Genomic DNA, 72,089 nt, shown 5'->3' on the forward strand with positions numbered 1-72,089 from the left:
AAGGAGAAACAGGTAGCTCATTGTACTTATGTCATCAACCAATAGTAACACTCAATACTGTTAAATATAGCAACCTGCGGCAAGTTCTTTGGGTACAAAATGCATTATGATTGCAAAATAGAACATTTACAGTCATAGTACATTATTTAAGAGCAAACGGTAACATTCTGCAATGCCATCTTACAACATCGGGCATTATACATACTGTGTACTGTACTATAACACAGTGCTGGCGGCATGGCCATCCCATTTATGTCTCTCTGGAACTTACCAAGGCCGTTTTCACGTGGCAAGATGCCGGGACTGTCCATGGCTGCGAACATTCAGTGCACACATTGCACAATACCTTGCACAACAGAAATATCATTCCGAATCACCAGGTGGCCATCATAGTCTCAGTCCAGGATCTTGCTGGGAGGACTGCTATGTTTGGCTTGTTACATTAATAACAGCAGTAAGCGCTAATGCCCACAGACGGTTTACCGCTGCGGAATTCACGGCTAGACAACCACCGCGAATTCCACAGCAATGTTCATCCATAAACATGCTGTGATAAACGATTCTCCCATGCCCACGAGCAGAAATCAACTGTGCGGGGGAGAATCGCAGCATGTTTTATTCTGTGCGGAAAAGCATGAGGACGGCTTCCATTGCAGTCAATGGAATCTGTTCGTCCTGTGATACTTCCGCTGTTAGCACAGCGGAAGTACCGCCAGAATCCGTGTCACCGCCCAGCACCGGCGCGTCATGCTCTGCACTGCGCATTCGCGCCAGGCAAGACACTTGCGGTAGATCCGGAAAGTTGAGTATAGGGTCTCTGGGGGGCGCTGGGTCTGATTCCACTGCGATATTTACGACCTGGCTATGAGCTCTAAAGGGCCTATTCAGTGATTTGTTTTATTCATTCCTGATGTAGCTATGATGTTTCTCAGTCTGTGTGATGCTATTATTTGCACCCTACCAGAGAAATTGCCTGCAGGGGGACACAGACTTTCTTGTCACAGTTACCGATGATGATCACACAACTCCTGTCACACGGTTATAATAGAGGTGATCCCAGCTCATCCTCCTGACTGTATACTTATAGTCTGTAGCTTATTTAGATGACTATAAATGCATAATGATAATTAAACGGTCCATTAGCAGGCAGAATAGCATAACCTTAGCTAATGCTGTGCTGATGCAACATGGGATTGATGTGAAACTGAAAGTAAAAAATATCAGCCTCAAGATGGTGGCTGATAAGTATCAGACAGGGGCTACACTTCATGGAAGTGACTGGAATACACAGAGGGGACCTCCAGCATGTGACAGGCAATCAGGTGAGCGGGCAAGCATGAAAAAAATGTGTTTTTGCTGGCGTGAGCCTTTAACTTGCAGTGTACTTCAACCTTGCGTTTTACACAGGTGGGATTACTCTGTTGTTTGGTTTATCTTCCAAGAACCCATTGGGCTTGATATTGTCATGGGGTAGTTTAGTTAGTCCGTCCAAACAGGCCTCAGTGATTGAACTTGATGCCGGTCGCTCTATCTAGGGTCTTTGAGAATTCATGGTCTTCAGGCTTTGCAGCCTCCTGCTTTTGAGAGGGATTGCGACCGAGTGAGCAGATATAAACTTTGGAAAGCCAGGGGTGAATCCTGGGGCCGCAAAGTAAACATATTAGCTAAAACAGAAGAAGAAAATCTAGGTCAGGGATCAGCCAAGGTCAGAATACAGGAAAGGAACTAGAGGCCACAAAGTGCAGGCGGTAGTAAGGTCAGGCAGTCCGGGGTAGAGTACCAGGTAAACTCGGATAAAGTAAAACCAGGGAATAGTCAGAGATGTTGTTAGACAGGAGTCCAAGAGGGCGATCCACTGTAGCACCAGTGTAATACACTGAAGGGTCAGTAAGTGGCACATAAGCCCTAGGAAAGCTGGGTTAAATTGCTAATCAACAATTGCTTAGGGATACACAATGAAGAAACGGGGTAAAATCATCATGCAGATAAAGAGAGGCACTGAAGCCTTAGCATTAGTCATCTATAATACTAGAAAGAGCAAGACGTGAGGAATGTGCTACTGAAGGAATGGGGAGGTGGAATGCAGAGGATATATCATTAAAATACCAGTAAAGGCCACATTCACATCTGTATCTCTGACTCCATATGGAGGTCTAGTGCAAAATCTAAACACAAATACTGCAGCATGCTGTGCTGTCTTGTCCGAGAATACTCCTGCCTGCCTGCCGGAAGCCGGATGGCCCTCATAATCTTGGCGCTATCTGGGTTTAGCATATGCTGCGTTCAGCACTTCCGGTTTTTCTATTGTTCGGTTCCAAGGATGGAGCTGAGCGACAGAAGAAAATGATAGTAGTGTGAGTTAAGCCCCATTTACAAGCAACGATTATCGCTCAAAATTTGTCCAAACAACGGCTTTTGAGCGATAGCCGTTGTATGTAAATGCACTTACCGTGCACTGTTCGTTCATCGCTGACTTCAGGTTAGCAAGAAATCTGTCATCCTTGATAAGAGGGACCGCATGCTGAGTGGGCAGCACTGATAACCTTGCATGCAGCCAGCAGCCCACTGGCAGAACAATAGACGTGTATTTAGAGAACAGACCACCCACTGTTCTCTAAATACATGCAAAGGAAGCTTGTAAGCTACTAATGAGCTAATTAGGATATTAGCAACTAATGCAAAATGATCACTCAGAACTGTCAAAAACTGACACATTTTGAGCAATCATCTTTGCGTGTAAAGGGGGCTTTAGCCTTAGAGAACATAATATATTTTGTGGAATGAACTATGCTTTTTTGCATGCAAATTAGCCTATTTTACTGTACTTTCTGGAGATAGAGATTGTTTACCTGCACTGCATAACTCTCTCCCCTTCTCTCTGACATTGTTTAGTTAGCTTCCCTGCTATTCTGCAAGTTAATGAATATGCTGTGGATTTTAAAATAAGTAAGATAGAACAATAGCTCTGCAGCGCCACCTATTGGAAGGCAGCATCCCTGCAAATCAATGTTAGACTCAGTATACAATCCTTAGGTCGGGCTCACATGACAGGGTCAGATTCCGCATTCAGGTGGCCCGCAGCAGATTTCGGCTGTTAGTATGGCCAGTGACCTTGCGTACGGCGCGTAATTATATTGCATATGACCGCGTACGCATGCACAGTACAGCTGTTTGGGATTTTTTTGGTTTTCCCATCTTGTTGCTTAGCAATGAGGTTGGTATCTGCAGCCCATACGTTATGTAATTGCGTATGGGCTACGGGTTTATCCGCTACCATAGAGCACAATAGGTTCTATGGTCATGGATTTCATAGTGAAACAGAACATGCTACGTTTTATTTTCCGTGAGCGGATTATGCAATTTTGACCCAATAATGTGAACGGTATTATGTAATCCCATGTATTTGATTAACCTGCGTATTATCACACATTATCCGATCAAGGAATCTGTAATTGTGTGATCGTATGAGACCAGCCTTATAACACTGACTGGGAATTGAAATCCAAAAGCCAGAATACCATACACAGACAGCTGCTTCAGGGGGTTTGCCCCTCATCAGTTTGCAGAAGGTTTCTGGCCTGGCTAATGAGAGGCCTATAGACGTGGTTCGGGAAGGGTATCATTTCTCCTCAATTCCCAATCATTGTTATTAAGACTTGTATAAACAGTTTAACAATGACTTGCAGGAATGCTGCTTTCTAATAGGTGGCGCTGCAGAGGTATTGTTCCAACTTCCTTATTTGCTTATTTCCCAGAGGAGCATGCATGGCCTTATAAGTCTCCTCATTCACCTTCTAGGTCAGTGGTGATGAACCTATGGCATGTTTGACAGAGGTGGCACGCAAAGCCCTCCCTGCTGGCACTTGCGCCTGTCGACCACTTACCTTATTAGTGAATACCGGCAGGGGCCACTACTCCCCTGACAGCATTCACTCAGCAGCGCTGCTAGTGGCATACACTGTGACGTCAGTGTGCAGCTGGGATCCTCCTCTTCCCTCCCCTGACGTCTCCTACTTGGTTCCATGAGAGCAGTGGGAGGAGACATTCGGCAGCACACACTGATCTGGGATCAGCGCCAAGCAGAGGAGGAGAGGGTAAGTAAATGGGTCTCAGGGGGACACTATTACTACTGGGGGCCGCTGTGGGGTGCCACTATTACTACTTGGAGCCACTGTGAGGTGTCACTATTACTACTGGGGCCACTGTGGGATGTCACTATTACTACTGGGGGCTGCTTTGAGGTGTCACTATTACTACTTGGGGCTGCTGTGGAGTGTCACTATTACTACTGGGGGCTGCTGTGGGGTGTCACTATAAGTACTGGGGGCTGCTGTGGGGTGTCACTATTACTACTGGGGCCACTGTGGGGTGTCACTATAACTACTGGGGGCTGCTGTGGGGTGCCACTATTACTACTGGGGCCACTGTGTGGTGTCACTATTGCCGTCGAACTGCTGTGGGGGGGGTCACTATAACCACTGAAGCGCTCTGGGGGTTGCACGATAATCACTGAAGCCACTCTGGGGGGTCACTAATACCACTGAAGCCACTCTGGGGGTCACTGTTACCCCTGAAGCCACTCTGGGGGATCACTATTTCCGCTGCGGCCGCTCTGGAGGGTCACTATTACCGCTGAAGCCGCTCTCAGAGGAGGGGGGGGGTCACTATTACCACTGAAGGCACTGGGGGGGGGGGTCACTATTACTGCTGAAGCCATTGTGTGGGGTCACTATTACCGCTGAAGCTGCTGTAGGGGGTCACTATTACTGCTGGGGCCGCTCTGGGGGGTCACTATTACCGCTGGGACCGCTCTGCGGGGGTCACTATTACCGCTGGGGCCATTCTGGGGGGGTCACTATTACTACTGGGGCCGCTCTGGTGGGGTCACTATTATCACTGGGGCCGCTCTGGGGGGTTCACTATTACTGCTGGGGCCACTCTGGGGGGTTCACTATTACTGCTGGGGCCGCTCTGGGGGGGTCACTATTACCGCTGGGGCCGCTCTGGGGGGGTCACTATTACCGCTGGGGCCGCTCTGGTGAGTCACTATTACCGATGGGGCCATTCTGGGGGGTCACTATTACCACTGGGGCTGCTCTGAGGGGGTCATTATTACTGGTGGGGCTGCTCTGGGGGGTCTCTATTACCGCTGGGGCCACTCTGGTGAGTCACTATTACCACTGGGGCCACTCTAGGGAGGTCACTATTACCACTGGGGCCACTCTGGGGGTCACTATTAATGCTGGGGCCGTTCTGGGGGGGTCACTATTAACGCTGGGGCCGCTCTGGGGGGTCACTATTACTGCTAGGGCTGCTCTGGGGAGGTCACTATCACTTTTGGAATATGTTTACACTAGGCGGAAATGCTGCAGAATGTCGTCAGTGGAAATTTCCGTGGCAAATTCCACAGCATTTCAGCATCCAAAAGAACGACGGAGGTAAAAATCATACGTCGTGATAAGCCCCTCCCCCTGACGTGTTGGCACTTTGTAATAAATAAGTGGGCTTTGAGTTGCAATTTGGGCACTCCATCTCTAAAAGGTTCCATCACTATTCTAAGTGCTCTCCTTAAGCAGAGATAATAATAATCTTCACTTTTAAAATCTGATTTTTCCACACAGATCTTTTCCCAATACATGTGGATGGAGATTAAAAATAAAACATCCACATGTATCAGAGTGTAAATTAGAATCCACACTGCAAAGGCATCACAATTCTACAGCGTCTGAACCTTAACCTTCCTTTACCTGTGCCAGGTAAATGTACCTATCCTATTCAGCATTGCAGCCCCAGTAAACTGCAGTGGAAAACATGAAACAACCGAATCGGCTGCAGAATACAGGATCTTCCCCAGAGCACATCATGACCCGAGGTCTGACTATTTGACAGGTGCATTAATAGTAAGAGTTGAAAAAAGTTGACTCTGTTTCAAAATCTCATTAACGTTAACATTAATACAGCAGCCAAAAAATTGTCAGTCTAATCTCCGGTTGTATAATTAGTGTATGGAATTAGGAGAGTTTCATATCTCCACCTACCTGCTTTCCAACATATTACCACAGTCATTAACCCCGTAGATGCAGGAAAGCACACACAAATGCGCATCTACAGTATAGAAGTGCTTAGTACAAAACCGAAACATTGTTTAAAGGATTAGATATTATTAAAGAGGCTGGAGTAAGTCAGGCAAAGAAAAGTTCACCGTCCCGTGTACGGCGCAGCTTTCCGTGCTCAGCATTTTCAGTCTCTTCTTAGAAAGCAGCAGCTGTCCAAACTGGAATTAAGAATTCGTACTGGCTGCAGCTCCGGGGAATCTCGCTGGCTGAAGCCTGGCAAGCAGCAGCATTTCCCCATCACCTGTACAAAGCAAGTGAAGCCGCACTGTGTGTGCCAGCCAGCCCAGGGAAGCTCACATAGTACAAGCTATTGGCGGCTTCTGGAAGGCCTCTCTGTGAACTCTTCATGTTAGATGATCTCTGAATCGCACTCACCTAAGTGCAAAGGCACACATATAACTAGCCAGGATTTCATACAACAAGAACACTTGAAATCTGCATTGATCAGGTCTTGCAAAAACATAAGTGAGCTCTTCAAAGCAAAGCATGCGGTTATGTGGCGTGGATGTAAGGAGTGTGTCTGGAGACCAGGGAGCAGAATGCAAAAAAAAAAAAAACACTATGAGAAGTTTGTATCTGCAAGTGAGTGGTAACGTGAGAGCCGGTGAATTCCTGCTAACATGAAATCATTGGAGTAGAGATTAGAGCTGGCCACTCCTTCCCTCCTGTACTGGCTGCTCTCTTATAAATAGCCTGCTAGTGGTGTGTGAGTGTGAACAGTGCTTCTCAGTCCTCGGTGGACTTAGTGCAGAAGTTCTGTCCCTCAACTCAAGACCTGCTAGACCTTATATACTTTCTTCTCTTCTGTCAGCTATGGATCTGTCCACATCTTCTTCCTTGTGGGCCTATGGCTCTGTCTGGCTCTTCTTCTCCCTTCTGGTTTATTTTAAATTTTCTCATTCTGACATGGTCCTCACCCCGGCTCTGTTGGTCTATTTCTTCCTTTTGGTGATTTTTGAATGGTTCTGCCACCTGTATCTCCCAATCATTCTGGGAATCGTCCTTCTTAGTTCTGCATGTTGGTACGTCCTGAGTATCGCCTCTCCAAGGAGAATGCTACCTGTTGCAGGCAAGGCTGTGTTCATTACAGGTGAGTGACAATATGCCTGATTTCACTTCTTAACCTAAAGTCTCTACATTTCTTTTGTGCAGCTGAATACATTTTGTTCTCTGTAAGCAGCCATACCAGGCTGGAATGCAGCTTTCAATGGGATTGCTATGAATGGATAGAAGCTGATTTAGATATCTACTGTGTGTGGGGAAGGATTCTTTACAGTTAGAGTAGTCAAACTAAGGAATGTCCTACCCCGAGAGGTAGTAATGGTAGAGACAATGACAGCACTTAGAAAAGGGCAAGATGCTTATCTAATAACAAATGCTATTGAGGGTTACAATGAATCTAGTAAATAATGATGTATAATGGATTAAGAAAAGGTTGAACTTGAGGGTATTTTTTAACCTGTGTCCAAAACTATGAAGATGACTTTTACAAGATACAATACTGAAGGATTGGGGTCTTTTCACACCATGCTCTACATCCTTCATGCAGAAAACTGAGTGGGAATGAAACCCAGGACAGAACTAGATGGTGCCAATAGGAGAGTATATGTGAGATGGAGACCTCATTGGTCTACGTCACACGCAGCTTCCATTTCTGGACAGACAAATGCAGAGCATAGTCTTTACTCTCTAGTGTACGTTATACTCTCCGATAGCGCCGTCTAGGTTCTCTCTCCATTCTGCATTAAGGAAAGAACCAGTTTGGATTTAACGAACATTGGGGGAGATTTATAAAACTGTCTAAAAGAAAAGCTGTCTTAGTTCCCCCTAGCAACCAATTACAGTGCAGCTTTCATTTTGTATTCTGCGCTGGTAAAATGAAAGCTGAGCTCTGATTGGTTGCTAAGGGGGGGCTAAAAAAGTTTTTTCTTTTAGATAGTTTCATAAATCTGCCCCAATAGTGTGTAAAGACCCCAACTATATACAGTAGGGATGTACAATACGGAAATCTTGCATAGAGACAGCTCCTTTGGATTAGACCCTTACTGATAACAATGACACAGTTAATGCATTCCTTATATATAAAAATGTGCGCCTTTTGGCTTCCACCGTAGGTAGGATGTGACACCCGGTAGCAGGTATTACTCCCTTGGTGGATACTATTGACATAGTTGGAGTGGTTTCATGAGAACTCACACTGCACATGGCTTTGTATATACAGAACAGCCAATTAGGCTTTTGCTGTACGAGGGTGTGACGAGGGCTCCGAAACTATCTGTTTCCATTCCAGGTCTGTTACTTTGTACTCTACTTGATTTGTTACACTGCTAATTATTTCAGTAAGTCTTTACACTAGAGGTTATGGGTAGTTACAGAAATACTGCAGCTTTGGGGGGTCAAAGGCTGTGATTGCTATCTTTATAGGTTTATAGCAACGCAGACTTTGATAGGTATATTGTAGGTGGCATTTGCAAGAGTCGTGGTAGGAGAGCATGGGAGGACATAAAAGTCACGCAATGTGTAAATTAAAGAGAGACGTAATGGAGTGTTATGATTGCTTATAGGAGAGAATAGGTAAGTCGCTGTGTTACTGCAGGAGTAGCAGTAATAACCTCTTATCATGTAATGCTACTACTACTCCACTTACAAAGGAAGCAAAACTTAACTATTAGGCCGGCTTCACACGAGCGTGACGGGCTCCGCTGCGAAATATTCCGCAGTGAAGCCCCTCACGGCGCCCCCCAGAGACCCCATACTTACCAGCGGAAGATAGCGTGAAGACGCTTCCCCGCCCACCGCCGTCGCGTCATGTGACACGCCCACCGCGTCACATGACGCGGCCGGTCGCGTCACGTGACGCGCCGGCCGCGTCATATGACGCTCGGCGGTAGGCGGGGAAGCGTTTTTTCACGCTATCTTCCGCTGGTTGCAGCGGGAGATAGCGTGAACGGACGGCTTCCATTGACTGCAATGGAAGCCGTCAGCGCGTACACCCGCGACAAATAGAACATGCTGCGGGTGAGGACGGGAGATTTCACGGTGCGAAATTCCGCGGTGGAATTCCGCACCGTGAGCATTGTGCTATTAGGTTCAATAGAAAGGGGGGCAACGCAGCGGATTTTTGCCGCGGATTTACGCGGCGTAAATCCGTTCGTGGGAAGGAGGCCTAAGGGGGTCTTCACATTAGCGAGAAAATTGTGTGAGATTTGTGCGTTGCGAGATGCACAAATCTCGCACAAGTAGTGTACATTCTTTTTAATGGTTCCCTCACATTAGTGATGGTCGCACGCATGGCACCGCGATGGATGCTTTGCAGGAAACAAATCGCAGCATGTTCTATCTTTTTGCAATATTATACATTGTCTTCAAGGGAGCCGTCGGTAGAGGCAGCGCTGGCCCCATTGAAAGCAATGCTAGAACTCTGCGATCCTCTGGCGCGGCTATCATGAAAATATCAGGCCATTATTCACAGCTTGATATCGCTCTCGCCAGTGTGGAGGGGCCCTTAAGGCTCTATTGACATCAGCGCTGGAAGCTCCGCTCAGAGCCTCCAACACAGATCCGGTATGAGATGCTGGATAAAAAAGTTGTGCATGCAGGACTTTTGTGTCTGGTAAAAATACCGGATAGCTGCAGGAACTGAACCGACCCCATTATAGTCAGTGGGGTCCATTTGGTACAGTTTGATTCGGTTATGAGATGGATCCTTTCATTCAGGGTTTTCCGTTTTCTTGCTCCCATAATGGAGTACAAGAACAGGACCCCAAGCACAGAAGTGAATTTAGTCTAACGTGTCAAGATAACTTTCTGTGCCAGTGCATTTGCCCTTTCAATATCTCTACAGAGGCTTATGTTGGGTAATGATAAATAGCTTTTCAATGGCTGAAGATAACATATAACAGAAAGTTAGCACCGTCAAGGTAAACTTTTCTGCATCTATAGATAACTTCTCTTATCGCAGATTTTTTATTTTTTTTTGCATCAAAAACCTGCAGCATTTTCAGAATCGCCGCAGGACGGACAGCTTCCATTGACTGCAATGGAAGCCGTCCGTGCAAAGTCTGCACTAGAATAGGGCATGCTGCGATTTTCCAGCTGCGAGCATATTATTCCAGCTGATTTCCACACGTGGGCATGGAAAAGCGTTTTGCATAGCATGTCTATAGGCAGTATTTGCTGCGGGATCCGGAGGCGAACGCCCGCTCCAGATTCCACAGTGCAAATACGGCCGTGGGCAGGCAGCCTTAACAAATCCGCCATTAGTGTTGCAGATTATCTGCAGGTTTTTTTCTGCGCAGAAATCCTGCTGTGCAGAATCCCTGTTGCGGATTTGGAGTGCTGCAGATTTCGGCCTTTCTATTGAAGCCTGTGCCAGAAATATACACTGATGGTTCAATCAGACACGTTTGTGTTTTTGCATGTGCCTAAGTGCAACGAGGTATTAGTCCATTTTTCTGTACTTCTTGCTCTTGCAGGGCATGTTCACATTGGCGCAGGATGCACCCCTGCCATGATTTAAAAGGTCATTTAGCCTAATAAGTTCCAGATCTGTTCTATTGCCTGCGGTTTTGTACTGTATTTCCCCCGTTGCATATTATGTACATATTTGCGCACCCCTCTTAGATTTCTATAGGGTCCTTTGGTGCGCAAATGCAGACAAAATAGAGCATGCATGAGAAATGCGTGCACAGAAACTGGAAAATGAGAACTTACCCATTGATATCAATGGTTTTATTCTCTGTGTATGGACATCCAATTTTTCCGTGTGCAAATACGCCCTTGCAAAGAAGCCCTATATCCGCCCCAAATCTGGTGCTACAATTCACATGCTCCAGATCCAGAATCCGTTCCGCAGCCACATATTCTGAACTCCTTTTCTCCTTTTTCTATCATTCACTTTGCTGCTACTGTAAATGCTGTGGATTTTCCGTGCAGACACTCTGCATTGAAAATCCACAGCAAATCCGCTTTGCGTGAACCTACCCTAATAGATGCTTGGAACAAACTTCCAGCAGATGTGGTTGGAAAACCACCAGTAAGTGAATGTAAGCCTGTTATAAGCCTACATCTATCCAAAGAGGACCTAATATAAGGCAGGCTAGATGAATCATGGGATGAAGAGATATAGAAGTCTATGTCTGTATGTTATCAGGAAGTTCACAGGAAATTGATCACAATTTCCAACATATATAACACAGGCGTGTTTTCTATAGAAGTATGAAAAAAGGGGTTTTGGTACCGTGTTAACCAGTATAGCAAAGTGTGATTGTTCCCAGCAAGAGAAACCAAGTAACCTTGTAGATATGATACCTTTTAATAGCTAACAAAAATACATGATGTTACAGCGAGCTTTCGGGTTCTTCTTATGGACTCTTCATCAGGCCGATGAAACTGGTTTCCATGGGACACAAATATATCCTACAAATGCAGAGGGGAGGGTGACTTCTATAGAAGTCTGTTGCTTGTACACACTGATACTACTGGCGCTAGACAAGGTGATTAATCCTGGCGATTAGCCAGTTCCAGTGACACATTTAGGCCAGGCTCATATGAACCTTTGTACCAGTGAACCGCCCGCATATCTCTTGCATTTCAGCACACACCAAGTACTCAATGACATACATACTTTCTGCTTTCCGCTAATCCCCATACACTATCTTGGCACGTATGCACGCGTAATACTTCCCAAGATAGAACATGCTGCAATTTTTGTTCATGCAAGTAAAACATGCTTGAAAACATTGCAGGTGTGAGTGGCCCAACTAAAATCAATGGGCTATTGACATCGCATGTTGCGTGTGGGAAAATTGCACAAATGACGATATGCCCGTGTGAAACTGGCCTTACCCTGAAATGGTCACAGAGGAAATTAAAGGGGTTGTCCCGCGACAGCAAGTGGGTCTATACACTTCTGCATGGCCATATTAATGCACTTTGTAATGTACATTGTGCATTAATTATGAGCCATACAGAAGTTATAAAAAGTTTTATACTTACCTGCTCCGTTGCTGGCGTCCTCGTTTCCATGGAGCCGACTAATTTTCGCCCTCCGATGGCCAAATTAGCCGCGCTTGCGCAGTCCGGGTCTTCTGCAGTCTTCTATGGGGCCGCTCGTGTAGAATGCCGGCTCCGTGTAGCTCCGCCCCGTCACGTGCCGATTCCAGCCAATCAGGAGGCTGGAATCGGCAATGGACCGCACAGAAGCCCTGCGGTCCACGGAGACAGAGGATCCCGGCGGCCATCTTCAGCAGGTAAGTATGAAGACGCCGGACCGCCGGGATTCAGGTAAGCGCTGTGCGGGTTGTTTTTTTAACCCCTGCATCGGGGTTGTCTCGCGCCAAACAGGGGGGGGGGGGGTTAAAAAAAAAAAAAAAACGTTTCGGCGCGGGACAACCCCTTTAAGGTATATTAATGCACTGGGTCCTCCAGATTTCTTACATTGTGGCCCCATATTGGGACTAATAAAAGGAGGGCCCCGAAGTTGGAGGCCCCCATCTATGATGTCCATTTGCCCTTTCAAGTCAACTACTTTAATGGGAATCTATCCTTAGAAAATGACCTATTCTTTAAATCAATTTTTTTTTTTTGTTAAATGGGTTGTCCACCTCTGAACTATAGAGACCTATCCTCAGGATCGGTTACCAGTAGTTAATCAGCAGGGGTCCGCAGTTTAGGACCCCTAGCAATAAGCTGACAGCTAAGTTGTAGCATAGACTTTGAATGTTCACTAAGGGACATACTGGAGTCCCATTCTTGGGATTGGTGGGGGTCTCATCAGTCAGATCTCACTGTTCTTTAAAGGGGTTGTCTCGCGAAAGCAAGTGGGGTTCAGCACTTCTGTATGGCCATATTAATGCACTTTGTAATATACATCGTGCGTTAAATATGAGCCATACAGAAGTTATTCACTTACCTGCTCCGTTGCTAGCGTCCTCGTCTCCATGGTTCCGTCTAATTTCGCTGGCGGCTTGCTTTTTTAGACGCGCTTGCACAGTCCGGTCTTCTGCTCTGAGCACGAGCCACTTCAGTGTGCTCGCCACTACAGCTCTTCTGTGCACGCGCAGACGAGCTGTATCTTCTCGGGAGCGCACTGGAGCGGCCATTCTGCTATCATCCTCTGTTAGAGGAAGGTGCAGAAACTGGAGCCGCCCAGCCGAGAAGCCCAGCCCAGCAGCCCAGCCGAGAAGCCGCCCAGCAGTGCCTAGAAGCCGCCCAGGTAAGTGACGGGTGACAGACTAACGGGGGTGACAAGTGATGGACTGCCGCTGTGGCCCCGGAGCCTACCGCTGTGGCCCCGGAGCCTAGCGCTGTGGCCCCGGAGCCTAGCGCTGGGGAGCCGGGGCCTAGCGCTGGGGAGCCGGGGCCTAGCGCGGGGGAGCCGGGGCTTAGCGCCGGTTACCTGCTGCCTGGCGGTGGGTGACTGTGGCCGAAGAGCGTGTGCTGTGGTCGGCGGCTGCGGTGGGTCCGGTCGGCGGCTGCAGTGGGTCCGGTCGGCGGCTGCTGGGTGTCTGCTTGTCAGGGAGACACAGCTGGTAGCGTCTCGGGAGCGCGCACGTCGGGCTACAGCAAGCGACGGGAAAAGAGTCGGCGGCCATCTTGGGGAAACTTTTTATAAGTTGCTGAAACGCTGGAACTGTAAGTAGAAACCGGCTAGAAAAGTCATTTACTTGGGTGATTAGTAATGTATGCTTAATAAGGGGGACTGGGCAAAAAAAAAATTTCACTGCTTCCTCGAGACAACCCTTTTAAGTTAGGGGATAACTTGCAATTATGCCACAATCCCTTTAACACCAGCTTCGCTATCCCACATCTACTTTACAAGAATTCCTTAGCTTGATTTGGTCCAACTTATGTGAGTCGTCCAAATATTACAAAGCAAGGCTTTTCAGGTTGGGCGCCACAACCATATGTCTGAACTGAAACGTGATATATTTATATCATTTACCCGGATAAATGGCGTAGAAATAATGCTCCAGATCTAGAAAGGTGCCATAGTGAAGACATAGCTGAGATCTTATTAATCCGGAGTGCAGAGAAGTGGCTGGTCTGTATCTGCATGACGTGTATATGAAATGTGTCAAATGTGAAAACGCTCAGTTATTGAACTCATATGACGGATTGCATATACATCCTGTAGATGGACATACTAAGTGATTGTTCTGTATCCAGAAAACATTGCTTTTATTAAGGTAACACGTTCATTATGAGGTACAACTATGCTCACATATGCTTCAGTTTATAGATTTCCATTTCACCAAAAACATTCAATGAGAGAGAAATTCTAGAGTATAGATCCGGCCATTAACATGTAATACTATCCTAGCAGCGGATCTGAAATACCTGGAATTATTTCTTACTAAGGCAAACAAAACATCATGGCAGGAAATGCGACCATACAAAAACTCAGAATGAACTTCTAACAGCTCTGTGCGCTGGAGGCTACAATATGACCAGTGATGCCAGCCGGCCAGAAATTTCTGAAAAGTCTGTAAAAGTAGGGCACTTTTATCCAGTGTCTGCAAAAAATGTTAATTGCATCCATTAATTGTTTGACGCTGGTGGTCCTTCAGGAGGTTATTCTGACTGTAATTCTATAGCTGACAGTAACTGCTGACTTTATATCAGTATCTGATCTATAGACATGTATTACTTATCTTTATTACGCAGTATGATTTTTCGATGTGTCCATAAAAAATGGCAGCCATCCGATTTTTGGATACATTGTCTGAGAAAACAAAAAATTCAGGTTGGGAATCCTGGACCCTACATGACAGAACCACAAGGTCTCTGTACCACTTTAAAGTGCTCTATCAGGTGCCTTAGGTGGGGGTTGTTTTTTGTAGAAGCAATGCTTATTGGGTGGATTACCTCCATAATGCAGCATGCAATCAGGTCAGAAGCAGTGTCGTGTCTCCTTAAGGAGAGCACCCAAAAAGTGTGTGGGGACACCTCGGGGGTGAGTGGATCAGGGGATAGCACAGTCTCTCCCCAAGGAGAGCACCCAGAAGGGCAGTAGGGACACTTAAAAGTTAAGTAAGGAGACTTATAAGGCAATGGTCCTCTGGGAAATTTATGCAAATCAGAAAGATGGAAAAATACCTCTACAGCACCATCTATTGGCTGGCAGCATTACTTCGATTCAAAGTGACCTTATAACAAGTCCTCAATGATTGGGAATATTAAACCAAGCCAGAAACCATGCATTGACAGACTGCTTCGGGTTGCTTGCCCCTCAAAGGTCACATTGAATGGAAGGAATGCTGCCATCCAATAGATGGCACTGTAGGGGTATTTTTCCATCCTTCTGATTTGCACAGCATGAAATGAAACATGCGTTCTTGTGAATTAGAGACCTATGACAGTACAGTACTATGTGGGTCCTCCATACAAAGTAGAGCCATAATACATCCATGTGCTTGAGACCTAGCTGTTCATAGGCACAAAAAAACTTTTTAATCCGAACTTCATCTTCCAGCAAAATTCTTCTAAAGAGATGCTTAAAGAGGTTGTCTGGGTTTGTTTCATAGTAAATTTCTGTCACCCCGCCCCAAACTATACTTTATTAATATACTTACTGTGTTTAATAACGGTTATCCCCTCCACTGCCACCGATTTGGTATTATAATCCAAGTACCTGCAGGAAATATCACAAAAAGAGCAACCAGCACTCATTTGTTACATCTAGCACCACTGCTGTGCCAGTGGGCCCACCGGTCAGTTACTGCAGTGATGACCTGGTATACGTGCCAGCATCACAACTGAGGCCAGTGATTGGCTGCAGCAACTTCTTCATCCACTAACAAGACAACTCTTTTTCTTTATACCTGGATGTAATGTTTCAGAATCTGTGCACTCCCTGAAAAGCACAAGGACTACAAGGCTTCAGAGTTGTAACTCTTCACACTTAGGGATCACATAAAGCAAAAGACTGAAATGCAAGAAGAGGGGTTGTCTGCAGACACTCATGATGAGATCTTCTTTTTTCCCCTTCAATAAAAACTGGCATAGAATTGGGCTGAGGAAGGAATCGGTGCTTCTGAGTGTGGAAGAACATTCTAGCAGCTCAGCTGTTTCTCTAACTCCCATAGACCAATGTAGAGAGTTACACACGGCCATGGCCACCTCTCCATTCACTCTTCATCGAATGCATCTGGCCGCCTTGTCTTGCAGAAGGAGGTGCCTCACCTCGCCCTTCTCTTCGTCTGGGACTACTCTTGGGTAGCGGCCTAAAGGTCCCTGCAGCTAAGACCTGATTCCTCAAAAAGAGATTAAAATGTGAAAACCAGAGGTCCTCTAGCTGCTGCCCTCCAAAACAACCCAAAGCAAAATCGGTCAGTGGCACAGTGGTCCACCCCCACTGCGTAACAGAGGTTGTTCTCTGGCAGAAGTGGGGCCTCTTCTATCAGACTTTTATGCTATGTCCTAGTGGCAAAAAGTCTAAAAAGATTATCTAGAATAGATGACCCTTTTACACAACCAATGCTTAGGGCAAGACCTGTTCCATGAGACTGCCCAAACATCAATAGGAAAAGGTGACATGAATATTGGCAGTGACATGTTCATCTGTCCTTACTTTATGTGCCCCTTATGTATCCGTACACCAGATGAAATCTCAGTCGTCTGTTTTTTAATAGTGAAAGGCATTATTCCAAAACGATCCCAGTAACTCTTACATAACTGTTATCTGTCTCTGGAGCATAGACTTTTATTTTCGTAACTGGCACTAAAACAAAAATTCACTATATTATAAAATAAAGAACAGTTCAATAGATGCAAGGCTGGACTATTAAGTTTAGTGAGCCAAGACTTTTTATGCTCCCCACTGGAGTTGTATGGAGAGTGAGAGCTCTGGCTGTGAAGTCAAAACCCTGAAAATCTATACAGACTGGGCCAAAGTTATCATTTGCCTTCCCTGAACCCTGCTCCGTGCAAGGTTTTGTTTGCAGAGACCTGACAACTAACATGCTGTTTCCTGGGACAGCGCCTCTCCCTGCACAGAAAACTGCAGGAAACCTTTTAGTGGTATTGTCCATTAATATGATTTTACGATTATATACTAATAAATTGGTTTGGGGCCTTTTTGCAAATCTCTGAAAAATGTTCTGTCTTCTGTTTAGCTCATCAGGCTTCCTAATGGTCTAGTTGCAACATTTCTAATCCAGGATAGGGTAGTGCTCAAAGGCATACAGAGGGAAGCCATCCCACGGGCAGCAAGAAAAATTAAAGGGTTATTACCATGTGAGACATTTATGGCATATCAGAAGTATATGCCATAAAGGTCTGATACGTTAGAGTTCTGGAAGTGTAGCTAGCACCTATTGGGAGAATGTTGGGGTATCTTTCTATTCTAATCAGAAAGGAAGACACCATGCATGAGTTGATGAAAAAGGCGAATGTTTCATATTCTCATAAAACAATGAAGATAGTTTTACACATGCATAGTCACCTATCCACCACATGGGGCACTACAAAGGAATCTGGAGACCCCCAATGAGGCAATATGTCATGGAGGGAGGTGTAGCAATGTAGGATTAAGGATATGATGCAGCAGACAGAGTAACCAAAGTGTACAGTTTAATTTAATAAGACAGTTTATCTTACGCACACTGTAATGAGCAGTCCACCTGTTTTAATTTAATTTTTAATTTTTTTGTTTTTTATATTGCCCTAGCCGTGGCCTCGCAATGATCTGTATACATGTTGCCCATACGCAATGTGACTGCATATGTGCACATGATTATACACGCCCATAGAGAATAATGGGCTCTCACATGTGTGTACAAAAAGCAAAATAGAACATGCTGCATTCTTTTTTGCGCTTGGGTATTAGGCTGCAGAGGTATTGTTCCATCTTCCTTATTTACGCAATTTCGACACACTTATGTGAGCAGAACTGCGTAAGGCAATGTAATTGATTGCCTGCAGCCTGTTTATACTGGCAGATCATTGTTGAGAGTCATTCACTTCTCGTTCCGTGTTACACATTCCTACGAGCGGGGAGTGTTTAAATGCAACGATAAGTGAACCTGCCAACGATTATTTTTATTTTAGCTGAAACTTAACGACAAACGAAAACTGTATGATTCTCGTTCATCATTGGCTGTGTTTCAAACAAAACGATTATCGCTCATTTCTATTCGTTTGAACGATTTTTTTGAACGAAAATCCTAACTTCTACACGCAGCATTACTAAGACCCAATGTCAACATGTGTATTTTTGAAATAAAATCCGCGCGTGGCCCCCGCAAGGGAGATCCGTGCATCTTGCTGCACATAGAGAGGCATTAGCATCCATAGGGCAGCTAAAAGCATGCGGATGGGATTTCTTCCCGGCGTGCGGGTCACATGCATGGAAAGAAATCGCAGCTTACTCCATTTTTCTGCTGCATGGACAGCTCCCGCGGCTTCCATTGAAGCCGTCCATTTCCCTGGCATAGCTGCAGCTGTCTTGTGCTGTGCTGCGGATACGCGGGAGAGCAGGAGGTTTAAAAAAAAAAAGCTGTGCACGGTGCATGCACGGCACGCTGCCGGCGTGCCGAGCACATCCGCCGGCCAGAAAAAAAAAGATCGGGCTGCACAGAGGAGGGCCCCGCAGCGTCCAGAGAGGTAAGAAAAATGTATTTTCTCTCTCCATAGCCGCGGGCACACACGGATTCCACTGCGGGATTCACCAGTGGTATCCCTGCGTACAAGTGGACATGAGGCCTTAATGCTACTCTAAGGGTCGTTTACAGCAAACATTATAGTGTTTGAACAAGTGCGCGATATCCGAGTTCGCTCGGGCAGCCTGTTTATACAGGCAGATACATCACTGCTCGCTCAAACAAGAAGTCGTTCGGCTGCATTGGGATAGGAGATGATTTACTTCCATAATGTCTGTCCACCCTGCTGCATCTGTAATCGGCCTACATCCATTGCCCAGCTAACTGTATGGAGGAGAAGCTTTAGCTTGTTTAGTTGATTTCTTGTTGATGACTATTGATTGAAATCGTATACAGTATATTAAATGACTGCCAGCAGCCAGATTAATGGTATACTGATATAGAGATACACAAGGGCAGGTATAGCACCACTTCCCAACAGAACGCAGACAGGCACGTTGCTATATGGAGGAGCATTGCACGGGTGCTTATGGAAAGGGTGCCAGTCCCATTGATACATGTAGTGCACCACGGAGGCTTATAGTCTATTAACCCCTTCCCACTATAGGACGTACAGTTACTTCCTGCGGGGTCAGGGTATGTATGAAGGAAGATCACAGGGTGACCTCCCTTCATACAGCACGGGTGCCAGCTGTTTATTACAGCCAACACCCACTGCAATAGCCCCGCTCACGCACGCTGCTGAGCAGAGCTAAGAACCATTTAAATGCTCTTGTCAATTCTGACAGCGGCATTTCAATCCCACGAACGATGTTCGTGGGTTCTATACGGCCCCCTGCAAGGAGATCGCAGAGAGCCGTCTGGGTGTCATGGCAGCTGGGGGCCTTCTGAAAGACCTCAGGGCTGTTTTGGCAGAATGCCTATCAAGCCATCCCCGTGGGTCTGTAAAAGTCCGATCTATCAAAGTAATGCATTATTTACCCCGCACGATGAACATCGGCAGAAAAACAAAATAAAGAACGTCAGAAATTAGCTTTTTTTGGTCACCACGTCTTCAAGAAGAAATGCAATAAAAAGCAACCAAAAAGTCATATTTATTCCAAAATGCTACCAATGCAAACTACAGGACGTCCCGCAAAAAATGAGCCCTGGAACAACTATATTGACGGAAAAATTTAAAAGTTATTGCACACAGAAGCTTGCGGCAGACGCTCGGCACCCCAGTTCATCTGCTAATCGGGTTCCTACTGTCAGGACCACAATACACAGAAGTCAAAGTGGAAGCAGACGGCACTGAACCCTGTGTAGTGGACGGCTCTTGTAATTGGAGATACAGCTGGTATTGAATTTAAGAAGCCCCCAGCCTGCATTTACCAGCGCCGGCCTATACACAGGGGGTGGAGCATCTGCTTCTGCTCCGACCCTATGATTCTGATGCAGACTGCAGGCATCCAATCAGTTGATCGTCCAGGGTGCCAAGCGTTGTACCGCAGCCGACTGACCATTGATGACCTATCCTGAGTATTAGTATTTGCGTGAAAACCCATTTAAAGAACTATAGAAGATTGTGAAGGAAAATCGTTCCAACCCAAGGAATGATGGGGTGCATATGTTGCCTCTACAGGTGGCAAAAATAGTTTGGGAGTAGTGAACACTCATGAAATGTTTGTTCTAGCATCTCCTAAGCATTAAAAGTATGTAGAACGTCTGCAATGCACATGGCTCTCAGTGCAAGAGGAAATTCTGAGTCATTGTTGACCAAAGGCTTATTGAACTATGTTCTAACGGCAGTCATTCTTCCATGTACAATGCTGGAGGCTATGACGGCCTATCTGCCAGTGAATGAACCTTTATTCAAAGAATTGCTGCAGAAAAGTGGAGTAAATTGCATTATAAAAATGGCTGCCAATTTTTTTTTATGACTTGCACTACCTTTACTCTTGCTCTGCAACTTGCATAACAGATTTAAAGGTGTTGTACCAGAATCATACATTATCCCTTATCGGCAGGATAGGAAATAACTTGCTGAACAGTGGCGTTCCCACTGCTGAGAAATCCACCAATCCCAAGACTGGAAGTCCCATGTCGATGGTCATCCTCACTGTGGGCTTACTGTACCCCCCGCATTGAGGAGGAGACTGAATGAAGTGCTGGTTGCACAAGTGTGCTGCCACCACATTCGCTTTAAATGGAACTTTCAAGAGCTTGGGTATTTCCATCAGCCCCATTGAAATGAATGGAGCAGTTCCTGAGCATGTTTGACTCCATTAATTGTAACATCACTGCAGAGGGGTGAAGCGACCCTCCAATGACAGGCAGAAGAAGACATGGGACGCTTGTTCTTGAGATTGCTAGGGTTCTACATAGTGAGATCCCCACTGATCAGCAAGTTATCCCCTATCCTATGCATTTGGATTAATCATGGGATCCTGGTACAACCCTTTAAGAAAATGATGCGTCATGGGAGTTTGGTTAAACACAATGTTTGTGCAGATTTATAACTAGCGCCATTTTTGTTACAAAATATTTGTGTATATCTGTAAGCTATGACACGATGTGAAGTAGAGACTTGCCCAGTATTCCAAAAACGGTGTCAAAGCTATTTTGATAGGAGGAAATTGTATCCAAATCCACTACTCACTCTTTCTTTGTGCTCCATTAAGTATTGTAATGACAGAATTGTATCCAGTCGTTATCTCATTTGCACAAAGAAATCATTGAGAGCTCATTGTTTAACCCCCCCCCCCCTTAAGGTAATCGCTCTGTGTAATTAACACTTTAATTGTTGTGTTGGTTGCCTGTGTAAATGAAACCATGGCCCAGTCTTATCTAAATCTGGACTATACAATGACTGACTCAGTACGAGCCGCCCTACTGGTACAGTGTACTGTCCTCCTAGAGAGATCTCTTGCCGTCAGTATACTGTGACAGCATGGGATAATGTTAGCTAACATGCCGTAACAAGGTCTTACAAATGTCTGAAAGCGCAGAGTGTAAATTCTGATTCAGCCAGGAATGGTAGGATGGCTCGCCGCCAACCTGCTGTGTTTGTTGATCATTTTTGGCTCCTCACCAAGAAGTATTCTGTCTAGGAACTGGCGATATAATTGCTGCTGCGTACGGAATCCAATAACTTGCTTCTACGTTGCAGCTGTCTATCACCCTCCTTCAGAGGCGTAACTTGAAACTCCTGGGCCCCAATGCAAACCTGTAACAGGGCCCTCAACTATAATGCTTTATTCATAGTACTGGGCTCCCTAAATGGAGAAGAGAGGCCTTCTGGGTCCCTAAGGCTCCTGAGCCCGGGGCACAACTGCATCCCCTGTATCCTCTATAGTTACGCCCCTGCCCTCCTTACCAAAGGCCCTCTCTATTCCTTTCCTTACTAACGGCTGCAGCTCGTGTATAACATTGCTCAGTGAGTAATGTTGATGCTACAGATAACAGAATTTATATGAAGGTGTAATTTGCAATCCAATTACGCATAATTAGATTATTTATGCCTATTGTCCCTGCAGGAGATTTATTGCTCTATTTTGTCAGATACAAAGCTCCATCCATTATAAGGGTGGTCATAGGTGTAAAATACTCATTCCAGTACATGTGTTCTGAATGTACTGCCAGACAGGAAGATCAGACGTGTGCTATACCATCAGCAATTGACGGCAGAATAGAGACCCAGAATGGGATTCAGCCAACAACCACTTCGGCGATCCAGTTGTGATTTTAATAAAGTGGCCAAATTCGCCCCTTGTTGTAAGAGACAAAAGTGGTTGTACGAGGATCACAAGTTATCCCCTATCTGCCGGATAAGGAATAACTTGATGATTAGTTTGGGGTCTCGCTGTTAAGACCCACGCCAATCTCGAGAACGGGGCTTGTGTCCTCCTTTCTCCTCACTGTGGGGTTACTGCACTCCCTTCCCGCGGTGAGGAGGAGATTGAATGGATCACACAGATATGCTGACGCTCAATTCACTTTCAACGGGACTGCGGAAATATCAGAGTAGCAAGTGCTCAAGTATATCTGAAAGCCCTACTGAAATAAATAGAGCACCGACCACACATGCTCAGCCTGTGCTCCATTCATTCTGACGTCACAGTAGGAGGAGAAGGGACCCCCGCAGTGACAGGATATGAGACAACGGTTCTTGAGATCGTCAAGGGGTCTCATCACTGAGACAACCACTGATGAGCAAATAATCCCCTATACTGTGGATAGGAGAATTTATAATCCTGGTTTAACCCCTTTAATTGATTATGCTATATATGCTGCCTGTCACATGATGTTTGTGCTTGACAAGGCTTCATTTGAGCCAAGACGTTGTACATGTTCACATGTGATGAACAAACCAAAAGACTTTCTCCTTTTCCATGAAGTCTGTGTTCTGTTGGCTAACTACATATTTATTTTTTGTTATACAGCTGAAAACCATCTACAACAGCGGGGATCAGAGATCTGATTCTGGCCGTCTAACACCTCAGATGCCATGGTCAAAAGCAACTGTGGAATCTCAGCAGTTAGAATGAGGGAGGGGCTCCCTCTGTCACCAGCTCAGTTCCCATGTAGCACAATGGCAAAGAGGCGACGGGTTGTAAAGGCAGCCGGGGGGCTAATAGGAGCCACCAGACCTGCCGTTGTACTATTCCAGAAGCATGCAAAAGGCATGGACAGGTGTACTGTTGTTTCCGGAAGTAAGAAGCCATGTTTTTCTAATCCTGTAACAACCCTGTACTAATCACAATATTATTACCTTATTACATACAGTACATTGTGTTGCTGCACTAATTATATTTGTGCATATAAACACTAGATGGAGAACATTGAGTTGTGATGACAGTTCTACGCTGTATATCCTGGGAGTGTGAATGAATTATGATAAATGATAGGCTAATCTATCTGGGAAAGTCACTGCAGTTCATAATAAAATCTCCTACAAAACATCTGATCTCGTATTCAGTGTCGAGAGAACGGAGAAGACGTCCCAAAATCTCTCAAAATTACTTAATAGCAGGCTGGAATGTAGCAATTAAATGGCATTAACTTTTTTAACATAACGTACGATGTACATAATAATTATAACACATTAAAGTAAAACCGACTTCTACCATATCATTAATCTACTGCCACTGAGACAGTACAGAATGTGTTCCTATATTGTTATGAATTAGGAGTATTTTTCACACGGAGTAGAGATTCACTGAGCTCTATTAGGTTGGTGAAGACAGAAGGAAATCCAGCTTTGTAGTCGTTCCAATAAAAACGGAGCTTTATTGAAACAGATGCATAAAAATGCATGCAAGTTTTCTGACGCGTTTTGAGCAGCCGGTGCTCTAAATCATAGGGTGAAATTCACTAAGCCTGGCAATTCCCTCAGCACGCCATGAGCCTCTCCAGGTGTTAGGTGCGGCCCTGTGGGACTTGATAGAAATATACAGCTAGTTCCCACCAGGAGTTTTACCTAAATTCATACAAAATTTGTCAGTCCTGTCTGCCATGCCCCCTGCCACCACTTTCCCCAAAAGTGGTGAGGCCGGCACAGAAGAGGGTCATACACATGCATGGTGTTTTCCAAATCGCAGCATGTCCTTCCTTTTGGTGTGCTCTCACATTTCAACTCCTATTGTCTTCAATTTGACTGGAGACAGCATCGCACCGTGTGCTAGGTGCACGCCGCGTGATGAGATGTGAGGTTTCCGCAGCCGGGGTGGATGATCGCTACTTCCCCAAGATGATGTGAGGCGGTTATGAAACGTCTCACATACGTGTGTATATTGCATGTTGGTTAGCGCAATATCTGGTGGTGAATCCCGGCCTGATATCACACTCGCCCGTGTGAAGTTAGCCTTCGGGTCTACTCATCGGTATTAGTGTATCTTGACGCCTACGGAAGCTAGGAACGCCCCTATCACACCCCTAGCTCCCGATTGGCTCACGTTAGGAAGGTCCTAGCAGCCTGTGGAGACATTTCTGCCAGCCGTGGATGGATTTGGCTGAGGGTTACAGTTCTTGTTAGGCTTACATTATTACCTGTAAATGCTGCCATGTTACCGCTGTAACATGCCAGCATTTACATTTCATAATCTAAACCTAAGAAGAACTGTAACCCTCAGCCTAACCATCCGCGGCCGTCAGAAAAATGTATGCAGACAGTGCAGCATCTCATCTCAGTGTCGGCCAATATTTGAGGCGTCAGTCCAACGCGTCTGCCGCCTCAGCCCTTCGTATCCCATCCGTTGCCTCAGCCCTCCGTATCCCGTCCGCCGCCTCAGCCCTTCGTATCTCGTCCGGCGCCTTAGCCCTGCGTCCCGGCCGCCGGCTGTCCGCTCTGTGTCCGGTGGCTGCATTTATGTGCTCCGTGAGGGAGCCGCTCACCCACTCCCAACTGGCAATCGGACGCTGCGCACCCCTTCTACACTGATGCCGGGTTTGGCGTCCAGGTCCGCCGCTCAGAAACTTTCTTGCAGATGTGGGTGTGCGGCTGCAGCAGCAGCCGCTGCTGTATCCCCCTTTTCAAGAAATCTTTAGTGGCCTTCCAGCACCTGTTGCCTAACAAGCTGTGCAGCCAATCAGCATCAGGGGGTGTCACCTCCCTGTCAATCTTGACTCCACCAGGAATTCCTGGTGGCGTCAAGATACACTAATACCCTACCCATCTTCCTGGCTCCCTTTAGCCAGTGATTAGCTGCAGTGGTCATATGTGTTGGACATCTTTGCTCGGCACCCGGAAGTGAAGATGAGCAGGGACGAGGGGCTTGTTCAACGAAACTGGCAGTGAAGTGAGGGAGGGAGGTGAGCAGATTTTTTTATATTTTATTATTGCAGACGGAAAAATAGTTTCCCTGGATAAAGTAGCAAACAAGTTGAAAATCTACTTGTGTGACAAAACTAAATCAATGTTTTCAACTGTATAAATAGATACAAACTTCATGAAAGAAGAGAAAAGCAAGGGGGTGCTACGGGGGTCTTGATAACCGATGCCTTCAACCAATTTGTTTTGTCTCCTGATCATACGATGCAAGAATACATATCATGTCACACAAACTGAACTCCAGATATAACTTCCTTTAACCATGTAGGGCCTCCTGTGTCTGAATTGAGTATGGCACATCTGTTGTGCATATAGTGTATGTATCTCCATTCTTATCTTCTTCCTTTCACATACCTGATTCTAGGTGTTTGGCTCCTAATCAACTTGGTGGTGCGTATTTAAATTCTAGCAGTCTACTGCAAACAGTCTTCCAGAAACAATATATTGCGAATATGTTCACTTTTAACACTCAAAAACAAGGAAGAAAACTTTGTCCTCAGTATTCATCACTAACAAATAAAAAACTAATTAGACACCACTTTATTTTTTAACTTTTAACTACATACAATATAGCAGAATTTGCCTTCCATATTTACTGTACATATGGTTACTGGGAAGCCAAAGCAAAAGAAAGGAGACATAAAATAAATGAAATAGCTAAAGTCTAGCGCAGGCAGTAACAGTATATAGGCCTTTATTTAATATGGCTTCATCTTACCTGCTTGGGGTGGAGTCCATACAATTTCTTCAGGAAGGGAGGGATGCCCACATTTATAATTATCATGCCAAGAGAACTCTCTGTACTTCAATTGTTTAGGCATTTTCACATCACCTGTACAGAGTACAGAGCGTTCTGCCAACCTTCACCTGTGGATGGTTCAATTAATGAGCTGGCAGTTCCTGATATGAGACTTTAGATTGTCAGATGGAATCCAAATTATGCGCTCATCCCATAAAACGGGGTGATTCGGCAGAGAACCAGCTCACCCAGTATTTAAATGCCCGACTAAGTAAGCAGTAACAGAGTTTCATTCAGACTTATTTTTATAGTAATCACGAGGGGAGGATTGGGTACCCAAAAATTAGAAAGTGGCCTCATATTATAGATGGGCCCTAAACCAGCAGCAAGTTGCAGGAGTCAGGAAGCCACCTATTCTAGGACTAGTTTTGTAAAAAGTAAACTAACACGCTTAACGTCTCCAAGTTCTTTCTTTGCTATCTTTCTTATAACTAAGGACAAAAGGGTGTGTGACATATAAATGAAGATATCACATTCTGTGACCCTAGTTAAACGGACCCTTCAAAGAAAAAACTACCGTAGGTAAAGTTCTTTCTCTATACAATAATGCATACTGCTAACACTTTGTTATTGCAACATATGTAGTACAAGGAAACAAATATTCATAGACTTCAACAGAGATTAATGGCAATAATATAGTTTGAATCCTTCATTAGCATTGATAACCTGAATCATTGATAACTTGTTAGGTGATGTACTTGAGAATAAGTGAAAGTTAGGACTAGAGATGAGCGAGCACGCTCGGATAAGGCAGTTACTCAAGCGAGCATCACTCGCTTGAATAACTGCCTTATCCAAGCGTGCTCGCTCATCTCTAGTTGGGACATTATGGATGGGTTTGGCAGATATGTAACTTATGTAGGGGCGAGGCCCGGGTTAACACTTCATAAATAGCACCATCATATTCTGCAGTGCTTTACAGTGGTCTTATGGTATGCAGCTGGCCCAATGCCTGTTTCCCCCTCAGGCTTATGTTGGGAATGGCTTGCCGACCATGGGATTTGCTAGTGAAATAATCAGGTTTATGATGAAGCTTTGCAAATGATTGAGGAATAATCCTCCACAGTGCCGAATTCTGAAATGGTAGCCACCCTATGAGTCAATACCCAACCATTTACAAGGCCCTGCAACATGACTAGGGATGTGAGCCAAACCAGAAATTCCATGAAAATACAGCTGTTTTGGGGGGTTATTGCCCTTATCCGTGTACTGTAGTATTTGTTTGGCTAGGTGAGAGGCCATTAATGTGCATCCAGGGTTTATTGTTCCTCCATGTGAAGAGACCACAGGAGAAAATACCATTAGGGTATAGGGAGACTTATTCCATCACTCATTTGCATGTTTTTTTTTCCAGGGAGCATTGCATTCCTATATAAGGCTCCTTTATACCCTCATGGTGCTCTCTCTGGTGATCTCTCCACAAGGAGAAACGTTACCCACCCCCAGATTTTCAATACGAGAATTGTGGGTCGTCTTGGAGATCAGGACACACTGTACTCTCCAATCCATACCAGAAGGCTACCTTTCTTAACAATCATCTCTGTGCCCTCTTCATCGATGTATTCCTGAACCTACAGCCATAAGGATATAAAACCACTCCCAGAATTATATTATGAACTGAATGTTTTAAGATTTTATTATATCCATGGTTTTATATCCTTTAGATCCCAAAGGTTTCCTCTGCTAGGAATGTATGTAATCTGCTGATATCAAAAGGGTTTTCCATTTGTAAACTTCTGATTGCCTATCTTTTGGATAGATTACTACTGGTAAATCAGCAAGCGTCTGGGACCCTGGCAAATCAGTTGTTCACCGGGCCGATGTGCTCATGCACTGAACGGATTTCTGCAGGAAGCAGACAGCTCTTTTCTCACTGCAATGGCCTGGCTTGGTATTACAAGTCAAGTTCCCATTCACCTATTAGACCTCATCTAATATGATTTAATATCTTTTATAACAAAGGTAATGCCATCGCCATGCATTCAGATGGATGAGGCAGTTGTGCCAGACTGCTCATAACAGGATTGAGTCTTTGGTTGGGTCTCAAATTAGCCCACCATTACTCATTAACCTAAGGGTTTATGCGAAACTAAATCAATAATCGTTCTATCCATTGTGTACAAATAGCAGTTTGAAAGTAATGCAGGGGTAGGTTTCAATTTACCAACATATGGCCTCCAACTATGTGGCTGCCACAGTGGGAAGTTGAAGTATTCACTGCTGTTTTTACCCCTCCTGAGTGTGTGACCCAGCAATATTGACAAAACATACGGTACTTTCCAAATAGTAGAAGGGGAACATAGCTAACCTCCATCCATATGAACCATGCCCCAACATGCTCACTTTTCTGACCACGCCTTTGATATGTCATTCCAGATCCCAGGATAGTAGGAAGTATGTCAGATGTGCCAAGGTTATGTCTAGATAACATTTACAAGACTTGCTAATGCCCTCTGACACAACAGATCTCCAGAAATGTCTCAGAAACTTCCAGTAAAAACTACAGTATTCATAGGAAATGCTTTAGTTTTATAAAGATAGAAACTCTATTATAAAGTTCTTCACTAGGTTATTTTATAACAATGCTGGTACCAGATGGTAATAATATGTGCGCAGTATAATGTCCATATAATGGCTACAAGACCTAGGAACACCCGCGTATCTACTGAACCAAACATGTATCAACATTGGGTTCAATATTATGGAACCAACGACTTCCATATTCCTGTCATATGAAACCAGCCAAATGTCAGGAACAAGGAACTGAGAAAGAAACCAAGGCTAAGTTCTGATCGCCATGTCCCTGTCATCCTTCTCAACCCTCAGTGTGGTGCCAATTCATTCTTGAGGTGAAGACAAGATCTGCGATAAAGCATATTACTAAACTCTAATACTAAAGTCTACAACTTTAATACCCAAATAACAGAATTCTTTTCCATTTCTTATGCTGATTATTTTTTATTTCCAGGATGTGATTCGGGTTTTGGAAAAGCTGCTGCCCATAAAATGGATAAAATGGGCTTTAGAGTGATTGCAAGTGTGTTGGATCTTCAAAGTCCAGGTGCCAAGGATCTCAAAAAGAGATGCTCAGATAGGTTAACTATTATTCAGATGGACTTGACCAAAGCTGAAGACATAAAGAGAGCCTATCAAATCATAAGGGAGAAAACGGCTGATACTGGTATGTATGAATTACATGACAATACATGAAATACGTTAGGCCACACACATAGACAAGTTTGAAGTTAGTTTTTTTGCTAAATAAGCTGAGAGCTGAATTGTGGTTCTCAATTCCCAAATGGCATTTTTTGAAAAAGTTATTAGATCTAAACTGCCCATACTTATAAGGTAAGCTTCATTTGGACAACAACACGCTGGTGAGACCGCTTTGTGTGCACGTTTGAATTGGTCTATTACTAGTTTTAAAGCATCTAAATTGGACTGATCAATATGTGGTCCTGGCCCATAACGTCGCAAATTGTATATGCCCTACATTAGAAATTTCTGTGACTGGGCTTTCGCCCAGGTGTACCCGCTCCGCTACCTCATGGGACTGGCTTAGCTCTCTAACACAAGTTATCCAATATGTTACAAAAATTGCAGGAACAAGAGGCATCTCCCGTTTAAGCGCCCGTTCAGACGGCCTGGATGCGGAGAGTATATGCCGCAGTCCGGAATACCGTCAAGTGGGGAGAGAGACTTCAGCTCTGCTAAACGTCATCATTCTTCCCTCCTCCTCTCCGCCCCTTGCCATTGTACGGCAATGGGAGGGAGCAGGAGCTAGTGTGATAATCTCTTGCCCCATCCCTTTGCAAGCAGTCGGCAAAGGGCAGTGATGGGGAGGGAGTTTAGCAGAGCTGCTACTGAACATCCTTCCACCTCCCTTTTCCAGCAGCTCTCATAGGCTCCCATAGGAGTCTATAGGACCGGCCGGCGTATTCTGGACAGAAAATAGGTCTAGAACTATCTTTTTCAGCCGGTGTAAAATCGGGCAGCCGGAATGCGCTATCTTTTCTGGCTGGCTGTTCTTACGCACAGGAAAATCGCCTATCTGAATAGATGCATTGGAATCTAATGCATTAGATGGTCAGGATTTTTGGCCAGCATTTAATCGTGACAGAATTGCCACAATAAAACACTTGTGTGAATAAAGCCTGATTCTGAGAACAAACTATTGCTGTGAATATGTGTGACCAGTTTGTTTTGAATCTACAAAGCGAAGCAATGGATGGATAGCTTAGTGCATGAGGGACTTTTAAAGGGAATGCCCACCTCTGAAACCTTTTTTTCATTGAGACTTCTAATTTAATATATCAAAAATGAAAAGTTAGTGATGAAAATGGTCCTAACTAAATCCTATGTAGTCTTGTCCTGTGTCTGATCATACAGCAATATTACCATCCATCTGTTCCCTACGTCCTGCTAACCTACCAGTATATGTAAATGTAATATAGGGGACAGATCAATGGAGGTGCCACTGTAGATCAGACTACAGAGAGATTCTTTGTAGTCTGTTACCATGGAGATACATAAATCACAAGAAATAGACACAAAAAATAGATTTTTTTAAAATTAAAATGATTGCAGAATTGCTTTACTTCTCACTTTACATACAGTGGAGTAATAAATAAAATGGCTGAATTGGTGGACATGCCTTATTTGTAAAAAATAAAGTAGAATATGAATTTAGCCCTTTTCCTGCCAAGGATATATCTCATACATCTTTGATCTGCACTTTAGTAGTCATGGTAATATCTGATATGTCCTTGCTACAAAATGGTCTAGCTCAGGCTAGATGACAGCTAGAGGTGAGATCCAGCTTCAGCTAGAGTAGGTTAAAGTGGAAGATACATATACAGTACTTGCAGCTCTCACTTTAGCCTGTGCTCTAGCTCTGGGTCTTAAAACAACACTAGGATCGTGGCTTTAGTCATGACCCAGACTAGCCAGAGTACACTACTTTTAAGGGGCTTATCCTCAAAATGTAAAAACTATCTTGGCTACCAGAGATGCCAAATATCCAAAAACCCCGACAGCAAAAAGGTTAGAAACAGTTCTCACATATACTCCAACAAGTTGATTTTAACATGAAAGCAGGGGCAGTCTAAAGCAGACCTGGGCAAAGCACGGCCCGCGGGCCACATCCGGCCCGCTGAATAGCTCGGACCGGCCCGCAAAGAGTGTCCTGGTGACTCACCAATGAGTCCGGTGTCAGCAACGGGAAGCAGCGAAACTATGCACTCCGAAGCCTTGTCCATTTTGTTCACTTCTGTGCTGTGCTAATAGTTATTCAGGCCTTACTTATTCAAGCACCTCTACCAATGACGTAGGCTTGAATAACTTTATTAAACAGCACATAAGTTAACAAAATGGACAAGGCTTCGGAGTTTGTAGTTTCACTGCTTCCCGATGCTGAGTAAGTGATGCCACTGTAACTTCTGAGTGCCAGGATGCTCGTTGCGGACCTTGGGGAGTGCCAGGACAATCGTTCCACGCTCGTCATTGGTAAGTGTCAGGACTTTTCCCTTTGCATTGTAATTAGAATAATAATACTAATAATATTCACTTTTTAATCTCTCTTCTTGGGGCAGCTCTCTGTGCCCTCTCCTAGGAGCATACTACTGTGTATTAAAAAAATCTATTTTCCGAGGTTAGCTGTTAACCCTTAAATATGGCGGCTAACATTAAAAAAAGAAAAATTGATGCAGAATGCCGAGTTTTTAACAAAGAATGGACTTCTAAATATCTATTTACTGAAACCAAAGGTAAAGCTGTGTGTTTAGTTTGTGGAGAGCAGATAGCTGTATTTAAAGATTACAATTTGCATCGCCATTATGAGACTAAACACGGAGAGAAATACAAGAACTTGACGGAGGCAGAGCGGGCACGGGTATCTGAAGATTTGCTAGCAAAACTGCAAAGTCAGCAAGGATTTTATTAAAAAGCTTCACTCATCCAGGGATGCAGCCGTAAAGACCTGCTTTGTAGTATCCTACAAAATTGCAAGAAACAGTAAGCCATTCTCTGATGGGGAGTTTGTCAAAGAATGTTTGGTGGACTCTGCAGCGCTAATTTGTCCTGAGAAAAAAGAAGCATTCGCAAATGTGCCCCTCTCCAGGCGAACTATAACGAGACGGGTCGAAGACATAGCGGGGAATTTGTTGGTCTGGCCCTCTAAAACCATTCCAATTTCTCATGTGGCCCCATGGGAAAATTAATTGCCCACCCCTGGTCTAAAGCAATAAGCAGGTCAGGTCTGGAGACAGTAACACTGTCCTAAATCGAAAATAGTATGCAAATCTTTGCAACTTTGTTATGACATTGCACTCTGTAGAGCAGCTCATGTAGGAGAGTAAAATTTGGCTGAGTTCCAATAAGGCCTCTAAAGATGTATGCAGTAGGAGGAGGGGAAATAAAATCAGGAAGACCAACAACCAAACGTGATAATCTCAAAATGAAATGCTTTACAGTGCCTGAAGGAGAATCTGTATTTTTAGTCTGCACCATATGGGGCATCTTAAGCTGCCAGAAGGAGCCAAAAATGGCCAACGGAGCATGAGTGCTGCAGACTGAAAATGCAGGTACTTTTTAAGAGATTTTGGATTATTAGGCGAATTTAAAAAATGTTGGACTATTGGCAACTACAGTAATAAGATACCATGGTGTATACTGCATGTGTATGTTTAATATATTACAAATGTATACTGAATGGCTACTTTAATAGAGACACTTATTTAATAGCACATTGGACTTTCTTTGGCTTTCAGAGCCGCAGCAATTCATCGTGACATAGATTTCATTAGGTGTTGAAATCACTCTGCAGGAATATTGGCCCATGTAGACAGGTTCAATTCTTGCAGTTGCTGCAAATTACATGCAGGCATCGATATACTCTGAATAGCTGTCTAGGAAGGACTCATCAATTCATGCTGCTCAAGCCAAATTCTGATCCTCCCATCAGCATGGTGAAGCAGGTGGGTGATATTCTGGGGCATCAGTGATCCGATGGAGTGTGTGCTTGCTGTTATCAGTAAGAAGGAAGCAGGACACTGCCCACCCCTCTACTTTTAAAGTAGTCAGTCCCAGCAGAACCCATGGGGGAATGTATTACGCCCTCCACCTGACACTGGTTGTGTCATGCTGCTTACTACATACTAAGACAAAGCATGACGGCCGCTTTCATTAGTTACAGGGAAGAAGGTCATATGTTCTGATATGTTAGTTGGCCATCAGTATTGTATTCACTTGCGGTTTACTTGACTGTGCACCACCATGCCAATTTGGATTCACATGGAATACTATCTCACTGCAATCATGAAAGGGTCAGAGTCTCAAACAAAGTGGACATTCAGTGTATAATAAGAAGGGAGATCCAGTAGATCCTGGAAGAGTCTGGGTCATACTCTTGGGCCTATCTTCCCTGATATTGCTAATCTTTAAGGAACTATGTAATGTTGCATAGTCTGCAATGCTGCCAGTCCTGGGACAAAGGCACGAGGTGTAAGAAACCATAAGCCCAATCCCTTCAGCACCTGACTGATACACTTGATAATACAGTGATTAGTACTTTGTGCTAATTCTATTGACGCTTATAATAGTTTTCTTGTGTCCTTTATTCGTCCATTACCTGCTGTTAATGCAGAATGCAAAAGAAAGTTTGTTCTACATTTCTAAAAAAAAAACTAAAAACTATTACAATAGAAACATTTCTATCAGTGCCCTGTTCCAGGTTATTAGTAAACGTTTCTTAAGGAGGTAGGCTAAGGACAGGACTGCTAACTTGTTTTTCAGCATTTCTTCCCTGAGAGAATGATTCATTAATCACTCCTTGTACTATAACTCAATATAGTTTTCCTATTCAATTACTTAGTATGGCACAGTGTCAGACGGCTTTTACATTCTAGTTCTATCCAGCAGGTGTAAAGGAAAAACACTGCGGCCTGCTAGTTCCTAATCCTTCTAACCTTTGTGGTTTTTGCCATTTTAAGGTTTGTTTTCTTTCTTCTTCTTGCTGTTTAGGGCTGTGGGCGCTTGTGAATAATGCCGGGTACTGTGCTCACTTTGGAGATGCCGAGCTGTCACTCATGTCCACTTACAGAGGCTGCATGGAAGTTAACTTTTTTGGAACACTTGAAATGACTAAAACTCTACTACCCATGCTACGTTCCTCTAAAGGACGGATCGTGACTATCAGCAGCCCTGCCGGTAATTATGTCCTCATCATTCTTCATGACCTACAGGATTAGCCGGTTCACACTGACTGTACGTGAATTACTTGCCATGGAGTCCACTGAGGACAGACGTGCCCTTGTATAAATGCAAACAAATTCTACATGGCACTAGTGTCGCCTGCTGTGAACCCGGCATAACAGTAAACCTGCTTTTATCCCATATGGTCACAAGCATCTGATATTAAAATAATATACCACATCTTTCAATATTGTATGAAGAAAGAATGCTGGTGCAATCAATAAGTATGACTGTCAGCCACAATCTGCATATACTATGTGCTTTGCATAGTTTTCTATCTGAGAAGCCGGGTGCTGCCTACTGCTGTTAGTCATCATTCCTTCTAATCCATGCCATTCAAACAAGTCATTGCTAGCATATCCTTATAGAGCGGGAACAGAGTCTTTGCCCGTTCACTCATGCTGTCACTTTGCTATCAGTCCTAGTGATGCAAGTGTTGAACTTTGATAAGTAACTTGTATTTTCCCAGCATTGCATCTGGCATCATTGCAATTTGTTAGAAGAAAGTGTAACCGCTGCTAATATTAAAAGTGAATGCAATTAAATGTTCCAATTAAAGATAACCAGTGATCATAATTTATAGACTCCATCCTGTGGTTGCTGAAAGGTTAGCAGGTCAACTCTACAAAATATGTTTCTATTAACTCTTTTATTGCTCAATAGAGATGAGCGAGCATACTCACTAAGGGCAATTACTCGATCGAGCATTGCCCTCAGCGAGTACCTGCCCACTCGGAAGAAAAGATTCGGCTGCCGGCGGCAGGCAGGGAGCGGCAGGGGAGAGCGAGGAGGAACGGAGGGGAGATCTCTCTCCTCCCGCCGCAACTCACCTGTCACCCGCGTCGGCAGCCGCACCTTTTCTTTTGAGCAGGGAGATACTCGACTAAGGACGATCGAGCAATTGTCCTTAGCGAGTATGCTCGCTCATCTCTATAGCTCAATACTAAAGTAACCCCTGCAATCCTGGGCAAACAAAGATGGCCGCACCGCTTTTACAAAGGAGCAATAGTCGATCAGAGAATCGAGCTAGAATGGACCAGAGATCTTCCACTCAACAGGTAGTTGCTCAAAGATTGAGATGTAGCTCAGTGAGCTGAAATGGAACAACAAGCAACTACGGAGCAATTTCTCCCTAAGTGCCCTGTCAGGGGCCGTGTGTACAAAGGCCAATAGTCACCCATAATCCTTCTTTTAAGCGATTATTTGGGTGACTATTGGGCAATGTAAAGGTACCGTTAGATGCTGCTTTGATTGGTTAGTGCTGCCCACATGAGCGGCACAGCCTATCAGAGCACCAAGTATTGTGTTATCAGGTAGCTAGAGAAGCAATGACGCCATCTTTGTTTGTCCAGGACCGGAGGGTTGCTTTAAGAAAATTCTGCAGCTAAAGAGAATGATTTTGTTCACACCAACCGGAAGTGATTGAATGATTTTTACACTAGATGTCTGATACTGTCAGTAGATACCACCATATAACATTACTATACTACAAATATCTTTGATTTTATAGGAGAACACTCGTTTCCATTTTTGGCTGCCTATGGCTCCTCCAAAGCCGCCCTGGGTCGAGTCATGGACACATTTCGTCATGAACTAATGCCCTGGGGAGTAAAAGTCAGCGTGATACAGCCCGGGTCCTACAAAACAGGTATGTAATAATTGGGATCTTAAACACAGATCCAAAAATTCTAAAATAATGGACTTGAACAGGTCGGAGGTGGACAGTAGCTTGTTCTCATGGTGCGCATTTGGCCATGTAGACATTTAATATTTGTCTGATTTGCTCAGTCAGGATATGGGTGTATAAAGCATCGGAAAGAAATTATACCACGTATGTGATAAAGAGAGGATGATGCATATCTGAAATTACACTACTGGCTTGGCACTTGTATTTTTTTATTTTTATTTATTCCACCCCAAGATATCCAAGATAATGTACAGGGTGTTCCGTTCAAACAGCTCACATTTTAATGATTGTAATTAGCACTAGATGAGCAAAAAACTCATTTATCAAACTTGTCTAACAGTAAAACTGTCTTTGTTGTCCATAGCAACCAGTCATAGCATAGCTTTTGTTTTACCAGAGCAGTATGAAAAAAAGGTGTGATTGGTTGCTACAGGCGATAGACTCTTTTACAGCTAGATAGTTTGGATAAATTAGGCCTTTTTTTTTCATTAATTTCTTTGTAATTTTGAAGTTCTTGCTTGCTACCGGCTCCAGTTGCATGAAGCCAAATGGCGGCTCCTCAACAGCGTGCGCGAACAGTAGTGCGGTATGCCAAAACAAAGTCCATAATTTCAGTGCAGAGAAATTATGGAGGAGCGTACAGAGGAGATGTACCTGATGGAAAAACAGCTAAGGTGCGGTTGTAAATGTTTCTTGCAACTAGCAGTCTTCTAAAACAGTTTGCGGGAGCTTTTCGAAGTAGAAGAAATTTGAGCGGGATTTCGGAGAAATCTGAGGAAATTAATCCACCAAGCATCAAGACAATCCAACATAGCTGCAATGACAGTGTATGGGGTTCTGCATAAGCATCTTCGTACGTATTCTTATACAGTCCAATTGTCCAACAACTGAAGCCAGACGACAAGCCACATAGACAGGAATTTGCTAGCAAAATACCTGATCGTATCAGCACCAACAGTCACTTTCTTGGAGACATCTTGTTCTCAGATGAGGCCACATTTCATCTGTCAGGATATGTCAGTCAGCATAATGTTAGATTACGGGGAACTGAGAATCCCCATGTCGTCAGAGAACATGTCCGAGGTAGACCAAAACGGAATGTGGTGGAATGAAGAATTGGATTATCTGTCTTTTTTTTTTTGGCCCCATGTACATTGACATTTTGGAGCAGTTCTTGTATACCCAACTATCCAATCTGCAACCTGACATCTTCCAGCAAGATGGGGGTCCCCACATTGAAGTATAAATGTTCAGAGTTCCCGCAATATCACCTTTCCAGATCGCTGGATTGGATGTGCTGGACCAGTTTGGTGGCCGCCTTGTTCACCAGAACTTACTCTATTGGGTTTCTTCGTCTGGGGTTACATGAAGGACTGTGTAGTCTTGACTACAGTAAATATTCTCTCAGATTTGTGACTCCATATGTGTGACACAATTGATGTTGTAACAGTGGACATGTGGGAGAGAACATGGCAAGAAATTAAGTACACACTGGATGTTGTTCATGCTACCAATGGGCACATGTAGAGGTTTATTAGTCATACCATTCATACGTTGACGATGTGCGGTCCGTATTTCGTGGATCCTTTGTTAAGAAATGCAGAAAAATGAATAAGGCTTGTTTCAGTTTATTTTTGGCGGACATGAAAAACAAATGACAAGCAGAAGTAAAAAAGGGACACCGTCTGCATACAGGTGACATACAGAACTGCACTCAAATGAAAAAATGTTAATTTTTAATGGATGCAACCCAGACAAGTTTTTATACAGTCATGTGAATTCGGGCTAAAGGGAGCCTGCATGTGTTCTATGGAGGCTGGTTAGTACCATAAACCATGTGGACCACATGAAGGTGCACAACCCCATTATATTACGTCCTTATGGTAGATATGAGAGGTCCTGTAACTTTTTGCTTTTTTCCATAACTTTGACTGTTTGTGTTCCCAGTATTTAGAAATATTAGGTATGATAAGCCTTTAATGAACAATTCATAAATGGTCCAGACACCTTAATTGGGCTGCTGGACCACAAAATATGAAAGTAGCCCAGACACACTAAGCAATATAAGGTGAAGTTCCCCATCCAGGCAGCTTTCATTTATTAGATCTGGCTAATATAAAAATTCAATCACTTTAACTGAAGATAGTTTTATATCAGTAAAATGATTACTGCCAGCCATAACCGGCCTTTTCCGCCCTTAACATTTTTTCTCCAAATAAAAGCATTTAATGTACCATTTTACCACTTTATGCTCATTTTCCTTTCCACATTACTGGGCTGGTTGATGTAATAGCAGTAAAATTGGTTAAACATTTACTATCTTAAATGACAATTTGTCTGTCTCATATTTTTGCTATACCCTACAATAACATGATTTCTACTGACTGCCACAGGCTAAACTAACAAAACCAGCAACAAGACCAACAGCGTGATTTCAAAAAGTAAACTCAATAGGGCAAAATGAGGAGGTATAATTCAGCCAAAGTACGAGTAAACAATTGAGGGTAATGGCAAGAACAACATGAAGAGATGTGTAGACAAAAGTTGTGAAACCTCCAGTCTGTATCCCCAGAAGATCCTCTAGAATCGTTTTGACTCTTCAGTTCTGTAGTGTCTGTGATTTCTCTCTGAGGCCTCTCAGGAATGCCGCCTTCTAATAGATGGCGCCCTAGAGGTATTTTACCATCTTCTATTTGCATACCAAATTTCCCAGAGGAGAATGACATGGTCCTATAATTCTCCTCACACCTACTTGGTGCTCTCCACAAGGAGAAACTATACCTCTCTCAACTCACATCATAGGCCTCTCATCCAGTTAGCCACCAACCTACTGTACACTGATGAGGGGTGAAAACCCTGAAACAGACGTCTCTACATGGTTATCCTTTCCTTATGAGCCCCATGTGGTGCAGAGTGCTAAGACAGCAGAAATGCAGTCCTAAGTAGAGATGAGCGAGCACCCAAATGCTCGGGTCCGCGTTATTTGAGTCGAGATTTTCGTAAAATTCGAGAGCTCTACTCGAGTAATGAACCCCATTGACTACAATGGGAGACTCAAGCATTTTTGTATGTGGGACGCCGGGTGCTGAGTTTTTTTTTTTTTTTCTAGGTTCGTCTCTCTCTCTCCCCTGCCTGCCAAACAAAAAATTTGCCATTGACGCGTGTTGCGTCGTGGCGGGGAGGAGCCAAAACAGGCATGTCACAGCGTGGAGGAGCCAACAACTGGGGCGGGGTCGAACACGGCTTGATGCTTGTTCGAGTAACGAGCACCAACGAGTACGCTAATACTCGAATGAGCATCAAGCTCGGCAGAGTATGTTCGCTCAACTCTAGTCCTAAGCTCTCACTCTTGACCTGAAGGTTGTGAGTTCAATCCCCATGTGTTCAGGTAGCCGGCTCAAGGTTGACTCATCCTTCCGAGGTCAGCAAAATGAGTACCCAGCTTTGTGGGGTGTAATAAATAAATACATTACCTGAAAGCACTGCAGAATAAGTTGGCGCTATACAAATTACAAGATTTATTTATGGAGAAGACTCTGACTTTGGCTTGTATTCCAAGACTTGTTCAAAGGCATGTTTGGTCAAACATTAACTTGTAGGAATGCTTCTGAGGACCTAGAGTTGTAGGTCTTTTATGGAACAATTAAAAGGGGTTGTCAGAGAGTGGACAAAATCTAGCTAAGGGGAAAAGTGCTATGAAAAAACTAAATACCTATTACTTACCAAGTACTGCCACTCTGGTCCAGGTTTTCTTTACCTAGCTGCAGCCATAGAATTACATCTACAACATGTGACCACTGCAGCCAGTCACTGGTCTCAGCAGACCACCACAGAGGCCAACAATTGCCTGTAGCAGTCACATGTAGACATGAGGTTATCACTGTAGCCAGTTAAAGACCGGTGGGGAGGTCTGAAGTGGCAGTGCTGAAACAGCAGTGGAGTTACCAGGTAAGTATTGGGTCTTTTTGTTTTTTTCATAGCATTTATACCCGTTAGCTAGATGTTGTCCGATCTCAGACAACCCTGTTAATATGATGCTTTATACTACCGTCCCTTTTGCACGGAACGATTACTGTTTAGATTCTTGCTGGATCGTGGGAATCAGATCAATAATTGTTCAGTGTAAATGCTGCCAGCGACTGGGCCAAATATGATAATTCATTTGCTTATTATTTGTCGTTCTGTTTCTGCAGGCATAAAATTCACACAATGATCAGCCTGTGTAAACAGGCAATCATTCATCTATGAATGACTGCCTGTTTACAGAGAACGGATGTGAGTGGGCAGAAGAGATCTCCGGACCGCTCTGCCGCCATTCACTGAGTGATCATCACTTCGGTGTGAATGCAGAGGAGCGACTATTTCTTGGAAGCTGTCTGGTCTCTTAGCACCCGACCATTGTCCGTGCTAACTGTTAGTGCTCATGTTAATGACCTGTTAAAGGGGTGGTCTCGCGAAAGCAAGTGGGTCTATACACTTCTGTATGGCCATATTAATGCACTTTGTAATATACATCGTGCATTAAATATGAGCCATACAGAAGTTATTCACTTACCTGCTCCGTTGCTAGCGTCCCCGTCGCCATGGTTCCGTCTAATTTCGGTGTCTTCTTGCCTTTTTAGACGCGCTTGCGCAGATCCGTCTTCTCCCTTCTTCTCCCTTCGGCTCCGCTCGGCAGCATCGGCATTTTGGCTCCGCCCCCTTGTACGCATCATCGCGTAGCTCCGCCCCATGACGTGTGCCGGTTCCAGCCTCCTGATTGGCTGGAATCGGCACATGACGGGGGCGGAGCTACGCGATGACGCGAAAAGGGGGCGGAGCCAAAACTCCGATGCTTCCAAGACCAGCCGAAGGGAGAAGATGCATCTGCGCAAGCGCGTCTAAAAAAGCAAGAAGACACCGAAGTTAGACGGAACCATGGCAACGGGGACGCTAGCAACGGAGCAGGTAAGTGAATAACTTCTGTATGGCTCATATTTAATGCACGATGTATATTACAAAGTGCATTAATATGGCCATACAGAAGTGTATAGACCCACTTGCTTTCGCGAGACCACCCCTTTAAGGTACCTCTTACAAGAAGGGTTGATAGTCACCTGAATAATCGCTCAAATGAGTGGATTCGGGCGACAGTTGGCCCGTCTACGCATAGCAGCAGACAGGGCACTGAGCAAGAAGTTGCCCAGTTGTCACTCACTGAAAAGGAACAACTGCTGAGCAGCTTCTTGCTCAATGTATACAGAAGCCGCTCAATGTTTGAGCAATTGCCTATTTTCAGTGAATGGAGGTGGGCAGCCGGAACAATCCCCGATCCTGTAAAGCACAGGAGAGATAGCCGCTGGATCGGCTCTTGGGTGCATAAGTGCACAGTCGTCTGGTGTAAAGGTGCCTTAACTTGGGCCTGTTCATAAATGTTAACTATAAAGACCTTTTGGGATTTTAGATTACCATATAGTTTTGCAGCTGTGAGCCAAACGTAATTTTACTTGAATATTGTTTTCTTTGTAACTGTTTTCCAGGTGCTCACGACAACAAAACGCACTGGGAGAACCAACACCAAAAGTTGCTGACAAGTCTACCAAGTGAATTGCTCCAAGACTATGGAGAGGAATATATCTGTGAAACCCAGAACATGTTTCTGAATTATGGAAATACAGCATGCTCGGACTTCAGCCCCGTGTTAGACAGCATTACAGACGCTATTCTGTCCGAGAGCCCAAAAGTGAAATACTATGCTGGCAAACAGCTATGGCTATTATATTTCATTGGAATTTACTTACCGCACTGTATCAGTGACAGTTTCTTCAAAAGTATATTCCTAAAGGGTAAGACTATGCCAAGAGCCCTTCAAAAGCAGAAGCAAACTGAATAAGAGAAACATCACGATCCACGTAATTCCATTTTGAATAAATTCTCTGGGAAGCAATATGGTGATGTCCCATCAAGCACTTTGTATTATAAAAAGTCAAGTTCCTTCTAAGTTCCATGTAGAACTTCTGTCTAATTTCTACAATATTGCAGGAAATAATATCACTTAACATCACTAATATAAGGAAATCTCTTTTTCCCATTTACATAATTACAAGTGCCTACTTAACTGAAGTTCAAGAAAGAGGTTAAAAACATTTCCTACAAAAGATTTTTGTCTTTGCTGCCTTTGTGCTACTCATTCCAGTGAAACTTTCCATGTTCTGTTCTTCTTATTTTATTGCTTTTACGCTATACTTTTCTGAAATGACTATGACTTCACTAATTCTCTGCTCCCCTACGCAACTGGATTGATCATCAACTATAGCTGGTCAGTACTTACTATCAGCAGAAGTATCTTTCAGTCAGCAGTAAACTCCTCTGACCCTTTCACTAGCTTGTCTGTTTGGCTGGGCCAAAAGCGTGTGATGGTGATGGTAGGAGTGAGCATGTGTTAGAAACTTCTAGAACCAGTAATGTCGAAGAAACAATACATTTGGACTGGAAAAATCCAACTTGCACAATTATATTTTCCCTCAGATGTTAAAACATGTTTAAAAATTCTCATAGACAATCAGCAGTTGATGGATTCTGTTATCCATCTACCAACAGAGGGCATTAAGATTCTACTTCCCGATGGTCTAGAGTGCGACATTTGTTTTTTCCTTTTTAGGGCAGGGTAGGGGTCATTCGAATGGCCAAATGTTTGGTGTTTTGTAAATCTAGTTCATGTTAGTAGTCCAAGTTTTGTTCTGCTTAAACATAGCACTCAATCAAGCATTTTAAAGGAATTTTGCAGGACTCTGAACAATTTATTATGATAATGGAATGTTGTGAAAGAGAAAAGTTAATCTCACCCCCTTTAGTGATCAGTGGTCCCTACCTCACCAAACCGGGAAAAAGCTGCTGCTGTCACAAGCTGTTCATTGTGCACATGACCACTCAGTCAGTCTAGTAGTAGTAGAATAACCAGGGAAGCCTGTGATTGGCTGAGCAGTCACATGTAGAATGAATGGCATGTAACCACAGCTGAGGTCTTGGGGGTTCAGCGCTGGAGGGGGACCCACCTGTGAAAGCGAGTGACTTTTTTTTTCTTATTTCACGATGCTTCATGGTCATAAATGTTTTTGGAGTCATGGAAAACCCTTTAAGGGCTTGTTTTATAAGACGAGAAAGCACTTTTTCAGCTGATTAGGTCATTATGATTTAGGTAATTTCAACTTTATGCAACAGAATTGGCTGTTTATCGTTTCAGTAATCTGTTTATGATCATGATATAATTGTTATATTACTTTTCTATTTAAGCTTCTAAAATATTTATTTAGTGCGATGAGTTGAGCTGTCATTGCCAGCGTACAAAGTTTAAAGTGCCTTCTCAGAATTGTATTCCACATTCAGGAGATACAATGTAATACATGCCAAAAAAATTGAATTACCTTCAGGTCATAGAACTTGTATACTGTATTTAATGCAAATGTTCTGAGTAACTACGCAACATTTCAGGAAAAGAGATTTTCATGTATGCCGCTCTAAGAAGTGAGTGACGGGGAGTCTTGGTCCTTCCTGCTTGAGGGTAGCTTTACATGGGACAGCTACTATCTCTCAAAGTAGTTGGTAAAGCATACAAATGTCTACTGTTTGTGTGACTTTATACAAATCATTGTTTGCTTGTTCAATTTTGCAAATGCTGACTAGTAAGAGGGTGTGAGGCTCTTTGGCACTCGTGTGCTTAAATTTTCGACCCCTCTCCAACACACATTCAGTCGTTGCCAAGTCCACTGAACGCACATGAATACGTGTGAACAGTCTTCAAGTTGCTGCGGTCCTTCGCTGCTTTGCCTAATAAGTCAGTGCTGCAGCGAGTTCATATTTGAAGATTTAAACCAGCCAGAGACCCTCGCAGTGATTGCTCTTTGAGGATCAGCAGGTATTTTTTTAGGAACCAATTAGAGTTAAGTGGGAGGGCAAAATATTCAAAATAAGGTTGGAGACAATCATTGTTTGGCGGAAGGCACTCCCCTTACTGCAAAATTGATTGGCTATTTCTTGACAGCCAACATTTAACTGTTTACTCCAAACATTAATTACTCAACCGGCAACTATTTTTTGGTGAACTAAGACGAAGCAACTAGCAACTAGGGGATGAATTTTCACTTGTCGCCCAGTTAAAGGCCATGATTACACGGAACAACGTTTGCTTTCATTTGCTCTATCAATCTACTGTTCGGATGATAGTTGTCCCATAAAGCCAAGATATGCTACTCATTCCAGTGGGGCCTTCAACTAATGCATCAATGCAGTACTCTCCTACTTAGCACCTCGCCACGTCTAGGTAACAAACCGCTAGTTCACCACCAAGTAAACTGACGACATGGGTAAAACAATAGAGTTTTTAGCCATAAAGAGAATTCCTCTGAACTGCCCACTAACAGGCTTGTTCACTTTGGCCGGATGTGCCTAATACTCTGTATTATGGTCAGATACACCAACATCACTCATCTTGCAGACAACAATAAAATTGAAGTAGCAAAATCCAATCTACCCAATTATTTTTAACCTAGAGAGTCCATGCCAGAGTGTATCTGACAACAGATACAGCAACGTATAGACAGCGGTAAGAGGACTGAACAGTACCAGTAGAGGAAAGTATTCATCACATTGAGTTCTAGATTTTATTTTTCATGTTTTGTACTGCAGGAATGGCCAAATCCTGATTATTTAGAAATTCTCACTTCGATTATGAGATCAAGGGATGCTCTGTTCATTGCAGCAATCAGAAGTGTGCGTGTCATTTATACTATACATGTTCAGCAAAGCATTTGTTAGGATTCAGTAAAATTGGGTTTCATGTGGCAGTTCTTGCCTGTCTAATCGTAGTGTAATCTATGATTATATTATTGGGTTATTATCATGATATTCCTTTTTATTTGTTGCATTGCTTTTATTTAAACTGCAAAAAATCTAACCATTAAATGCAAATTAATATGTCAATATAAATGAAGGAGCAGCCGTATTCTCTCTACTGCTGAATGTGAAATCCTGGTCATTCATTTGGCTTCCAGCATTTTATACATTATTGTTTATGGAGGGCTGAATAGAATAATAGGGGCTTAAAGGATATGTGAATGTAACCTTACCTGAACTGTCCAGAGCTACATCATGTGGCTCTAGAGAGAACTGCATTGTTGGTTCCTGATGACAAAAGTATAACCCTAGTTGTTTAGGCATAAATCCCACCTGTCAGTAGAACAAAGGAGTCAGTGGTCACATTCAGAGCACAGTCCCTGGGAGCTTCACTTCTGCAGAGAAGGGGCCGGTGTTGTTAGACCCTTGGAAGGGGTTGTACTACATTTCACTTTTCTCACCTGTCCATAGGATAGGTGATAAACGTCTGATCAGTAAAAATCTCAATGCTGAGACCGCAGCAGACCCCAAGAATTGGGTCCCTCTTTCCTCCTCTGCAATGAAGAGGAGATTGAATGGAGCAGTGGTTGCACATGTGCGTCGCTGCTGCTTTATTTTTAAATGGGGCTGCCAGAGATAGTCAAGCGCTCGTACTTAACTATACCCGTCAGCCCCAATGAAATGAATGTAGTGGCACCGCACATCTGCAATTGCCAGTCCATCTAGTTTGACATCACTGCAGGTGGGTGCAACAAACCCACGGTGATGAGAAAAGGGTGACATGGGACCCGTGTTCTCTCGATCAGCGGAGTCTCAGCAATGGATAGGTGATAAAAGTGAAATACAATACAACCACTTTAAGCTCTTCAAAACCAGAGGTTTTTTTTACTTTTGTTTTTTTCATCCCTGCCTATGAAGAGCCATATCTATTTTTTTTCAATCATCTATGTGAGCTTGTCTTGTGCTGGATAAATCGTATTTTTAATGCTACCATTTAATGTATCACATAATGCACTGAAAAACGTTTAACCATTTTTAAGTGGGGTGAAATGAAAAAGTGCAATTGTGCTATTTCTTTTATAGGGGAGGGGTTTCATTTTCTACAGCATTCAGGGTGCAGTAAAAGTGACACTTGAATTGTATTCTGTGGGTCAGTATGATTATGGATATACCAAAATTATATCTTTCTTATGTTTTACTATTTTAAAAAGTAAACTTTTTTTTAAAGAAAAAAAAAAAATGTTTTCCCATTGCTGTATTCTGAAACAAACATTGTTCTGTCAGTGGGGCTGTGTAGGGGCTCATTTTTACAGGGAAAGTTGTAATTTTTATTAGTACCATTTTGGGCTCCATTTATCTTTTTGATCACTTTTTATTCAATTGTTTTGGGAGCCGGGATAGCCAAACAAAGTAATAATTCTGGAATTCGGTATTTTTTTATGGTGTTCAACGTGTGAGATGCAATATTCTAATAATTCGGATTATTATGAACACAGCAATACCACAAATGTGTTTTTTTTTACATTGTTTAGATTTTTCTGTGAAAAGGAGGGTCTTTTGAACTTCAAGTCTTTTTTTTACTGTTTTGAAAATTTTCTTAAACCATTTTCTACATATTTTTAGTCTCTGTAGGGCACTTGAACTCGTGATCACTTGATCGCTTGTACTATATACTGTAATAAGTCAGTACATAACTTTATACTAATTTATATAGTAATTTAGTATGTTGCCTACTAAGCCTTGGGCACCTTCATCAGGGGTGTCATGCTAACCCATCAGCACAAATGTTTAACTGTGGCTGAACACATGATTGCAAGTGGAATAACCCGATATTGCTGAATATTACACACCTATGTACCATACAAACCATCCTGTAAATACTATGTATCTTCCTGTCCACCATCTCAGCACTGCTGCATGAAACCTCTCACCACGATGATGATCTGTACAATCATTCTGTTGTAGCACTTATGATTATGCTTTACAAATATCGCCATTATTTTTCTAAATCAATGTAACGCCTCTCTGTAAATTGCCAGTTTAGTTTCTAAAAAATAAAGGTTTTTATTTTTTCAAACACTTGTTTTTAAATTTTGTCTCTTAAAATTTAATGCGTAAACAAGAAAGATGTTTCTTTAATCCGATATCTTGAAGACATTGAGAATCATATTATTAAATGAATTGTTCATCTGAGGAAGGGCTGACTAATTCTCCCTGTAGGGAAATGTGGTCGTACATGGTACCCATTGATATAACACAGCGTCATATTGAGTCTGCCAGAGACGATTTTGTATTAATGGCTTTCAAGAAAGAGAGCTCCTTCTGTGATGCCATTGGCCCTTCACTATCCAGTTGTGGAGGGTTGATGGGTTGCAGATCTGCTATAACTGGTAGTGTGAAAAAAGAATTATCATGTAATTTCTACAGTGTGGTGAACACCATTAGAAAAGAAACAATGGTAGAATTAATGTGTTCTTCCACCCTCCAAATAAAAAAATAAGAAGAAGAAAAGTACCCCAATATGGTACCAATATAAACTACAGCTTACCCCACAAAAACAATTCCTCATATGGCTATGCAGACAGAAAAAATGTATGTCTTTTTAAAATGTGGAGCTGAAAATCCCCCCAAAATAGGAGTTAACTTGCAGATCGCTGGCAGTATCACTGCTTTGACCCCCACCAATCCTGAGAATGGGGGTCCTATGTCACTTTGAATGCAGCCTTCAATGGAAATACCCGAGGCCATTGAGAATGAATGGAGCGACTGCACTTGTGTGACCGCCACTTAATTCATTCACCTCCTCACTGCTGGGGGTACAGTGAGGTAGAAAGGGGATGAGGAACCCTTGTTCTCAGGTCAGTGGGGGCCTCAGCAGTGTGGCCCCCATTGATCAGAAAGTTATCCTCTATGCTGTGGACGGGGGTTAACTTGTAATTCTGATACAACGCCTTTAGTGGCTAAGCATTAGAGATGAGCGGGCATAGTCGCTAAGGGCAATTGCTCGATTGAGCATTGACCTTAGCGAGTACCTGCCCGCTCGGAAGAAAGGATTCTGCTGTCGGCGGAGGGCGGGGAGCGGTGGGGGAGAGCGGGGAGGAACGGAGGGGAAACCTCTCTCTCCCTCTCTCCCCCCTGCTCATGGCCGCAACTCACCTCTCACCCGCGCCGGCAGCCGAACCTTTTCTTCCGAGCGGGGAGATACTCGCTAAGGACAATGCTTGATCGATTTACCCCCTACCCTATATGCTCCTCTATCGTACGGTCAGTTTATCTTCGCTAAGCTGCACGCAGCACTCACCACATGATCTGCCTCTCGTGGGTAGCATTTTATGCGCTTTTTTTGGTGCAGTCCTGAAATACTCACTTCCTGATGATCCATGGCATTCATGGGGAAACGCGTCGAAGATTTAATTTAATTCTATAAAAGGGAATGAAACCCTAATTTACATTTAATGTAAATAGGAGAATCAATCCTATAAGGGGAACCAAACCCGAACTCACATCTAGTGTAATAACAAATAGGACCCTTGTACATCTTTATCTTCGAGGTCCTGCACGCTCCCGCTATCTATAGTACCACACTATCACGAGGTGGCTTTGGGTCTTTCCCACTGTCACCTGGACTAATTTTCCTGGTACATAACAGGCTCCTAACATCCATACTGAGCCCATTAATTTAGGAAAAGCTCTTTACACTATTTGGCCACTAGGGGCATTTGTACACGGCCCCACAGTGACTTTGCTTGAAGTATATGTGAGTTGGTCGCCAATAGTATAACATCTAAATTGGCCACCAACCCATATAGCATGCTACCCGTTGTTGGTTTTGTTTTTTGTTCTATGACAGGTGTGCCCTAAAGTGGTATATGTTTTTAGCATTCTATAATAAAATTATTTATTTTAATCAGTCTAAACTGTGAAGGGCTTGTCTGTGAGTGAGTTACACGTGATGATGTCACTGTCATGTGATCAGTCAACGGACCTCGAGCCCTGCCCCTGACCACAAGACTGTGATGTCATCACAGGTCCTTCATCCCTGTGCACTAAATGAGGGATTTCTTGTGATCAGTCACCGGGGCTCCACATGGCTGCTGGACGGATCTAATGGCTTAGGACCTATAATGACGTCAACATCATGTGATCAGGGGTGGAGCTCAGAGCCCTGGTGACTCATCACATGATGGTGACATCACAGGTCTTGTAAGCACCCTGCTGCTGTCCGGCTCTGCTGGTTTAGGACCTGTAATGACATCATTGTCATGTAATCAGGGGCAGAGCTTAGAGCCATAGTAACTGATCACATGACAGTGACATCATCACAGGTCCTGTAAGCACACGGCTGCTGTCCAGCTATGCTGGTTTAGCAACTGGGCCCAACTCCAATCCCTTTCACTATATTATATTAGTAAGTGGCACATTGCACCACCAGAAACACTGGTACTATAATTTCCTAATAATTACTTCATGAGTAAGTAAGTTACATGCTCCGCCCCTGATCGCATGATGGTGCTGTCATCACAGGTCCTAAAACATAATAAAACACGCAGAGCCTGACAACAGCCGTGTGCTTACAGGACCTGTAATGATTTCACCATCATGTGATCAGTCACCTGGGCTCTGACCTCCGCCCCTGATCCCTGATCACATGACAGTAACATCATCACAGGTCCTTCACTTTATTAAAAACCTGCAGAGCTGGACAGCAGCCATGTGCTTACAGAATATTTAATGATGTCACCTGTGTGGAAGGAGTCCAGGGTCACATGACCAGGGGGTGATCAGTATGTGCAAGACTCTGCTGTGCTGGTTGTGATCCCTGTTGTATGGGATTAAGAATGTATGTAGCAGAGCTATATGTGATGTAAATGTACCAGAGCTGTGTGTGATGTGCGTGTAGCAGAGCTGTGTCTGTGTATAACGTGCATGTAGCAGAGCTGTGTGTATGTGGGACGTGCATGTAGCTATTAGCAATCAAACACCCTAGAGGCACAATGACGGTGACATAATCACAGGTCCTAAACCACGAGGTCCTAAATCAGCAGCGTGTGCTTACAACTCCAATCCCTTTCACTATATTATATTAGTAAGTCACGCATTGTGCCGCCAGAAACACTGATGCTATAATTTCCTAATTATTACTAGTTCATTTTTATTAGGAAAAACCAGGAATGGAACTTATAGAAAAACATATAATAGAAATATTTGCACCTCTTCAGAAGGCTAGAAGATCCAATAAATGATTGCTCTATCACAGGATTGAACCGTAATTATTTGATAATTTCTTAAAATTGGGAGAGCATACCTCAGAGTATCTCATATGTGACAGATAGGATCCAGTCTATATCTTCTATTATCTAGCACTATTGACAGCAAGGCAATCATATGTTTAAATACTAACTAAATAATATTAGCTAAGCTATACTGATCTAGCTACAATGAAGGTCAGTACCTCTGCTTGCTGTGATACCGAAATCTAACTATGCAACATAGATGATACTAACCATGCTGCACAGCTAAATTGGCTAGATAATACTGGCTAGGCTGTACTAAGCCAGCTACAGCAAAGGTTAGTATCTCTGCTTGCTGTAATACTCCAGCTTGGCAGAGATGATACTAGCTATTAGAGATGAGCGAGTATACTCGCTAAGGCACATTAGTCGATCGAGTAGTGCCTTAGCCGAGTATCTCCCTGCTCGTCTCTAAAGATTCGGGGGCCGGCGCGGGTGACAGGTGAGTTGCGGGGAGGAAGGAAGTGGGCGGGAGAGAGGGAGATCTCCCCTACGTTCCTCCCCGCTCTCCCCCGCCGCTCCCCGCCCCCCGCTGGCCCCTGAGTCTTTAGAGACGAGCGGGGAGATACTCGGCGAAGGCACTACTCGATCGAGTAATGTGCCTTAGCGAGTATACCCGCTCACCTCTACTAGCTATGCTACATGGATACTGGCTAACAAATAGCTCTGTCTATATATCGTTATGCAAACCATTACAAATCTTCATATATAATGTGCCGTTCTATATCAGATTTGCCCAACATGTGTAATAGACTCCGCAATATGGCGACACTACTCAGATGAATTGGTTTTATCTAGTTAGCCTTCATCTCATCCCTATGGCCATTGTGGAATATAGTGTATAATTACAAGTGCTGGATGGATTATTCCATACAGGTCATCAATGTCCTAAGGCAGTATAATAATCTTTATTGTTGTATTATTATTGCTCAGCATGTGGTTGTATCAGTATTAGGGTTCCTTTCCACTGGTGAGGTAATCGCACGTTTTCAGTGCGATGCGAAAGTGCGAGCTCTCGCAGGAAAGTCCCACACATGTTGTTCTATGACAACCTTTCCACTAGCAATGTTTAAGGGCAAGCTGTGATGCGAGGATTAAAAATAGCAGCAGGAGGATTGTTTCAGTGTTTTGCATTTTTCTGTAGCCCATACAGTGCAATGGCAAAACAGATTCTCGCATCGCAAAGCTTGCGATTTTGCAGCGTTGCGATGCGATTTTAACATTGCGATTTTCTCGCATAGATATCGCCATCGCCAGTGGAAAGGAGCCCTTATGCTAGGGATAATCCATCATATACATAACTAGCTGATATACCCGGCTTCACCCAAGTTAATTTGGTACTGGTGTTTACACGGAAAATCTTATGATGTCGTGGTTACTTTAGAGATACCGAGGAAAAAAATATGTTCACCATTTTGCATGGTTCTCTGCGTTACCCAGGAAACACCACGTGGAGGTAAACATGCAACGTTTCCTTTATATAAAATGACATCAGGAAGTGAGAGAATTAGATTCTGTACGTAAAATTTGGACGCTAATTGTTTTGCACTTAGAATTGAATAATCGAGTTGGGACCCATTAGCTTTTCATATTTATGACACAATCAATGCCCGTGCCAAATTTCTATGACATCGGGAAGTGAGAGAATTAGATTACGTACGTAAAATTTGGACGCTAATTATTTTACACTTAGAATTGAATAATTGAGTTGGGACCCATTAACTTTTCCTATTTATGACATAATCAATGCTCGTGCCAAATTTCAAGTTTCTATGACATCGGGAAGTGAGAGAATTAGATTACGTACTTAAAATTTGGACGCTATTTCTTTTGCGCTAGAATTAAATAATCGAGTTGGGACCCATTAGCTTTTCCTATTTATGACATAATCAATACCCGTGCCAAATTTCTAGTTTCTATGGCATCGGGAAGTGAGAGAATTAGATTCCGTACGTAAAATTTGGACTCTAATTCTTTTGCGTTTAAAATTGAATAATCGAGTTGGGACCTATTAACTTTTCCTATTTTGGACATTATCTATGCTTGCGCCAAATTTCATGTTTCTATGACATAGGGAAGTTGAAGAATTAGTGGCGAGTCTGTCAGTGAGTCAGTCAGTCAGTCAGTGAATCTGTCAGTCAGTCAGTCAGTCAATCAGTCAGTGAGTCAGCGAGTCAGTGAATAAGTCAGTGAGTGAGTCAGTCAGTCAGTGATGGCTTTCGTCTTTATATCTATAGATAAGAGCTATTTTTTGCCAGTATATGTGTAGCATAGCTAGTATCATCTCTGCCAAGCTGAAGTACTACAGCAAGCAGATATACTAACCTTTGCTGTAGATGGCTTAGTACAGCCTAGCAAGTATTATCTAGCCATGTAGCTGTGCAGCATGGCTGGTATCATCTATGCTGCATAGTTAGGTTGGGGTATCACAGCAAGCAGAGATATTGAACTCCATTATAAAATGTAGAAAGAAAAAAGTAGTCAGCTCACCTTCTCTGTAACGGGAAAATCCAGAGTCATACATGCATATATGTACGGAGCATAAGACACAGCCGTAAGTCTTGAACGGCGATTGTAGACATCATATGCGACAAAAGTGTCAGCTATACCTACGTACAAAATATGCTTTATTTTCTTTATTGACAGGATATCACATAGCACAGATGACGCGTTTCTACCGACCAGCGGTCTTTATCACATTTGATACACTGAGACAAACACGTAGATTTAACCCCTTAATGACGCAGCCCCTTTTTCTTTTTCCATTTTCATTTTTTCCTCCCACCTTCAAAAAAAATCGCAACTCCTTTATTTATCCATCAATGTCGCTGTAGCATTACGTCATACTGCCATTTGACAGGCAGTCTATCAAGCCACCCCACAGGGATGGCTTGATAGGCAGTCTGCTAAGGCAGCCCTGGGACCTTTCAGAAGGCAACCGGCTGCCATGACACCTGCACGGCTCCCCCGATCTCACCGTTCGAGGGATTTAAATGCCGCTGTCAAAATTGACAGCGGCATTTAAAGGGTTAATAGCTGCAACCGGCCACACGGCTGATTGCAGCTATTGCCCGCGGGTGTCCGCTGTAATAAACAGCTGACGCCCGTGCTGTATGAGAAGAGATTGCCCCGCAACCTCTCTTCATACATACTCCGACGCTCCAGGACGTACCCTTATGTCCTTGGTCGTGAAGGAGTTAAAAACATTTCAATCAGCTGGGAGTCCTTACCAATTACCGCGCACTGACTAAACAGACAATCGGCTCCCCCTAATAGGTGTGCTTCCTGCACAACACAGCAGATTGACTAACACACATATGTTTTAGAAAAAACAGTCCTGCGTCAGTTTTAGAATTGCATGCATAATATTTGCTACTGGATGGAAACATATATGAGCAGGCAGCATGAAGTTTAATCTCACGACCGATTTATATAATGGCCCATATTTTATAAAGATATGGTCAGAAAAAGAAGATATGCATTGCTGCATGTTTGGGAAAGAGGCTGAAAAATTCCCTACAATTATATTGGACTAACACATTAAATATTTGCAGTGTCACATTCGGAAAACAGAATGTCCATTATGACAAAGCCTGAATGAAAATTGTATGATGCTAACAGTGTATGTCAATCATATTTTTAATCAGGATCCTACTTGCATGCATGGACCAACCGTACAACATAAGGGCTTATTCAGATGACCATATATCGGCTGGGTTTTCACGCCGGCCGATCTACGGCGTCTTTCTGCAGGGGGAGCAGGCTGGAAGAGCTTGGAGCAGTGCTCTGAGCTCCCGCCCCATCTCTACCCCTCGGCACTATTTTCAATGAAGAGAGGTGGGGAGGCGGCGGGGCTAATTCCAGGAACTTAGCCCCGCCTCCTCTCATTGCAAATAGTGCAGAGGGGCAGAGAAGGAGCGGGAGCTCAGAGCACTGCTCCTGGCTCTTCCAGCCTCCTCCCCCTGCAGAGAGAGACGCCGTATATCAGCCGGTGTGAATACCCGGCTGATATACGGTTGTCTGTATGCACCCTAAGGGCGCATTCAGAGGACCATATATTAGCACGGTTTTCACGCCCAGCCAATATACGCTGTCTCTCTCTGCAGGGGGAGGAGGCTGGAAAAGCCAGGAGCAGTGCACTGTGCTGCCGCCCCTTTCCACCCCTTGGCACTATTTGCAATTGGAGGGGCGGATGGGGGTGGAGCTAAGTCGCGGCTGGATTTCCCGCAGAATTTCCGCCAGTGCACGCTGCCATGGGATTGTTTGAGTTTATCCAATCCTATGCAGACGGCCGTGATTTGACTGCGTGAAAATTCGTGTGGTAAGTAAATCGCGGTACGTCCTCTGACACGGCGGCTCAGCTCTGCGCATGTGCCAGCTGGGTGGCAGCCGGCATATAGCAGAGCAGAGGAGACGCCAAAGGAGGTGAGCCGCTGGGGACACTGCAGGGCACGGCTCGCATCCCACTGCGGGAATTCTCACAGCTGGATCCGACCCGGCCGTCTGTAGAAGGCCTAAGACAATGAAATCTCTCTATATAAACCACGTACATAAACATAGCGTTATTAGATCGCTTGTTGCATCTTTGAAGAGAGAATATGATTGGAACATAGGGCACAAAGTCCCAGTATATGTACATCAGATCTGTTTTAGAATTTAACCCTTAGGGATCCTTGTGTCCAACTTCAGAATCCACGAGGCTTCTTTTTTCAGTACCATATTTTTATTAACACTAATGAAAACAAAGATCTGGTACCGTGTTAGCCAGTAGAGCAAAATGTGATTGTTCTCAGCAAGAGAAACGACGTAATCTTGTAGATATGATACCTTTTAATGGCTAACAAAAATACATGATGTAATAATAGCGAGCTTCCGAACCGACGCAGGGTTCTTCTTCAGGCTTAAATGGATTGGATCTGAAGAGGCATGAATATTTATACACACTTATAACATACATACTTATGACAAGGCACAGATATGGATGTGATTGGTTCGCACTGAAAAGGAATTCTGCAACAGCAAACAAACTTTTTTTGTCTAGGCACTGATAGCGAAGTGAAAGTTTTATGGTCCCTAAATTGCTATTGGAGGGGGGGAGGTCAGCAGGCTTGAATTGCTACAAGATATACACAAACATTTTTAGCTAAACACTTTCACTCCGCTATCAGTGCCTAGACAAAAAAAGTTTGTTTGCTGTTGCAGAATTCCTTTTAAGTGCGAACCAATCACATCCATGTCTGTGCCTTGTCATAAGTTTGTATGTTATAAGTGTGTATAAATATGCATGCCTCTTCAGATCCAATCCATTTAAGGGCGCCCACCCACTGGCGATTTTTTTCCCTGCGAAATTCGCAGCATTTTTTTCTCTGCAGGGCTCTATGGGACTTGTAATGTTAAAATCGCGATCGCGCAAAATCGCGATTTTGCGCGATCGCGATTTTAACATTACAAGTCTCATAGACCCCTGCAGAGAAAAAAATGCTGCGAATTTCGCAGGGAAAAAAAATCGCCAGTGGGTGGGCGCCCTAAGCCTGAAGAAGAACCCTGCGTCGGTTCGGAAGCTCGCTATTATTACATCATGTATTTTTGTTAGCCATTAAAAGGTATCATATCTACAAGATTACGTCGTTTCTCTTGCTGAGAACAATCACAATTTATTAACTCTGTACCTTTTGGTGCCCCTAATCTGTTCAATACCAAAAAGTGAAAAATTATTTAAGTTACCGTTCCTCCAGGAAATGTCTGGCTGCTCCTGAGCTCTTGATACTCGTATTAATAAAGTTCCTTATTTATTCCTTAATACGGATTTTTCATTCACTGGTGGTACATTAATTTACAATATGTATGGGGTATTACATAAATTACATTGTTGGAATTCCAATTTAAAAACTCTTTAATATCATAATTGGTTTTACCATCACTGCTTTTTTTTAGGAACACGTTGTATTCCACTGTCCAAAATCTTTCTTATTGTGTTTTCTTGAATCAAAATCGGCAGATTTTTCAGAAAGATTTTCTAGATAGAAAAAAATGTTTAGTACACGCAGTAGAAAAAACAAGCTTATTTGGCCAACTATCTTAGACTGCTGCGATCTTTAATTAATTCTTTCCTCTCAAGACTTTTCACCTTATTTTTTACCTAATTTAGGGTTGAGTTACTGTACTCCTAGTATTTAGCCTATGACAAATATCAATCTCAGCATTTGTATAGTCTCTTGCATTTGAACAAGCACGCTTCGCTCTGATGAGTTCATCTATTGGAATAGCTTGTATTGTATGTTTTGGGTGTCAACTACCTGCCTGTAGGATTGTGTTACCGGCACTGGGCTTTCTACATAGGGATGAGTCTATTCTTTTTGTAGCAATGTTGCCAATCAGCTTTAGATCCATAAAAGATACTTATGTTTTATTGTGCATACTTGTAAATTTTAGACCTAAATCATTGACATTGATATACTAAACAAAATCTTCCACATGATCAAAATAGACATCATCTTTCCATATCAGAATCACGTCGTCGATATATCTTGCGTACCACACCACACAAACACTAACGAAAGCTGATAACAAAAAAAAAGGGCCATGCTTCCAATCCTCCATTATCCTCTCCTCTACTGTCTTCCAAACAATCCCCTATTATTCTCCAAACAACCGCCATCACCCTATACACAAACCTAATTGTCCTGCACAATCCCCCAGCGTCCTCTTCTGTGCCCCCCAAACAACCACCGTCATCCTCTAAACAAACCCTACTGCCTCCAGGCCATATGGATTCCAGACTGGTCAGTGCCTACTTCTGCATGCAAGCCTGGAAACCGAAACCTGTCCAGACTCACAAGCTCTTCGTGGCCACGGGACCATTTCTGACACCAGCGAAGAGACACACAGTGTTGGCTGGCCACAATGAGACTACCATGTCTCGTCCTCAACTCAATACATGATAGGTGGTTAGGACTTTGGAGAACATTTGTATGAGCCTGTCTGTGAGCAGTAGCTCCTAGCCTGCCGCTACCAGGTACCTCCTCCAGATGCACCCTGCATGGGTCCCCCTCTGGGCCCTACCATGGTACCATTATGCTTTAAGTAAGTTTACGATTTTGTGTTGGGCTGCATTCCTAGCCATGCTAGGCCTCGGGTTGGACACCTGGCCTAGATTATCTCTAATCTCTAAGGTAAAGTATTTATTCAGACACTGTGTAAACATCCACAGTGCATAGAGGTAACAAGTCAGTGAACCCTTGAAATGAATAACTAGTAATTACGTGCACCAAACATTTCCTGTAACAGCAAAGAACATATGTACAACATTGAAGAGGAATTTGGGACGGTTCCTCCTCTATAGCTCTTGCAGAGGATAACTTATTTAGAACGAGGTAACAATGTATCTGTGATATGACTTTATCATGGGACTGTAATCATTCCAAGCAACCAGAATTACATTTAAAGAAAGACATATATATATATATATATTTGCTACAGAGGAAGAAGCTCGGGCAGCTCAGAAACACATGTTGAGAATAACAGCTCTCTCATTTACTTAATTCCATTTTCGTACTAAAATCCCACTAAAGTGCTGGCTACTGGGGGTCTCCCTTCCTCCTATCTGAATTATCATGCTCATTGAAATGTACAAGCAGCGGAGCAGAGGGGAGGTGTGAAGAAAGAACTTGCATAGATGTAGCCCGAAAGCCCAAAGTAAACCACTGATTACTACCGTATGTTTTAGCTACAGAAATTGCATCTTCACTGCTCAGTCTTGCTGAACACTGTAGGCTCCTGTCCACGGCCAACAGTGCATTGCGTTACTCGTGGCAATATGAGCGGAGACTCAAATCGTGGCATGCTGCAATTCTCTGCGGTGAGCCCACTGTCAGATAGGCTCACTGCAGAGAACTGTCAGTTCTCTCCCCTGCTCCCCGGCGGCTAAATATCGCTAGCGATATTCCACCTCACCCGTGGACAGGGGGCTGTACTACAACATGATTCCATGTCTGTGTAACAGACATTCAGAGAGCTAAATCTACAGTTCTCTGTGTATAGTCTATAGAACATAGCACACACAGCGCAGCAGCCAGGCTGCTTCGACCAGTCCTGAGAGGATGGAGAATCAGATATACACCCCAAGGGACAATTGGAGAAAAATAGAGATTAGAAGTCATATAATGGCCAGAAATAGTGTTATTCCTCTTGTATACACGTGGCAATTTTTTCTGAAAAGTTAGGTACATTTTAAGTCTTACGACTTATTAGTCTTACGACTATAAACGCTCTTAGGCGGGAATTATTAAGGGCTCCTGTCCATGGGCGAATTTCCACTGCAATCCCCGCGGCGATAATCCGCAGCCCCCCTGTTCACGAGCGGAGAATCATAGCGATTCTCCACTCGTGGCTAGCAAATCGCAGCATGCTGCAAATTGCTGCGATTCTCTGCAGCCAGCCTATCTGTCAGATAGGCTTACCGTGAAGATCCATCTGCGATAGGCTTACCGTGAAGATCCATCTGCTGGCTCCTGCTCCCTGGCGGCGGATCTCCACCGCAGGATATCGCAACGCCCGTGGACAGGCAGCCTAAGTCTCCTGCTTTCTACTTGTTTCAGTTATTCCACAAGTTGTGTTTGTTTGGGACATTTTATATAACTATTAAAACAATCACTGGTTTGTGGCTTTACAGATCCATTACAATTATGAGAGTTGAGTACATCCACAATTGTCATCTTTAGTTGGAAATAAATAGATTTTAGATTGAGTAACGTGAATCCCTAAAGTGGAGCTGATTAGGGAGGGGGTTTTCTGCCTTATTTCTCAGAATTGAATTCAAACCTTTTTTTTCTTCTTTGTTTAATTTCATTGTTGGTTAAAAATATGGAATTCAACTGGGGAAAACTAAACAAGAGGAGATTTTGTTTATGATGATTACCTGTAAACTAAGAAGCAGCATTCAATGCCAATGTCACGGGTTGAGGTGTGGTGGTACAGGGCTCAGGATACAATACAGCATATAGAGCAACCAAACTGTAGAATATCTCATTTTCACAGAAAGTAGCTTCCTGGTGGAAATCTGCCCATCTGTCTATAGAGGAGGTTAAGAAAAGAGTTTTATCTGTAATGGTTTTTGAAAAAATACAAGACACCACGGATACATTTGATGCCCTTTGGCTCCCGTGGACTGCTTCTTTTGTATCACCTAAAGTTCAGCATGTTTTGTCCATTTCTACCTATAAGGATCTTGCTGCTCATGGTAGTCCACTTGGTGTTGTAAGTTCCTTATAGACATTGTTTTTCTGTGTTTACTCCTTGATTGCATCAGTGGTTCTCCCCTGTGAGGAAACACGCATGTTGTACTTTAATGATATACCTTCTTACTTTTTCAAAATGTTAATAAAATTCTTGAAAAGAAGAACACAGAAATAAAAGTAAACAGATGAGTAATACGTTAACAATTTTCTTTCTCTGACTTTCTAGGCACTACCTACAGTTAATTGTAACACAGCAATACCTTTCTGAGCAATAGGAATAGTAACTACTATCAATGCGATCTAACAGAAGTAGAGGTTTCTTAACACAATACAGTTTCTCTGTGGGGTTAACACTCATCCACCATTACAGTCCATTTCCATGTAGACCATGAAAAAGGGCTTGTTTAACATACCAGTGTCTCTTAGAGTCCTATCTCCCTAACACCTGTGATGGATGCTGCAGCAGGCCTGCTAACTATTCACTAAGTCTCTGTACCCTATTGTGTGCACACATATAGTTCTTGTTAGAGGCTAGCCTCACTTTCCGTTCAATGTCCTTGGTGTCTCAGCAGGTCCAGTTCTAAACTAGCTTTTTGCCTGGGAGAACTTTCCCAGCTCTTTCTCTCCAGTTCCTGGTGTTGGCCTTGCTGTCACGGCTGGTGGTACAACAACAGATTCAGCATGGCGCAGCAGCTGACAGACAGAAACCAGAATTAAATAGTATAACTTTACTGAACTAAAACCGGTATACTACTTCCACTCCATAGGAGGCCTCGGTACTTGAACATTGCTTAAATTTTAACTGGCATTCCACGTTAACAAAATGTCTTAATTCTCAGAACAGCAAGGCACTTCCATCATTCTGGTTACTATCCTTCATATTAGTACTGCTTACTTCATTTCAGGAGGTCCATGGCACACACTAATATGGTCCTGTTGCTTGAGTCCACGTCTGGAACGTCAGTCTACTGTACATAGCACTCACTTTATATAGCTGCCACCGCCACATCTCTGGTGGGCCTGTGTCTGGACCTCCACTCCTGCTGTGCCTCTCTCTGCTGCGTCTTCCTTGTGTTGCAGTTCCTCACTCTTAGGCTGGGTTCAGACGGGGCGGAAATTCCACAGAATGTCCGCAGTGGGACCACACGGAAATTCTGCGAGATTTCCGCAGCTGAAGTCCCGCGAGTTTTGGCATGGGTTTTAAAAGCGTCTTATTCCGCTGTGGCCATCTCTCCCCATAGAGAGAAGAGAGCCTGCAGCTAAACCGGCGATGTAATTGGACATGCCACGGCTTTGAATTCTGCATTGCAAGTCAGTTTCAGCGCGGCTTGGCAGCAATGGACTGTCCGCAGTGTGTGAACACGATTTTTGCAAATCTTGTCCACTTTGCTGCTTTGTCTATGGCTTAAGATTGCAGGTGGAATTTCCGTGCGCACCAAAACTATTCCTGAGCTTAGCGCCCGTGGCCAGGCTTAGCCTTCTATTCTCCCCTATGTATGGGCTGATTTTCTGGGTGATGACCCACTATTTGCATCATAGCACGTGTCACCTATGGAGGTGGAGCCTTCTCCTGAAGCCTGGAAGGCTACGACAATATGGTACCTTCGTGCGTCTTCCTCCTGCTCTCCCTTCCCTGGCCGTGTCACTGGGCTGGCAGAGGGGAGCACACACAGCTCGGTAGAGGGGTTCTCATCGGCGCTGGTAAGAGCTGTCTGTTGCTGTGCTTCCCGTCCCTCTCCTGGCCAGGCTTGAACATGTTTTGTTATTTTTTTTATTTGACACTTTTCCACTTTAACTGGGGCATCTGTAGTGACAATAGTCACTGGCAGAGCTGAGCCGGGTCTGCTATGAGCCAGCAGCTCTGCTGTAGCAGGGAATCCCGGCGGTCACGAGACCACTAGGCTTGCGTAGTAGAAGAAACATTTCCACTTTCAATTTTTAGTACATAATCGCTCATTGAGTACTAAAGAAAGGATGAGGCAGAAAGGGTAAAAAAATCCTCCTGCCTTCTCATCCAGGTTATTAGCTGTAACTAACAGCTGACAACCCGTCCTGCTTCTCATTGATTACAAAAGCAGAGGCTTTAATCCTCGTCGTAATTTTACATATGGCTGGGCTTTAAATTTAAATGTACAGTGCTTGGTCCTTAATGGGTTAAATAAGACATTAATATAATATTGATGCTCTATAAATCAATAAAAGGAGTTGCGCCAAGAGCGCAACCGCTTGTTCACATGCCCTATTAGGGCGAATGAATGTCATAGATCAGAGTCCCTCACTCAGGAACCTCCTCTATGACTCAGAACGAAGAGCTGCTCAGTAGATTAGGCCTCTATTCTGGCGAATCTTATGCCGTCCTGTTATTACAGGAGAGCCATTTATGTGAATGGCAGTCCTGTCATACTTGATTAGCCCTACAGCTGGTGGGATCTATAATGGCTGTGATGCAGTCTCTTTCATACAAGATGTTATAATTCTGTCTGTCTGCAGCTGGCCCTGGGAGGCTTAAGACAACACTTAAAGCATATCTGACTTAAAATAAGCTGCCATCTTTGCGTGTACATGAGGATTAACACTATTTCTGATCATTATTTGACTTGCATATGGCATTCTTCACCAGTTTCCTCTTTTGAAGGCTGTGTATCTAAGTTTCAGTCTTCCCTGAACTGATGGATTGAGACTACTACTATGATGTCTTCTCTATACTGCATTTGAAGAAAGCAACATATTCTGCTCCCTAAATCTTGTAGCACACACAGATAAATAACAGCATCATAGAGAAAACCAGAGAAATGCTGAGCATTGGCTGTAATACAATAAGTTACTTGCAGCACTTTTAACTGCAGCAGCATTTGCATGTAAGTCTCTCCTCCTCCTCCTCCTCCCTTTGTTTTCGATAGACTTCCATGGGCAGCAAGGGAGGCCTCTTGTGACCAGCACTTTAGAGTGATTTTTTTTTTTTTGCATAAATTAAGAGATTTTAGGTTAATAAAGTGATCTGTGCATTTGATAGTTATCACATTAACATTACATTTCCCGCTGTGTTAATGGTAAGGGTTTTCATACGCCCCCCTGCTCTGAAGCAATGTATTGCGTATGGACAGCGTTTCATACACAAAAACAGTAGAGCACAAAAATGTTCTGCACCAGCCTAGACAGGCTATGGTAAGCTATAAAAGGAGTGCGATATTGTTGGTATAAAGTGAACCTGCCACCAAGCAATTATGCACTCGTGACCTGACTAAACTTTCAGGATTAGGGTTTAAAGGCCAAAGCTGCCCAGAGTTAATGGCCACAAAGTAAGAGGATTTGTGCACGTTCCATACAGAAGTAATGAGAATTCTCAAAGGAAAAGATCCGTAAAACTCAACATATAGACCCCTGAGCTGTAAGCAGATTCCAAGTATAATAAAACCTTTCACATGGGAACCTCATAGTGCAGAATTCTTACAAATTCTGCATCAAAGCAGAGTAACACCAGCACAAGATTAGATATTGTTTTAAGGAGTAGCACATTTAAAGGGGTTGTGACTGCAGGCATTGAAATCAACACGAGCTGTGCTGCAGTTACAAGCGTCGGCCACTACACAGAGGTCAGCGCTGAGACTTCCGCTGCTTCCACTCTGACCTCTGTGTATTTGCGGTCCTAACAGCATGCGCCAACTCAGCTGATCGGTCGAGGTCCCGAGCGATGGACCCCAGCCGATCAATTATTGATGACCTATCCTGAAAATAGGTCATCAATAACATTCTGCCTGGAAAACCCCTTTAAGCACATGGGATGGAGAACTGCAGCTCTGTGACAATTCAAGTGTGAAAAATCATTTGAACTTCCAACTTCCCCCCCAAAGAATACACAGCTAATTGCTGGACTATGGTGTGGATTGTCCCTCCATATCCACCTCCATAATAAACTAGACTAGAAAATGGGAGGGAAAAGTGTGTTCTTACAGTCACATGACCTCGCTATGTACCATTGTCTTCTGGCTCAGTAATTCAAATATATTACCGCATTTCTAATACAATTCTGCTTATTACCTCTAAAGTGGTTTGGGGCTTTAAGTAATGTCCATGGGAAAATTGTGTATTCACTCTAAATTTGAAGAAACTATTTTCACTAGTTAAAAGGAGATGGATTCCACAACACATAAAAATACAAATTCAATATGGATTTGTAACATATTGCATGGCATTCTAGTAGTAAGTTCACTCAGACAGGAGCTTAAAGGCTACGGAAAACTTTATGCATGAAAAATCAATACACAAAAATCACTCACAGAAAGTCATTGCAGAAAAAAAGATGCACTTATTTGGGTTTTTGCATTGAGTTTTCCTTCTCATGCATTTATAAAGCCTTATAATTGGGTGAAAACATTCCTACAGATGTTTCTGGCTGGTGGTGTTCCCAGCATTGATTAGCTGGTCTCTTTCATGAACATCCACAAGTACAGCTCCCCTTCCCCTCTTCTCTTTCAAATACTGTGTAACATAGTAACATAGTTTGTTAGGCCGAATGAAGACAATGTCCATCAAGTCCAGCCTTCTATCCTCATGTGTTGATCCAGAGGAAGGCAAAAAACCCCAAGAGCAGAAGCCAATTAGCCCTTTTGGGGAAAAAATTCCTTCCCAACTCCCTAATGGCAATCAGACTGTTCCCTGGATCAACCCCTAATATTTCCTACCTGCTGTATACCCGGATTAACAATCAACCTAAGATTTATAACCTATAATATCCTTCCTCTCTAGAAAGACATCAAGTCCCCTTTTAAACTCCTCTATTGATTTTGCCATCCCCACTTCCTCCGGCAGAGAGTTCCACAGTCTAACTGCTGTTACAGTAAAGAACCCCTTTCTATGTTGGTGATGAAACCTGCTTTCCTCTAAACGTAGCGGATGCACTCTTGTTACCGTCGTAGTCCTGGGTATAAACAGATCATGGGAGAGATCCTTGTATTGTCCCCTCATGTATTTATACATAGTTATTTGATCACCCCTCTTTTTTCTAGAGTAAATAATCCCAATTTGGATAGTCTCTCTTGGTATTCCAGTCCCGTCATTCCATGTATTAGTTTAGTTGCTCTTCTTTGAACCCCCTCCAGTACTGTAGCATCTTTTCTGATCACCGGTGAACAGAACTGTGCGCAGTATTCCATGTGGGGCCTGACTAGTGCCTTGTATAATGGAAGGATAATGTTCTTCTCCCTTGCCCCTATACCTCCTTTAATACAACCCAAGACTTTATTTGCCTTTGCAGCAGCTGACTAGCATTGGTTACTCCAGTTTAGTCTACTATCCACTAGTACCCCCCGGTCCTTTTCCATATCACTTTTCCCTAGTGGTACCCCCATTAAGTGAATATTGGTGATATCCATTTTTGCTGCCCATGTGCATAATCTTACATTTTTCAATATTGAACTTCATTTGCCATTTTTCTGCCCAAGCCCCCAGCTTATCTATGTCCATTTGTAGCCGTACATTGTCCTCCGTTGCATTAATTATATTGTATAATTTTGTGTCATCTGCAAATATTGATATTTTACTGTGCAGCCCTGTGGTACCCCACTAGTGACGGTGGCCCAATCAGAGTACGAACCATTTATTACCACTCTCTGCTTTCTATCTCTGAGCCAATTCTTTACCCAGATACACACATTTTCACCCAATCCGAGCTGCCTCATTTTGTATATTAGCCTATTATGTGGCACGGTGTCAAAGGCTTTAGAGAAGTCCAGATATACGAGATCAATAGATTCTCCCAGGTCCAGCTTAGAGCTTACTTCATCGTAGAAACTGATCAGATTTGTCTGACATGAGCGACCCTTCATGAATCCATGCTGGTGAGGAGTTATTCCCTTGTTCTCCTTGAGGTACTCATCGATGGCGTCTCTCAGAATCCCCTCGAAAAGTTTTCCCGTTATGGAAGTGAGACTTACTGGCCTGTAGTTAGTTACCAGGCTCACTTTTGCTCCCCTTTTTGTAAACTGGAACCACGTTGGCAATGCGCCAATCCAATGGTACAACCCTGGTCTTGATAGTGTCTAAAAATATTAGATATAGCGGCCTAGCTATCTCGTCACTTAGTTCCCTTAGTATCCTTGGGTGTATTCCATCTGGGCCTGGTGATTTGTTGATTTTAGTCTTCTTTAATCGCTTCCGCACTTCCTCTTGTGTTAGGTATGACATATTTTGTGAGGGGTTCATTTTATTCCCCTGCATCTCGTGTGACATTTCCTTTTCGTTTGTGAATACACTTGAAAAGAAACTGTTTAGTAGATTTGTCTTCCCTCCATCATCTTCAATGATTTCTCCTGCATTATTTGTTAAAGGGCCAGTGCTCTCCCTGCAAATCCTTTTGCTGTTAATATAGTTGAAAAATAGTTTCGGGTTGTTTTTGCTCTCTTTGGCAATCAGTCTTTCTGCCTCCTCCTTGGCAATTTTGATCCTATCTCTGCATATTTTGTTTTTTTCCCTGTACGATTTTAGCGCTTCTTTGCTGCCTTCCTGCTTTAGTAGTTTGAACGCTTTCTTTTTTTCGTTTATTTCCCCTCATACCGTCTTGTCGAGCCACATTGGTTTCCTTTTAGTTGAGATTCTTTTATTTTTAAAGGGAATGAACTGCTCACATGAGGTGATTAGGATCCTTTTGAACTTTTCCCATTTGTCGTCTGTACTGATATTTTTGAGGATGTTGTCCCAATTAATCTTGCCGATAGCAGTTCTAAGCTGATCAAATTTATATTTACTAAAGTTTAGTTTTTTTGTCGCTCCCTGATAAGGCCCGTTCCCCAAGTGCCCCTCAACCTGCACCCAGTTTATTCAGTCCGGTTTGTTAGTTAGTACTAGGTCCAGAATGGCCCTCCCTCTTGTTGGTTCCTGCACTAGTTGGTTCAGGTAATTATCTTTAATTACTCTCAAGAACTTATCACCCCTATGAGATTTGCAGGATTCGTTCTCCCATGTTATGTCTGGATAATTAAAGTCCCCCCTTCATTGCGGTTTAACACCTCTTCTATCTGCCTTAATAGTAAGTTTTCAGTTTCTTCTGTTGCTTTCGGTGGTCTATTGAAGACCCCTATCAGGATTTTGTTATTTTTTTCTCCCTGTATTTCTACCCACAGAGATGCCACCTGTTCTTCTCCTACTCCTATATCCTCCCGTAGCCTCGGCTTTAAGTTCGATTTGACGTACAGACATACACCTCCCCCTTTCTGGTTCCCACGGTCTCTTCTGAAGAGATTGTAACCCTGTAAATTCGCCGCCCAATCGCACTTATCATCAAGCCATGTTTCCATTATTCCGACTATATCATAATTTTCATCGGCCATTCTCGCTTCAAGCTCACCCACTTTACCAATCAGACTTCTTGCATTCGTCGTCATACAAATTATATCATTTTTTTTGTTTTTTAAATTTGTTTTGTTGTTATTCGTACTAATGGCTGATCTAACAGTTCTAACTGTACTAACCCCACCCCCTGCTCAACCCCCATTCCCCTTGCTTGGACCCGGGTCGCTAGTTACACTGGCTACCCCACTATTTCTCAATTTACCCTCCCCCCCGGTCCCTAGTTTAAACACTCCTCCAGCCTTCTAGCTATCTTTTCCCCCAGCACAGCTGCACCCTCCCCATTAAGATGCAGCCCATCCCTACGGTAGAGCCTGTAGCCGTCAGCAAAGTCAGCCCAGTTCTCCAGGAACCCAAATCCCTCCTTCTTACACCAACTCCGGAGCCACTTGTTTACCTCCCTAAGATCCTGCTGCCTTTCTAGTGTGGCTTTAGGTGCAGATAGTATTTCCGAGAAAACTACCCTGGAGGACCGCGCCCTAAGCTTGGACCCTAGGTCCCTGAAATCATTTTTAAGGGCCCTCCATTGACCTCTAATTTGTTCATTGGTGCCAACGTTCACCATGACCGCTGGATCCCCACCAGCCCCTCCCAGTAATCTGTCAATCCGATCCGCGATGTGTCGAACTCGAGCTCCAGGAAGACAACACACCGTTCGACGATCCCAGTCTTTATGGCAGATTGCCCCCTTATAATTGAGTCCCCCACCACTAGGACCTGTCTAGCCAGCCCTACGCTCCCCGTCCCCTTCTCACTGGAGCAGAAATCCCACGGGCGTTCAGAGGGCATGTCGTGTTGCAGCGGTGCTGGCTCTGTAATGGCATCCCCCTCATCTGCCAACTTTGCAAACTTGTTGGGTTGTGCCAGTTCAGGACTAGCCTCCCTGGCTCTCTTCCCTCTATCCCTCCTTCTTTCTGTCACCCAGTTTCTTGCCTGCTCCCCCTGCTCTTCCATACTACCATCCACCCCCGCCTCTACCCCAGCGAGTGCCTGCTCAGTGAGCACCAAACTCCTTTCCATGATGTCAATGGCTCTCAGTGTTGCCAGTTGCCCATTTAGATCCAGGATTTGGGCTTCTAAATGTGCGACATGCACACATCTTGCACAACAGTATGCACCCTCGATCGGCTGATCAAGGACCGCATACATTGCACAAGTAGCACACTGGATGACATTGCCAGGCATGGAGCTCATCCTAATGGGGATCTACAATTTACTTGTGGAAGTAGTGAAGATAGACTTGTTCACATTCCGCTCACACGCTACCGCCTCTGCGCAATCGCTCACACGCTGCTGCCTCTCTGCGCAACCGCTCACACGCTGCTACCTCTCTGCGCAACCGCTCACACGCTGCTGCCTCTGCGTAACCGCTCACACACTACTGCCTCTGCGCAACCGCTCACACACTACTGCCTCTGCGTAACCGCTCACACGCTGCCACTCACACACTTCCGCTCCCACGCTGCCGGCTCTGCGCAACCTCTCACCCGCTGCCGCCTCTGCGCAACCACTCACACGCTGACGCGCAACTGCTCACTTGCTGCTGCCTCTGCGCAACCGCTCACCCACAAAAATTATTTTTTTTTTTCACCAACACTTAGACCCACAGACACAGACACACACACACAGAAGACAGAACTAGGACACACTAGATACACAGAAGACACACACAGAAGATACTTATCGGCTCCTGTTGCTGCTCCTCCACTCCTCCTGGTGACGTCACATGCTCTCCCGGTGGCCACTCTCTCTGCCCTCCTGCCGCTCAGGTACCTGCTGCTCTGCTCCGCTTCTGCCTCCTCGGACAAACCTCCTGCCGGCGCTGGACTCCTGGTGGCCTCCGGGCGACGGCTCCTGCTCCGCTCTGATCCCCTTCTGCCCCCTGCTCCTGCTTCATGCCCATTAAATACTACACAGCTATCTATCTCTTTTCTATCTCATCCTCTCTCTCTGAGTAATTTCTTGTCTTGCTCCCTTTCACTATTGATAAGAGCTCCAGATCTCCAGAATGCTCTCGCACTGCCATACAGCCATCTGTATTACCCTGTTTCCCTGAAAATAAGACAGTGTCTTATATCAATTTGGTAGTAGTTTTCTCTAATCTGTGTTTTGTCCTACGGATCTGACAGTGGCGTAGGCTAAGGGTATAGCTGAGAAACCCAACAGTTTACTCTCACTTTGCTAGTTTTTGCTAAAATTTCAGTCCTCTAGTCTTGGAAACCATTACAAGCATATTAATTATTTAGAAAATTTTGAATGAAAATCAGTTACAAAAAGCCTTCATTTCCAAAAACACATTGATGCCAAAAAATACTGCTAATATGTACAAAATCTAAGTGGTTTCTAGAAAACTGAATTCAGGAGATACACAAACGCATTGGGACAATGTATAAAAGGCCACACGCCACTGCTGGGGGGTGAAAAAGTTGAATATCTATGTGCAAACCATATTGTATAAAAATAGCACTTTTTAGCCCTTTTGGATACAGAATATCTAATAGCTCACAGTAAATTGGGATTAAGGCAGTAAGTCTCATTAAACTCTCTCAGACGCTAGCAGGTTGCTTCACAGACAAGCCATTCTTAGAAGACAGAATTTCTTAGAGATTATGCCGATTTCGTGGGGAAAAGTATTTCCGGGAAGTTAATCTTTCTTTCTCAGAAAGCTCTCAGTGACCATGTGGCCCTGCCAGTCTGCAGTATTCGCTTCAGTCAAAGCACAACTTATAAATCTTTTATTTGCGGGCGCTGGAGGAAAGCAGGCTGGACTATGACCTCAGGCCGCTTCATTACACTAAATACACTTGTGTCTCAAGGAAAAATGTAAAGAATATACATTTTACTGCAGCTGTGCAAATACAGAGCTGCCCTACACCTCATCAGTCGTTCACACACATCCTTATGCTATAGAACATTACAGAAGAGTAGAAACTCCCATTTTTATATTATACATCAGGAAATTAAACTGAAATTCCAATGGTGAATATAGCATGAGAATCTATTTCTCAGAGTTTGTATAGCACCAACACATTCAGTAACGTTGTGGGCAAATTGTTATTATTTCTATCACTTCATTTGATGAATGCGACTATTTAAACCCATTTTAGGCCTCATTCACAAAGGAATGTGCAATTTTAATCTGTGAAAAATGCATTGTTTTCAATGTGTGTGAATGCTCATTTTAGGCACATATACGCTTTTTTGTATATTGCATTCATATTCATTGCGTTTTTCACACACCATATAAAAATGCAAAAAAGCCTAATTTATGTCACTTGTTTCCCACCATCTCCTGGCAACAGGGGCGTACCTAAAGGCTCAGGGGCCCGGGTGCAAAAGTTTAGCTCAGGGCCCCCCTTCCTGGTCCCCCCCTCCCCGTACCTTTACCTAAATTGTGCTGCATACAGCTGCAAAACAAATTTCCATACATGATCTAACTCCTTAGCGTAATCTTTCTAAACATGGCGTTCTTCCTGCACATGAAAATTTGTTGGTAGGCCCGCAGGCCACATACACACACCACTTTTTACCATTATTAGCGCAGTGTCCCGAGCGCCATACTAAACGCGGTACAACACTCCCATTGATTCTAATGGGGTTACAAAAAACCTGCACTCGAACATAGTGTTCCTAACGCTGTGATTTTCGAGAGCTGTCTGTTCTAGTTTTGCATTTTCATGTTTTTTACCTCCTCACCCATCACAATGATGGGGTGCAATAAAAAGTGCTGTCAAACACTGTACCATGTGTTCAAAAATGGCGCTCGGAATTCTGGTAAAAATGCCACGATTACAGGCTGCGTTTTCTGAACGCACATGTTAGAGCGGCCTTAGGCTGGGTTCACATGGGGCGGAATTGCAGCGGAATTTCAGAGCAGACTTTCTGCCGAAAATTCCGCCTGCATTTTTATCCCATGACAAAGCAGCAAAGTGGACGAGATTTGCAAAAATCTCATCCACACGCTGTGGCCAGTCCGCCGCGGCTGAACTGCGCTGAAATTGACATGCTGTATGAAAATCAAAGCCGTGGCATGTCAATTGTATCGCCATTTCTGCCGTGGCCTCTCTCCTTCTATGCGGAAAGATGGCCATAGCAAAATACAGGCGCGAGTTATGAAGCTGCATTTCTGCCGCAGTAATCCCGCATTATTCCCGTGCGATCATCCCACGAGATTTCAGCGAGATTTTAGTCCCATGTGACCGCGGCTTTAGAGTGTGTTCATGTTTTTGTTGTACTTTATAACCACAATTAGGAAAAACACATAAAAAGACAGCGTACGTTATTAAGAAGCTGCAAACGCAATTAATAACCGCATATGTTTCGGATGCGTTTTTTAATTGTGTGTAAAGAGTGAAAATCCAGGGAGACATATAACTGATATCATAGATAGATAGATAGATAGATAGATAATTATGAGAGATAAATAGAGATAGTGAGATAGATAGATATGAGATAGATAGATATGAGATTGATAGATAAATAGATATAAGATAGATAGATAGATAATTATGAGAGATAGATAGTGAAATAGAGATAGATAGATATGAGAAAGATATATATACACACACAGTATATATATATACACACACTATATACACAGTATATACACACACTATAAATACACACACTATATACACACACACACAGTATAAACACTGTATATGCACACACACTATATACTCACACACTATATACACACAGAATATAGACACACTATATATACATAGTATATACACACACACTATATACACAGTATATACACACACCATATACACAATCACATTATATACAGATATATACACATACACTATATACACATATACAAACATATATACACATACCCTGGGGCTCGGACCAGTTCTCCCTTGATAGCAGCAGGCCAGCACAACAGGAAGATGCAGTGGACGCGTTCAGCAGGAGGCAGGGGCCGCACATGATGACATCATCACTCCCTGCCGGCCCATGTGACTGCCTCCCTCCTCCTCCCTGCTCTTCCCTAGTACTTCTCGGGCTGGCCGCACTGCCTGCCCCATGATCGCTGCGGTGCTGCACTAAATGTTCATATGTGTATGGCGGAGGGCG

The 72,089-nt window shown here is 43.7% G+C and overlaps 1 protein-coding gene across 1 annotated transcript; it reads left to right on the forward strand.

Moving 5' to 3' along the window:
- The first annotated feature begins 6,840 nt into the window (after positions 1-6,840).
- Positions 6,841-47,213, forward strand: HSD11B2 (hydroxysteroid 11-beta dehydrogenase 2). The gene is made up of 5 exons (XM_066584059.1): positions 6,841-7,206; positions 29,297-29,509; positions 34,348-34,533; positions 36,089-36,226; positions 41,785-47,213. The coding sequence occupies exons 1-5, from the start codon at positions 6,930-6,932 to the stop codon at positions 42,135-42,137; spliced, it is 1,167 nt and encodes a 388-aa protein (XP_066440156.1). The 5' UTR covers positions 6,841-6,929; the 3' UTR covers positions 42,138-47,213.
- The last annotated feature ends 24,876 nt before the right edge of the window (positions 47,214-72,089 follow it).

Source organism: Eleutherodactylus coqui, chromosome 11, assembly GCF_035609145.1.
Source record: "Eleutherodactylus coqui strain aEleCoq1 chromosome 11, aEleCoq1.hap1, whole genome shotgun sequence".
In the NCBI taxonomy this organism is placed as follows: domain Eukaryota; kingdom Metazoa; phylum Chordata; class Amphibia; order Anura; family Eleutherodactylidae; genus Eleutherodactylus; species Eleutherodactylus coqui.

Excerpts from the sequence above, each read along its gene's own strand:
- HSD11B2 (XM_066584059.1), top strand. The coding sequence starts at position 6,930 with ATGGATCTGTCCACATCTTCTTCCTTGTGGGCCTATGGCTCTGTCTGG. Across the intron at positions 7,207-29,296 it reads CAAGGCTGTGTTCATTACAG|GATGTGATTCGGGTTTTGGA; the intron begins GTGAGTGACAAT and ends TTTTATTTCCAG. Across the intron at positions 36,227-41,784 it reads GCCCGGGTCCTACAAAACAG|GTGCTCACGACAACAAAACG; the intron begins GTATGTAATAAT and ends ACTGTTTTCCAG.